The 72089-nt window shown below is 37.2% G+C and overlaps 1 protein-coding gene across 1 annotated transcript; it reads right to left on the bottom strand.

Moving 5' to 3' along the window:
- Nucleotides 1-20648: 20648 nt before the first annotated feature.
- Nucleotides 20649-51722, bottom strand: ZNF365 (zinc finger protein 365). Its single transcript, XM_049790628.1, is given in 7 exon segments — nucleotides 20649-21295; nucleotides 21297-21431; nucleotides 21433-21454; nucleotides 22167-22204; nucleotides 33794-33974; nucleotides 48701-49456; nucleotides 51590-51722. Coding segments are annotated over 6 exon segments (1503 nt in total). The 5' UTR covers nucleotides 49444-49456; nucleotides 51590-51722; the 3' UTR covers nucleotides 20649-20911.
- Nucleotides 51723-72089: the final 20367 nt, after the last annotated feature.

The following is a 72089-nucleotide window of genomic DNA, read 5'->3' on the forward strand; positions in this document are numbered from 1 at the left end:
ATTTCTGTGTGTCCTCTCTTATTTCTTGGAGCAGAGTTTTATAGTTTTCTTTGTATAGGTCCTTCACATTTTTAGTCAAGTTGATTCCAAGATATTTGAGTTTGTGTGGCACTATTGTGAATGGGGTTGTTTTCTTAATGTCCATTTCATCCTTATTACTATTGGTGTATAGAAAGGCCATTGATTTTTGTGTGTTAATTTTGTAGCCTGTTACCTTGCTATATGAGTCTATTGTTTCTAGAAGCTTTTTGGTAGAGTCTTTAGGGTTTTCTAAGTAGAGTATCATGTCATCTGCAAACAGTGAGAGCTTGACTTCTTCCTTTCTTATCTGGATTCCCTTGATATCTTTTTCTTGCCTAATTGCTATAGCAAGTACTTCCAGTGCTATGTTAAATAGGAGTGGTGAGAGATGGCAGCCTTGTCTTGTGCCAGAATTTAGAGGGAAGGCTTTCATTTTTTCTCCACTGAGGACAATATTTGCCTCTGGCTTGTGGTAGATGGCCTTTAACTATATTGAGAAAGGTTCCTTCCATTCCCACCTTGCTGAGAGTTTTGATCAAGAATGGGTGTTGGACCTTATCAAATGCTTTCTCTGTGTCTATTGATATGATCATGTGATTTCTATTTTTCTTGTTGTTGATGTTGTGTATTATGTTCATAGATTTATGGATGTTAAACCATCCTTGCATTCCTGGAATGAAACCTACTTGGTCATAGTGGATGATCTTCTTAATGAGGCATTGGATCCTATTTGCCAGGATTTTGTTGAGGATCTTTGCATCTGTATTCATCAGCGATATTGGTCTATAATTTTCTTTTTTGGTAGCATCTCTGTCTGGTTTAGGTATCAAGGTGATGTTGGCGTCATAAAAGCTATTTGGAAATGTTCCTGTTTTTTGGATTCCATGAAAGAGTCTTGCCATGATTGGTAGAAATTCCTCTTGAAAGGTTTGAAAGAATTCATTAGTAAATCCATCTGGGCCTGGACTTTTGTATTTGGGCAGACATTTGATTACTGTCTTAATTTCCTCAATAATGATGGGTGTGTTTATGTATGCTACATCCTCTTCATTCAACCATGGAAGATTATAAGAGTCCAAAAATTTATCCATTTCTTCCAGGTTTTCATTTTTAGTGGCATAGAGTTTCTCAAAGTAGTTTCTGATTATTCTTTGGATCTCTACCATATCAGTAGTGATCTCTCCTTTTTCATTCCTGATACGAGTTATCAAGTTTCTCTCTCTTTTTTTGTTAGTTTTGCCAGTGGTTTATCACTCTTGTTTATTTTTTCAAAGAACCAACTTCTGCTTTTGTTGATCTTTTGGATTGTTTTTCGGGTTTCCACTTCATTGATTTCTGCTCTCAGCTTTGTTACTTCCTTCTGTCTCCCTATTTTTGTGTCCCTTTGTTGAGTACTTTCTAATTCTATGAGCTGCGTCATTAAGCTATTTAGGTATGCCCCTTCTTTCCTGATGTGTGCTTGCAAAGCTTTAAATTTTTCTCTCAGTACCACTATTGCTGTGTCCTATAGGTTTGATTGTTTGTGTCTCCATTGTCTTTTGTTTCTAGAGAGGTTTTTATTTCCTCTTTGATTTCATCTCGGACTCACTGGTTATTCAGTATTAGGCTGTTTAACTTCCAGTTATTAAAGTTTATCTTCAGTGTCCCTTCCTAGTTCACATATAATTTCAGAGCCTTGTGGTCAGCGAAGGTAGCCTGCAAAATTTCTATCCTCTTGATATTATGGAGGTATGTTTTATGTGCTAGCATGTAGTCTATCCTGGAGAATGTCCCACGTACATTAGAGAAGAATGTGTATCCAGGCTTCTGTGGGTGGAGTGTCATGTATATATCTACTAGGACTCTTTCTTCCATTTCTCTTTTCAGGTCTAGTATATTCTTGTTAGGTTTCAGTCTGGTAAATCTGTCAAGTGTTGACAATGCCATGTTGAGGTCTCCCACAATTATTGTGTTGTTATTGATATTATTTTTCAGATTTGTCAATAATTTTATTAAATATCTTGCTGGCCCCTCATTCGGTGCATATATGTTTCAGAGAGTGTTTTCTCCTGCTCTACATACCCCTTGATTAATATAAAATGTCCATCTTTGTCCCTTACAACTTTCCTAAGTATAAAGTTTGCATCATCTGATACTAGTATGGCCACTCCAGATTTTTTATGGGTGTTGTTTGCTTGAATGATTTTCCTCCAGCCTTTTATTTTGTGTCTATGTTTGTTCTGACTATTCAGGTGCGTTTCTTGTAGGTAGCAGAAGGTTGGATTGAGTTTTTTGATCCATTTAGCCACTCTGTGTCTCTCTCTCTTTTTTTTTTTTCACTCTGTGTCTCTTAACTGTTGCATTTAGTCCATTGACTTTGAGAGAAAGAATTGTTCTGGGAGTTAATGCCATCTTTATATCGAAGTTTGGTGTGTCTGTTGGTCAGTCTTGTCTTAAAGTAGGCTGTTCAGTTTTTCTTTTAAGAATGGTTTTGAGTCTGTCAAGTTTCTGAGCTGTTGTTTGTCTGTGAAACCATGTATTGTTCCTTCAAACCTAAAAGTGAGTTTTACTGGTTGCAGTATTCTAGGCGAAGCATTTTTTAAAATAAATTATCTTTATTTAAACACCGTGATTACAAATATAATTGTAGTTCTATGATTACAGTCATGTAAAGAACACCCCCCTTCACCAGTGCAGGATTCCCACCACCAATTTCCCAAATCTAATCCCCACTCCACTCACCCCTGTACTCCAGACAGGCTTTCTTTTTCTCTCATTCATTCACATTGTTATGATAGTTTTCAGTGTAGTTATTTCTCTAACTGCACTTATCACTCTACATGGTGAGCTTCATGTCATGAGCTGCACCTACTGAGAAGATGGGGGAAATAAGGGTTGGGACTGAGGCAGTAAAATATTAGAAATGAGATTTGTAGGGCAGTATCAAGATCACAATACAAAATGGATGTTACGGATATATAAAATATATGCATACAATACTATCAATAGGAAAACAAGGAGAAAAAAATTCCAGTGACTGTCCCAACATAAACCAGTACTAAAACGGCCCACCCTCCTTACAAAATGCATTTCCATTAGTGTAGGGAGAGGTAGGGGGGAAGCCTGAGACCAGTAAGAGTCCACCTGAACCCACTTCTGGCCATCTGAGCTGGCACCCAGGGAAGGCCTGGAGTCAGGGGAAAAAGACAAGGACGGCTGGGACCTGCCAAGCCTCCCAGCACTCCCCAGGCCAGGGAGAAGGGCTCCAGTATGGGGCCTCCCCAAACCCCATACCTGGCAAGAGCTGGTCTCCAGAATCAAACAGGAAACCAGAGGCCAGATGTCTGCCCGCCCTCCTCCCCATGCACCTCCCCCCTGGAATACGGAGGGAGGGGGAAAGCCTGAGGACCACTAAGAGTCCACCTGAACCCACTTCTGGCCATCTGAGCTGGCACCCAGGGAAGGCCTGGAGTCAGGGGAAAAAGACAAGGATGGCTGGGGGCCTGCCAAGCCTCCCAGCATTCCCCAGGCCAGGGAGAAGGTCTAAGGTATGGGGCCTCCCCAAACCCCATACCTGGCAAGAGCTGGTCTCTTGAATCAAAGAGTAAACCAGAGGCCAGATGTCTGCCCGCCCTCCTCCCCATGCACCTCCCCCCTGGAATACGGAGGGAGGGGGGAACCTGAAGACCACTAAGAGTCCACCTGAACCCACTTCTGGCCATCTGAGCTGGCACCCAGGGAAGGCCTGGAGTCCAGGGGGAAAATAGGGGTTAGGCTATGGGGCCTGCCAAACCTCCCAGCACTCCCCAGGCTAGGGAGAAAGACTCCAGCATGGGGTCTCCTCAAACCCCATGCCCGGCAACACTTGCATAAGCTCAGTTTTTCTGATCTGTTAGTTCAGTGTGAAAATTTCTAATTTCAGTTGACAACTCTTGATGCTTAATTTTGCTGCAGTCAAGTGTATTGATGCTTTTTTTGAGCTCCCTGAACATTTTCCATAATTCTACTCTAAACTTCTTATTTGAGAGGATATTTATTTGTTTCCTACTTTTTAGATTATTAGAGGAGCCATCTTGACTTCTGTAAATATGAGGGTGTACTGCAAAATTACTCCATTGGCAAGGCTGTAGATTGCTTCTTAAAATGTGCAGAAATGGAATTCAGGGGTTACAAGATAAGCGTGGCCGCGAAGCAGAGTGGCCGCATTTCGGGTGTGGGTCCTGGAGAGGTTATAGTCCTTGGAGTCTCTAGGCAGGCTCAGCAGAAAAGAGGCAGAGAGCATGGCCGCCGTGCTTTATAATTCTCTGGGTACCAATCACACGGCAGAAATTGGCCCCATGTGTGCTGGGTGGGGACATCTAACTGGGTGTGGGTCTTGGAGAGGTTATAGTCCTTGGAGTCTCTAGCAGGCTCAGCAGAAAAGAGGCAGAGAGCATGACCGCCATGCTTTATAAGTCTCTGGGTACACAATCACATGGCAGGAATTGGCCCCACATGCACTAGGTGGGGACATCTTACCGGGTGTGGATCCAGGTGAGGTTATAGTCCTTGGAGTCTCTAGGCAGGCTCAACAGAAAAGAACCTAGGCGAAGCATTTATTTCATTGAGTTTTCTCACTATGTCCTACCACTGCCTTCTGGCCTTGAGTGTTTCCGGTGACAGGTCTGCAGTAAAGATCAAGGATGTTCCCTTGAATGTAATTTCTCTTTTCGATCTTGCTGCTTTCAGAATTCTCTCTCTATCTGTGGGATTCATCTTTGTGACTAGGATGTGTCTTGGGTTGTTTTTTCTGGGGTCTCTTTTAGTTGGTACTCTTCGAGCATGCAGGATTTGATCACGTGTATTCATTAGCTCTGGTAGTTTCTCTTTAATGATGTTCTTGACCGTTGATTCTTCCTGGAGATTTTCTTCCTGGGTCTCTGGGATTCCAATGATTCTTAAGTTGTTTCTGTTGAGCTTATCATAGACTTCTATTTTCATCTGTTCCCATTCTTGAGTAATTTTTCCATTGTTTGATCATTTGCTTTAAAGCTTTTTTCCAATTTCTTTTGCTGTATGGAATTGTTATTCATCTCATCTTCCAGTGTACTAATTCTATCATCAGTTGCTGTTAACCCATGGGAAAGCTCAACCATGTTTTTCTTCAATTCATCTACTGAGTTTTTCAGACCTGTTATTTGACCTGAAATTTCAGTTTGGAGTTTTCTTATTTCTATCTCCATATTCTCTTGATTCTTATTACTGTTCTCTTCTATAGTTTCTTTGAGTTCTTTGAACATCTTCCATATTGCAACTCTAAACTCCTTATCTGAGAGACTGACTAGTTGGTTGGTCATGTTCAGTCATCAGAGTTGCCATCGTCATTCTCTATGTCTGGCGCTGGCCTGCGTTGTTTCCCCATTGTCACACTTGTATTGTGGGTTTTTCTACGTGTTGTGGTTGTATTCATTGGCTAAGTGATGTGCCTGGCTGGGAAGCTAAGTGGAGCGGCCATGCTCCTCTGGCTCCACCCTTTCTGGGCTTGTAAACTCACCTCCAGGGAAGTCTCCAGGGAAGGCGAGCCATCCACAGATGAGCCACACACAGGATGAAATCAGGCCTAAAATGGAGCACAGCACAGAAGACAGGCAGATAGGGGTGCTGGCATCTGAGTTCCACCAGAGTTCAGCGGCTTCTCCTTTCTGAGCTTGTAAAGTCACCTCCAGGGAAGGCTCCAGGGAAGGCGAGCCATCCACAGATGAGCCACACACAGGATGAAATAAGGCCGAAAATGGTGCACAGCACAGAAGACAGGCAGATAGGTGTGCTGGCATCTGAGTTCCAGCAGAGTTCAGCGGCTTCCCCTTTCTGGGCTTGTAAAGTCAGCCATTTCTTACTAACTCACTCACTCGCTGGGTAGCTTCAGAATGCAGTTTTTTGGGGGTTCACTTCCCAGGGCTCTGAGGAGAGCTTCAAGAATTCAGAAAAGACAGAGAAGTACAGGATAGAGCTCCCTTCAGGTCCTCAATTTCCTCAGAAGAAGTACAGCAGGGCGAAGACTCTGCAGGTGGAGCAATCAGCACTCCACCTGGCAGTCCCCATAGTCAGCCATTTCTTACTCACTCCTGGTCCCATGCTTTCATATTTGTGTTTCACCTTCTCCACTCAAATTTTTTTCATTTTCATTTCTATACTTACTTCTAATGAGACAATAATTTGAAAAAAATTCTTTGTTTAATTTGTGATCTTTTGGCTATAGAGAGCATGACTAGGCAAACCAAGACAAGATTTTTTTTATCAATCATGCAGCAAACAGCAATAAACCACACGTAAAAATTAAATTACTTTATCAAATAGACAATGTTTTAGAACATTTATACTGTCACCAAAAAGTATTTACTTCCTTTCTTTTTTTGTTTTGTTTTGTTTTGTTTTGTCCACACCCAGCGATGCTCAGGGTTATTCCTGGTTCTGGGCTTAGAAATCGCTCCTGGCTTGGGGGAACATATGGAGTGCCCTCCATATGGGATTGAACCATGGTCTGTCCTAGGCTAGCCCATGCAAGGCCTTATACCTGTGCCACAACTCCAGCCCTGACGATCTAAGTCTTAAAATCAATAAATTTTTTACAATGAAGATTTACAGTAGAAAAATTGCATTGGTGGTGCATAAAGTGGTGGCAATGAATATATAGCTTTTTTTTTACACTTCAGGGCCTATAAGGAATCACTCACAGGCAAAGACTTATTACCATAAATATTATACTTTATGAAACCATAAAAATTGTAAATTTCACTAAGAGACATGCCCTTAAAAATTGCTTGTTTTCAAGAGCTGACAATGTCATGACTCTAATTTTAATAAGCTCATTACTACACACAGAAGGATAACCTTCAAGAAAGCCAACGTTGAATAGATTATTAAAATTGAAAGCTGAAATTGTTATATTTTAAATTAATAAAAATCCAATTCTATTGATTATTTTAAGCTGTGGCTTTAAACTTACGTTATCCAAATTGTATTATTATTATTATTATTATTTTGGTTTTTGGGCCACACCTGGCGGTGCTCAGGGGTTACTCCTGGCTGTCTGCTCAGAAATAGCTCCTGGCAGGCACGGGGGACCATCTGGGACACTGGGATTCTAACCATCCACCTTTGGTCCTGGATCGGCTGCTTGCAAGGCAAATGCCGCTGTGCTATCTCTCCGGGCCCATTGTATTATTTTTTAAAAATCTCTGGTTTAAGTATGTCATTTTGAGAGAACAATTGTAACATATTTTTTAATTGTAACATATTTATGTTAAAAGATAAAATTGAAAACTCTACTGAAAAAGTTAACATGGAAGAATAAGATAGAAAATTATTCTGTACAGGTATTTACAGCTTTATATATTTTATAATAGAAATTAATCTCCCTAAAGACTAAAGAATTATAATTGATTATCTAATGTGAATGTATACATAGTGTCAGATAAACTTTTCTTTAAATTTTTTTGAGGGGGCCACACCCGATGATGCTCAGGGGTTACTCCTGGCTATGTGCTCAGAAATTGCTCTTGGCCTGGGGGACCATATAAGAGTCTGGGGATCAAATCGAGTCTGGTCCTAGGCAAATGCCCTACGACTTGTACCACCTCTCTGGCCCCTTCCTTTAAATTTTTGATTCTAAAAATTAGTTGAATTCATACAACATTATCAATTGTAATTTTAAAAAGGCCAGTCATCTGTCATTAAAGATTCCAAAAATTATTAGAAGACACAAATTTCAACTAGGTTAAAATTATTACAGGAATCTTGTTTTTGTTTGCGGAGCAGCACCTGGTAGAACCCAAAGATATTTCTAGGTTTGTGCTCAGAGATCACTCATAGAATGTTCTCCCAGACCTGCCAGAATCAAACCAGCAAGGCAAGTGCTATTTGTGCTGTATTAAGCTTCTAGCCCTAATTTGTTTTGTTATAATATAAATGTATAATTTATTATGAGTAAATTGTTCATTTGTACACCTATCTTGCATATTCAGGATATGTAAGTCATTTTTAATAAAATGAATTACAAGTGGAAAATTTTTAAGAAGTCTTGATTAGATAAAGCAATCCTAAAATATTACCAGGATATCATGTCTTGAATTCTCATTGTTTATCTCTCCCTGCTTTGGCATTTATGAATTTTATCAAGATACTTCTTCCTACTTGCTTGGTCCAATAAGACTGGGTCATCCTTATAATAGACTGACACAAAATAGTTAAACTATTTTAGACTCTATGAAACAAATTTTCAAAAATTAAAAGTTTGACATCTTTTAACAGTAGTAGTAAAGATACACGGCTGTCTCTTACAGATAAAAGCAAACTATCTTTTAAGTTTTGTACTATCCAAATTAAAGGGGTTATCTATATGGTATTATCCATTCTCTAGAACCATAATGGCTAATATAAGCTATTTTCCAGACAAGAAAGCAACCTTTATAACATCTTCAATCATAATTAAAAATATTCTAGCATCATTATTCCAGACTCATTTGTATTCTACAAAATAAGTAAGTTCATATTGATGTGAAAGGGATCAATAGTCTTGGAGTTCTCAATATTGTATTGGTGCTGCAAATCTTTGCTAATTTCCTCCTGGCATAGTAATAATTGTTGTTTGCTATGGGGGAAGAAGTTTCTAGAGGTTTCCACTTAACTTTCCTTATCATAAAAGTGCTAGTAATATAGCTCAATAACAGAATGTATGCCTGCCTTATGAGGCTTTGGGATTGATATCTAGAACCCAGTTTTCTCCCTAAAAAACTAAGAGCTTTTTTCTGGGTTTCTTTTTTGAGGGGGGGGGAGGTAACACGGGCAGCGCTCAGGGGTTACTCCTGGCTCTATGCTCAGAAATCACTCCTGGCAGGTTCAGGGGACCATATGGGATGCTGGGATTCGAAAAACCACCGTCCTTCTGCATCTAAGGCAAACGCCTTACCGCTGTGCTATCTCTCTGGCCCCATTTTTTTTTACTTTGGGGCTTTTTTCCGAATTATGAGGATAACAATATGGTGATGTCCCCTGAGCGAAAAATCTCTGACAGACAACCTTGCCTGAGATTTAGCAAAGAGGAATTTTTAGACCACAGTAAACTTGTTATAAATTTAGGTTAACTCTCTATTTTGTACCTATCCCCCCCAAACTTGATGAATCTCAGAGTCATTTTTCTATCCTCATGGAGTAGTTGTGGAACAGTGAGAGTTAAGTTCTGAAAATTTGGGGAATTTTACTTTCTATATTATAGTTACCCTTGTAAATGGCTAGAGGATCCTTTCTTCAAAGGCTAAGAAACCATTTTACAAATCAATTTGTGCCAGTGTTTATAGTATTCTTCATGAAATTGATAGTATTTCTTATTTACAAAACTCAGTGAACCGGTTCAGGTTAAAAATTTGGGTATAACAACGTAATTGCTGATAACTTATGTCTCTGTTATCAAGCCAAATGACTATCCATTGCAGTCTAACTGACCTCATAATCAATTAGGTGCTTCACTAGATGAATGGAGCTAAAATTGTTTAGCATACTCTTCTAATTCTACCATGCATTAGGTAACCATATCTGCTTGGTGCATGAAGATTAAATTTGCTGCCATTTAATTACTACCACTTTATGGTAACATCATCATTACTACAGTTGGAGTAATTTTCTAACTTTCAAATACAATTAGAATTTTTATAGTATTTTTTGATTATTATTTTTTTCACACAGTTTTTTTGTTTTGTTTTGTTTTGTTTTTAGCTTTTGAGCCACATTGATCTATGCCTATGATTTACTCTTGGCTTTATGTTTAGGGACCATTATTGGTGTGACTCATATGGGATTATAGGACTCTAACTTGGGTCAGTCAACTGTATTCGAGGTAACACCTTACCCATTGTGTAAGGTGTTCTCTTTAACCAGTAATCAATTTTGAAGTCTTTTTCTTTCTTTTTTGTTCGTTTTTTGTTTTTGGGCCACACCAGTGACTCTCAGGGCTTACTCCTGGCTATGTGCTCAAAAATCGCTCCTGGCTTGGGGAGCCATATGAGAGTTCGGGGTATCCAATTGTGGTCCATCCTAGGTTAGTGCGTGCAAGGCAGAGCTCACCACAGCTTGGTCCACTGCACTGCCCCTGAAGTCAGTTTCTTAAAATAAATATTTTATTTCAAGCAAAAGATACTTTTTTCAAATTTTCATCTCAAAATAACAAGCAACATATTTTGCTATTCTATATAATGAACTATAATCAATGACATTAATCTTAAATAGTTCAAATTTCCATCGTTGAGAGTTTGTTTCCTGGAAGTGTTTCTGATTATAAAATGTATTATCAGTTAGTGCTCAGCACACACACACACACACACTACTACACACACACAAGAGAGAGAGAGAGAGAGAAGAGAGAGAGAGAGAACAGGTTGGAAGAAATGAAAATAACCTAATTAAGAAACTGGGTTTATATAAAACCACTGGAAGGGGGGGAGAAGTATCAGAAGAGCCTGTCCTTTTTCTCTCAAAGTTTAGTCAATTTGTCATAATCACATTATTATTTCTGTTTGTCCTTACCAAGAACTTTAAAACAATCTTCCAGAGACAGAAAAACTTCGTTAACTATTTTTATTTTCTTTCCTTTATTTTTCAATTTCTTACAGTTACAAAATGCTATTGAAATGGAGAAGTCATTGTGCATTATTACTAGGGTTAAAAAAAAGAGAACATTTATATGCAATCTTTTGGTCTATTTCTGTGACTTGGTTTATTTGGAAAAATATGTACCAATTTCTGCACTTACAAAGTTGATGGATGTCCCCTAAATAACTATGTGGAGCAAGATAGTCTATAAACATTTGGTGCAGTCAAGAAGCCAAAAGAAGATATACTTAATGTGTTTAGCTACTCAGATTTCAGGGATAAATTTCTTTCTGAAAAGAACCTAGACACGAGACCAGCATTGGTGTCAGCTGTCACTACTGCCGAAAGCCCTGAAGTGACAGATTGAAGGTAACTGAAGGTTACAGAAATATTTTTACTGCCAAAACTAATGCATCTGCCTGTTATTACAAAGAGTAGCAATCTGCTTCCTTCTGCCTTCCAAATTGTATATAAGTGCCTCTCATTGGCAGATCTAAATGAGACTCTATTGGCAAGGAATTCTGAGGACCATACTTTTTAATTCCTACTCTCTGAAGGAAACATGAAGAGGTTGGTGTCGTAGTGAAAATCTGAAAGAAGAGGAAAAAATGAAAACCAAACACTCAGTGATACAACTGTGAAACAAGTTTTAAATATATTTTGAAAGGAAGGAGGAATGAAGAAAGAGGAAATTGAAAATGTTTAAAATTAATAACTGAATGTAAATCTCATAGATTACATAATGTATTAGATACAGTTAAATAAATGATTATTGAATGAGAAGATAGTGCTACAAATAAAATGCTGTTCATGCACTCAGCTAACTTAGGACAGACCGTGGTTCCATTCCCCTAGCCAGGAGCAATTTCTGAATGCATAGCCAGAAGTAAACCCTGAGCGTCACCAAGTGTGGCCCAAAAACAAAAAATAAATAAATAAAATGGAATTCAGAGAGAAAAAGAGAATGTCTATTGGAGCTAAGTTATGAATAGAATGAGAATTTGTTTACTGAGTTCCAAAAAGTAGATTATTCAAAGGAAATAAACACTAAAAATAATGCTGATAGTCATTTTCAAAATTGTTTTTAAAAAATCCAATAAATTTTGTCAAGCCTATAAAGTAAGCCATAACTAGACATTGGGTGAAATTTCCAAACAATTTTTAAATTTCAGTTGTGTGTGTGTGTGTGTGTCCAGGTCCCACCTAAATATACTTTGCCAACCAAGTCTGACGGTCTTATACTGGAACTCAGCAATGATATACTGTTCAACTCCAACACTGTTGGAGGACACCAGAGACACAGTTATTTGCTTTGTGACCAGTTGGGCCACATCCAATTAGGCTCAGGAAGACCTTGCAGTGGCAAGAATTAACTCAAGATTTTGTACAAGTATCTCAGAAGCCCCTATCCCTTGAGCTATTTCCTCAACATCAATTGATAAATAATAAAAGCTGAAAGAAAAAGAGTGATTACCTAAAGAAGAGGAAAAATTAAATTAACTGATTCTTCTTTAAAGGAACAATATAAAACAAAAACATGAAATAGGATACTTAATGTTCAGAGAGAAATAGCTGTAAATTTAGTGTTTATATGCAATGAAGCCTTCAACGCTTTCAAAGGCTTTATTGCATATAAACCCTAAACCTTTGAGAAATAAAAAAGGTAGTTTTAAAGAAAGAAAAACTGACTTTACTACAAAATGAGAATAAAATGCATAAATCCTAAACAAATAAGAGAACTTAACCACTTCAAACTAAAAGGGAAAGGAGGGAGGTAATGTCAAAGTTCTATATGTATGCAAGATGCTAGTACTCAACCCATATTTATTAATCACTACAATTATTTCAGAAAACTTTTATTAGACCAGAAAGTGTTCAGTTCCAGGCTATTTACCAAAATGTATTAAAAACAGGAGAAAAGTGGAGTTATAGGACAAAAAGAATCAAGCAAAAATCAATAAAAACAAAGTTTTATTAACTGTAAGAAACATGAAAGTTGATTTTTAATGTGCAGAGGGAGATAGTAGAGCAGGCAGGATGCTTGTCTTAAACGATTAGCTGACCTGGATTCCTTCCTAGCCCCTCCATATGATCCCTGAGGCAGGCGCAGGAGTGATTCAATCCCTACTGGCCAGGAGAATGTCCAGAGCACTCCCAGGTGTTGCCCCCCCCAAAAAAAAAAAACAACAACTTGGCTTTAAGGCAAGAGAAAGCCGTTGAAAAAGAATTAATAGTGTAACATTAAAGATGGATTAAATTAAATTAAATAAATTAATAATTATTTAAGTTAAAATAAAGACTAACTTCCTTGGTGAAGCATAAAAATGATGAGGATTGTGTACCTAATTAATATATGTACATTACAGTCTATATTTACATCTGTACATTTTATATATCATAGTATGTACAGTGTATATTGAGAAGCTATAGTGAATAAAATTATGTCAGCTTTGTAAAGACTGCAGAAACAAATTTTAATTGACTAAAGCATGACATCGAGCAAAGAAAAGAGAAGTGAACGAATTTGTCATTGCTTAGAGAAGTGTTCCATTTACAAAATACTAATATTTTATATGCTAGGCTCATATTTGATGTTTTGTAAATGTCTATTGTGGCTCCAAAAATACTAAATAGTCTAGTCCAAGCTTTTCAGACAGGATGTACAGATAATAAGCAGCATTATGATGAAGCATGAATAAACATTGCTATGTCTCAACATAAGAAGAAAGAAAGACGTTTAGTTTAAGTAGATTCAAGGAGTTTGATGAGTATTGTTGAATTTTTAGAAATGACAAAGGTGATTATTTGGTAAATAAAGCTTATTGAGGTTTGAGGCGCTCTTGAGAATAAATACATATTTTAAAGTATTTTCCGAATCATTCTTATGCTAACAAAGTAGTTCCATTAGATCTCAACCTGAAATTCTCTTAGTTTCTGTGCTATAGAGGAACTTTGCCTTTAAGTATTCCTGTATGAAAAATCATTTCAAATTACCATAATAGCTTCATGTCTGCTCAACTTCCTTTCTTCTTTCTCCCTTTATCATAAGATTTCAATGCAAATGTAAAAGGTTTATTTTGAGCAGTCAATTGCCACTGAATATTTCAGAATCTAGTACTTCTCAAAAAAATCTCAATTCATTATTTTTCCTGTTTTGTTTGTCTTCAAACAAATAGAGAAATGAAGTAGGAAAAAAATGGTATAGAAAACCACTATAAAACACAAAATGTTGCATCATTGAGACTTTGATCCAGACAGGGACTGGAATATAAATAATAAAGGATGTTGGAAAACCAGCTCCAGCCAGTTACTAGAATCGTTTAAGTACAGACTCCAGACCATATTGTTTTTATTTACTTTTTGTGGGGAGATTCTCCAAAGCAATTTCTGAGGGAGCCCTTGGAACGGAACCCTCTTCTGAGCAATTAATAACCAACGAAACAGAGACTTCAATCTGAGGTTCAAGGATGCTGAGCTAGTCAGGCTCAATGGGATCAGAATTCCCAGAGAATCAGAGAATCAGGGCACTGAGAGAATTCCCTATCCAAGCATTATCAGGTGATGCTTGAGAATCAAACTAGGGCTAGTGATTTGCACCATAAATCCTGTGTTTTCTTCTAACTCTGTGGCACTATTTTTCCTTATATAAAATGCATTAATTCATAGACCTACTATCTGCATACTGAGATATAAATGAGACAAGTAGGTCCTTATGTGACTGCACAATTTTAACACTGTATATATCTTGTCATTAATAGTCCAATCTCTTATGTGTCCTTTCTCCCCCTTCAGTTAGGCTTACTATTTAGAAGACTTTGCCCCCAAATCCTGATGGAATAACTCTCCTTTGAGACATCCTATGCCCATCTCAGGTGCATCCTATGACTAATAAATTGCTCTGGTCTGACTGTACTTTTTTTTCTGACTGTACTCTTGATTCCTTAAATTTATTCCTATGACAGATAAGAAACTGACACTTAGATGGCAGACATTCATCATTCTTTGGACCTGAAGATTCAAAATTAAAGCGACTCCCAACTTGAATAGTTATTCTTTTGGCTCTTCTGAGACTCAGAGGATGCAAAGGTTTGTTCTAAAGGCTAAAAACAATCAAGAGGATGTGAATATGGCCCTCATTTATGCTACAATAGAAACTGCCACTTTATACCAGTCTACTGAAATTCACCCCTAACCTACTTCCAGTGAAGTGGAACCTCACCTCCCAAGCTACTTAAAACAAGTGGTCTATACACATTGGAATTCTTAAAGGCAAGATAAAGAAATTGAGGCTATATAATTTATCAGAAAGGAATTTATAAAATTGTATTGTTGGTTCCATTATCTTTGATAAGAATAGAAAATTAAGTTTGGAGGTTTCCTCAACCTGGAGCAATACCAAAGTTATAGTACTGAACTAGTCCATTAAAAATCAGTAGCAATGGGCATAACTTTGTTTAACCAAACTAAATGCTATAAGATGTGTAAAGACTGTCATGGTATAAAATCAATAGAACTAAAAAAAGCTACAAATTCCAATATATGCAGTCAGTAGATGGGATTTTGAACTCTTCATTGATCTAGTTCTTCCTAACCAAAAAATGGCATAAGCAATGCTTGATAGAGTCTAATAAGACTTTGAAAGTAGAGAGAGTATACTGTGACTTCTATGATTCATTAGAGGGGATTCAGAAAAGATTCATAAAGGAGAAAATAATTGGTTGCTAGTCCATTTGTTTTGTTTCTTTGATAGTCTGGTTTCAAGTGATATATTACTTTCAATCATTTTGTAGAAAAATTTAACTGTCGCAGTGATGCATAGACATGGTGCTTGATAACACGCCACCATCTTGACTTGACTTAAAATATGGTGATAAAATTTACTGAAATTTAAAGTAAGAGTTAAAACTAGATTGTATTATATTATAGAAATGACAACACATCAGTCTGTGAATCTTCAGTGAACACAGTTAACCTTTTCTACTATAGAAAAATATCCACCAAAAAGCTATGGAAAATATAAAAAAGTCAGGTGAGAGATGTTGCATAGAATAGATAATTTTCTTATATGTGTGAATTCCTAGTTTTGATTCCTACCACCACCAAATCACACACACACACACACACACACACACACACTCACACACACACACACGGGAAGAGCAAAACATAAATAAAAGTAAGGACCAGAGTGGAACGCACAAATCTCATAGTGCAGATGGGGCCTTACACCTGAACATTGATTAATGGCCTGGCACAGCCTCAGAAGAATGGGCATCCTCCATTCACCCCTGAACCAGGGAAGCTATCTACGAAACTTCCAAGGGATATTTATAATAACACCTGAAGCAATCCTCTACCAGGGAAGACCCTACCATGGTTCTGACATCGACCTGCTCAAAGAGAGACTTCCCTTAGCACTAAGAAGACTTGACAACAACAACGAAGCTGCTTACAGGGACAGGATTCTCTGCATTGCCCTTTAATTGTGAGGTGAAACGAGAGGATACTCCTGGCACCATCCTGATGCAATATAGGATATGCAGATTCCAGAATCTTTAATACAGAAATGTTATACCAACAACAGAGACTGTGGAAAAATAAAAGTGTATTGGCACTACAGACAATGACCTGATTGGACAAACTAATTTGCCTGGAGCCTAGAGTTGGTTTTACACCAGAAAAGTCAGTGGGTAGGGTCTCCCTTGTATTTAGCCAAGCTTTCCTTTCCAATGTCCCTTCATATTTTGGTGGGCCTCTGCAAACAATAATTGCTACTCTAACACTGTTTTTACTGTCTCCTTTGACTCATAATCCCTTAAGAAAAACAACCCACTTAAACTTTTGAGGTTAACTTAAACTAATATGCATGTGCATGGAATGTAAAAAAGTACTTTGCCTTCAATGTTTAAGGAGTTACATAAGTTTTATGCCTTTAGATTGCTTTGTGTGCTGCTAAGAAATATTATGTGCTATAATCTGGGGACTTGAGGGACAAAGTAATTGTACATGGGTTCTGTTTTTATTTTCTAATTTCTTTGGCTGAAAGTTCAAAGTTAAGATATCAGCAATGGGACTATCTGAGAATTCTGTTTATGGGTGATTGTCCTTCCACTGTAACTTTACCTTGTCCTCTTTCTTTGCATCTTTTGTTCTCAATAATAAAAAAAAAAAATTAATAAAAAATAAATAAAGGAGAAAAAAAGTAAGGACCAGATTGATAGTTACACCAGGTAAGGCTCTGGTTTTGCATGTAATCTTTCTGGGTTTAAGTCCCTGGCAACTAAATTATTCTCTAAATGGTTTCTGCTCCTCCTATGAGTTCTCCTCACCCATATCTACCTCAAAAGCATTCCATAAGAAAACTACAGAGTATATGTTATAATCAACTTTGAGAAGTCCAATGTTCAGTGGGAATAAAAAATACAAAGTAAATCCATCAGGTCAATATTTAATAATAATTTTGTACATGAATAGAATTGCAAGATTACAGTATTCAAAAGTGCTATTTCCTTATCATGGAGAGTTCCATCTGTCACAAAGGAAGATCATAATACACATATGTGCAGGTGCTGACATTATATGGAGGTGAGTATTCCAAGTTTCAATTGGACATTTTTGGCTCTGTGCCTTGGTATCTGAGTTATTAGTGACAGCCAAACAAATAAGTATGGTAGCCACTAAATAAATGTTCTTTCATGTGACACACTTCAGTATGTGAATCTGTGAAAACAGTAAACATACCTCCTCTTCTCACAGGACATGTGTATCAGTCCTCAAACCACTATCCCCAGAGATAAAGATTTACCAGTGTTCCAATTAGTGTTGGCAGAGAGTTGTGTCTGCATGAGGTTTTACTAATGGAAAAACTCATTTTCATCCCGGGATAATGGCTGGTAAATGCAGAGTAAACACAACGCAGATTGCAAGGTTAATGATCCTTTTCTTAAATAAAATTTTCAGTTACATACATTTTTACTGAAAAAGGACTAAAAGAAGAAAAAATACGCCATCATTTTAACAACCGCAGAAAAATAACCAAATCTAAAAATTACCCTGATTAATTTTATTTAATATGTACATTCTATATATAGTATCAAATATGCATGAATATTTGGAATTGCTTTAGGTTTTATGCTTGGGGATTTCACATGCATTCCATCTCTGGCATTCTAATTTTCAAGGATTCCAGAATTACAGAATTGAGCTCTTAGACTTATTATGTTTTCTAAATTCCCCGTATAGATTGAGAATATCAGTTATTTCTTCAAGACCATTATGACCTGGTGAAGCCATTAGCATTAACACGTGTAAGCATAAGAACAGACTGAGGTCATCTCTCTAAAAGTTCTAATAACTCTTGAGCAAATAATGGCTTCTAAATGTTTCTACATCCCATGGTTCTTAAAAGAGAATGACTAAGCAGTTCCATTATAGTATACTTCTGTGATTTGTTAATTGTTATCTATCCTGGTAAATATTTAGGTCTTGCAATTATTTGACTAGATTATATATACACTGTGAACTTTGCTCATTAAGTTGGCCTCAGAATTGATCATTTTAACAGTACAGATGTCAGAAAAATTACTCAGAGTTGTGGAGGAAGATGGGAGGACAAGTGCCAAATGGACTTTTAATGAAGATGTTTCAGTGTGAAAATATATAAAAGGAAATGTCAGATACAGGCATTATGATAAACAAAAATAAAGTTCTCAGAAAGCTTACAAGTATGAGATCATTGTGATTATATGTGAGTGTTTAATAGTTATTTCTGGAGGAGACTTGTTCCACTCACTATTAATAGACCAGCCTACTTCGATCCTAGTACCATTTAAATAAGACAAACATTCCAGGAGATAGTGAGAAATATAGTTTTATTGTTATAAACAATTCATTATCTAAAAACCTTTTAAAATTCTGGGAACAATATTCCAACTTCTATACAATTGACTGACCCTGCAGAATACTGGAAGCCAGTGTCTAAGCAATCTGAACTCACAGTTAAGAATCTGTAACCTATTTGGGGAAAATAAAACAGTTTAAAATAAAAATGTCTTCCTTACAAAACCAAAAATAAAATTAGAACCATTCTGCAGTTTAAACCTTGAACATGTTTTTTTTTTTTTCTGAGAAACTTGAGCGATTCTTGAAAACCAAAATAAAAAATTACTAAAGGTTGACTGTCCACATGGACAAAGAAAATGTTTAGAAATAAGACCCAGCTAGGTTATGGCACACAACTGATGGCCACGGCATGAATAAATGGAAGATTCCATGGAGTAAATCAGACCCCATATCCCAACAGCAAATTTGTATCTCTAAGGGAGAATAACACATATAATACACTTCCTGTGTGAGGTTTAGAGTTGAGTAGAACTTAAAGCATTGTTTTCAATCTAATAAATCTTAAAATAATTTGTCTTGTGTAAGACAGAGAGTCAATACTATGACGTTATGGCCACTTTCCAAAGAGTCACTGGGTATCACTGTCAGAGAGTGCATTTATGTTCTCTAGCATATTAAATAAGAAATAGAAAATGTAGGTTACATTGCATATAATGAAAATTAACCCTGGCTGCACCAGATTTCAAAGCAAGTTTCATATTTTCTGCACACACACACAACACACACACACACACATTACAAGACAAAAGCATGCATTACAAGTCCATTGTTTTAGTATGTAAAAAGCTAAAGTACAATCATGGTTTAAATATTAATAAATAAATAACTTGGAGGAGGTTAATTCTCCAAATAATAATCACAGCTTTACAATGTTAGCCTAAACAGTGGATATTCATATGCAATGTGCTTACCACTTGAGAATTACTTAACACCACATGTATGACCCACCCAATGGAGCCAAAAGTCATAATGAAGATTCAAAGAATCATATGTCTACTATAATTGGTTCGAAATGTTGGTATAAGTTAACTTTTAAGTGTACTGGCATTTTAAATAATTACTTTATTGCCTATTTTTTAATGCTCTAGTAAGCTGATACTTATTGCAATAACAATTATAGTTTCTACTAATTTTAATTAGGTTACATTTTAATTCAGAAAACAGGAGAATTCAATTACATGAACTAACACATATAATTGAAAACCCACCCACCACAAACATACAAATTTCAGAGTATTTAAAAATAAATTATTAATATACTCGACATATATTTTATGAGTTATATATATGTATATTTATATATATATAATTATATTTGTGAACTTCATTAATCTTGCTTCCAGAAGCATGTCAGCGCTTGAGAACTCTACAGATCTGTTAAAACTGCGAAATTAGAAAAAATACACACACAAAGAGTTGCACAGAAATTCATTCATGAGAAAACATAGCATATTGTTTGTGTGTGTGTGTGTGTGTGTGTGTGTGTGTGTGTGTATGTAGAAACAAAGGTCATTTTAGGGAGGGAAGCAAAGCATAGGCACAGATCTTGGGTCCCACATGTGCTGTTTATTTCAGAAAATTACTTTAGAAAGCTGTGCACAGTGAGCTTCTCAGCCACTTAGTTGAAAAGGTAAGAAAGCATATTGTAGTCATTAAAGGGGGACAGAAAGTGCAATGAGTGGAAAAGTTAGGTCAGGGAGGAGAAAGTCAGGCCGCCAGGGAACAAAGGACTGCAGATGGACACCACCGGGGAAGCAGTCTTGGGAAAGAACAAGTAGGAACAGTTCTGTGTCCTCAAGATGGCTCCGATGTGCTCCACTGCCTTCAGCCATTCTCCCCTGAGCTAACACCAGTGCTGAGCATGAGAGGTTAGTGTGCTTCTCATCACACTAATGGGGCAGCTATTAAAATAGAGCATGGCCTTAGGAGGCAAGAAAACTCATTCTAGGAACGATAACTTGGTGTGCACCGAAATCAGAATAAATAGGCATTCAGGAAAACAAAACGCTTAAATCAAAGTTGAATCGGAAACCTCTGTCTGGCTGGACAAGTCCCTGAAGCCGCAGAAACACTGAGATTTTGGTTAGCCAGAATACCCGACACAGAAGGAATCTTTATTTGAGGGCATTAAAATGAACTGGGAGATTGGTTAAAAGCAAATAAAATTATCATTATTTTGCTGCTATCACAGGAGTTTACATTCCCCACTAAAGAGAGCATCAGGCACAGATGAATTTCTTCCCAGTATCTGAAATCTTGGGTAGTCTTGGGTCTGATATTTATTGTTTACTGTATATATATTCTCACATGTGGCAATAATGCAATACAGAGCTAATTATTTCAGGAGCAGGGACTTAATTTTATGAACAATTTCGGATGGCTGCTTTCATTTTCTTTCTTTTTTTTTTTTAAAAAACTTTATTCTGTCATTTGCCTCTTGATTCAAATTGTGCCTGAATTGAAATTCTGCCTCACCAACACTGACGTCTGTTATAGTCTGGTTAATCCAGGTGCTTGTATGAATGCAAATTAAATATGCCATTCCCTTTGCTTTCTCCATGTGTCTTATAATGTGTCTTATAATGTCCGAAAGGACATTATTGTCAGACCCTAAAACATTTCCCAAAGCCCTGTAGAGTGGTTCACACAACAACCCATCCTTCAAATAATGTGCACAATTGCCTGCTGGCTTCTTTTTGGCCATTTTGGGTCTGATATTGCCTTTTCGGCTAAACCCCAAGAACTCCCCTTTCTTTGGCGGTCTGCAGAGTTTCTCTTGGAGACTCGGGTTGCTCATGAATAGATTTAGCCGGCTGCATGCTGGCCTCTGTCATCCTTGGGCTTTTTTTCAGGTAGCTCCTTCCCTTTGGATGGAAATGGGACTTTAGATCCAGGTGACCGCCAGCCAGAGTGTGGGTGTCCTCGGCTTCTGTGACGGGTCAAATGGAAGAAGGAATCAAACAGGAAAAAAGATTTATTTAAAAAACCTTAAAAGACGAATAACTCTCCGTGGTCAAAACGGAAAGAGTACTGAGAATGTTGTTGATAAAAACAATCTGCATACATATGGATCTGCATTTTACATATGTAAATTTTACATATGTAATTACTCTGACCTTCATGCAATGAGTTCATGCTGTGACATTTTCCAGGAAATCGTACTAATTCTAGTGAGGTGTAGAAAATTGAAGTGACTACTCATTATATTACATTTGATTTACAGAGAAGAGTGGATTTGACTCTTTCAATGAACACTATATAATATTCAGATAAAAATATACTATAGATATTATGAAATTTAAGATTACTAATATGCATTAATGTTATATATGAGAGTATACAAGTAAATGCACATATTAATTATATCACATATATATTAATATACTATATTGTGTGCTATACTTCAATGAAGCTATTTAGTACTATACATTTAAAACTATTATACTATCATATGACTGCATACTAATAGGCTATAAGTATGACTGAAAGTCACACACATTCACAATTTATAAAGTAAGATATACAAGTAAATCCATTTTCACTGGAGACATTCAAATCCACCCATATTATGGCTTTTATACAAGCTGTAACAAGGCAACATGCAAATTACAAATTACATGATTATAAAGAAAAATACATACAGGCATTTGGGTTTCCTATTTGAAGAGATATCTGTAAGCTGAAGGAAAGCAGATAAGAAAAATTACATCAATAAAATTTAGATTTGAATTTTTAAAAATCTTTCTTGTTCCTTTGGTTAAGATATGGCATTCACGCTAAGGAGTCAGTGACCCAGCATAAGTCCATCCCTACATCATAGCAATGAACAAGAACTTCTGCTTATTAGGGGAGCTTCTGTGCTTCCTTTTCTGTGGTTTACAAGAAACATATCGATCTTAACAATACAAAATTACAGCATTCCACCCCCCCCAGAAGTAACAACTGAAGAAATATGTCTTTAAAAACCAGAATGATGGGGCCAGAGTGCTAGCACAGCAGTAGGGTGTTTGCTTTGCACATGGCCGACCCAGGATAGATCTGGGTTCAATCCCTGGCATCCCATAGAGTCCCTTGTGGCCTGCCAGGAGCAATTTCTGAGAGTAGAGGCAGGAGTAACCAGGAGTGCCCTAGGGTGTATTCCCAAACCTCCCCCAAATAAATAAAATACAAAATAAAAACCAGAATGATGCACCATTAATTCTTTTGTTTTGTTTTGTTTTGTTTTGTTTGGGGGGGCACACCTGGCAGTACTCAGGAATTACTCCTGGCTATGCACTCAGGAATAACTTCTGACAGGCTCAGGGGGACCATATGGAATGCAAAAGGATCCAACATGGGTCGGCCATGAGCAAGGCAAATGCCCTATGCACTGACTATCTATTGCTCTGGGCCCTGTACCATTAATTCTTAACTGATTCAGACTACACTATACTGTTCTACTACAGTTGTGGCTGCTTACAATGTCTCAACAGAAAATTAGCATCAGTATTTCCTAAAAGACATAATTTCTAAAATAAGCTCATATGAAGAACAAATCTATTACTAGCCTTAGGGCCTTCTATCATTAACATTATTTACCACTCCTAATAAAATGCCTGCATGCATATTTGTGACTCAGAATACCATTTACAGAATGTATTTTAATTGATTATTTTGATTCACATGTTACCATCTATTCTAGGGGAAAATCTATATATTCTTTACTTTCAGTCACTGCACTCCCTTATGTGGGATTCACTCAAAAAAAAAGTGCTGTCACATAAGCGAGACACTGGCTTAAGAAAACTAGGACAACAAGATCATGGGGTAAGATCCATTTTGGCATGGGGCCATGCCATGTGCCCTAGTTAGTAGTAATTCAAAAGGATAAACAGCAACACAGGCTCAGTTTCCTGATTCTTCTGCCTGTAGCTGAAGGTTTAATCAGGAGCAAACAGAAAAAAAAGTCTCTATGACTGAAACCCAACTACAATTATGTTCGTAAACATGGTGTTGAAATAAAGATATTAAAAAAAAATAAAAATAAAGATTTCTTGGGGGCAGGAGTGATAGCGCAGTGGTAGGGCATTTGCCTTGCACACGTTTGACCCAGGATGAACCAAGGTTCCATCCCCGGCGTCCCATATAATTCCCCATGCCAGGAACAATTTCTAAGTAAATAGCCAGTAGTAACCCCTGAGCATCACTGAGTGTGGTCCCCCAAAAACAAAGGTAAGTAAATAAATAAACAAACAAATAAATAAAATAAGATAAAATAAAGATTTCTTAAACAGACTTTTCAGGATCATGTCTCTCAAGAAGGTGAGATTCAATATAGTAAAGAAACAATGAGTGCTGGCTAGTTGTTCTAGATCCTAAGAGCACACAAAACTGAGTTTGCCAAGGGGGTGAGGTACGGGTGGGAGAAGACCCCAACATCATGGAGTGACACTGATGTTTGGGTGGCGTTGGAATATTGGAATCCTAAACCTTGATTGGTCAAAGTATTGCAAATCATGTTGCCTAAGGACAAAAAATGTAAAGGCAAGATGAAATTCTTGCTTCTGCTGTTAGAAAATCAAGTCATAAATGGCCCTATTCTTCCTGGCTAGATTTGGTATAAGATTATGCCTGAAGAGATTATGCCTGAAATGTGAACAGAAAAAGACACTTTTCTTAAATGGAAGTTGTAAATTGTTCAATACAGGAAAACAGTTGGGATTAAGTTCTAGAGCAAACCAGGCTGGTTGTTACTGGAAGCCCAAATCAACAGCATTTCTCCTTTTTGTTGGAATCAACACCACCAACAAAAATTTCCCAGTTGGCCTTCTTGAACAAATTTCAGGTTATATGTTCACCGTGCAAATATACAGGAATTTTATTTCTCTAGACCTACTACCTCCTCTTTTTTCTAAGCTTTATCAGATGTATAGATATAAACATATAGTTGTATAACTTAATCATTAGTTGCATACACATATAATATCCTTTGAAATTTTATGAAATTGTTTGCATATAGATTTGTACATGTATTTACTTATGTTTTACATATGTATATAATAAAGGTTTTTACATATAATATATATGTATAAGATCTTTTTCTGAAGACATAAAGGCTAGCAATATTCAAAGAGGTTACTACCCAAATTCTTTAAGAAATACAATTTTAGTGGCCTAGAGGAGAGGGCAAAGGGATACAATATATGTTGTAAGTGAGACCATGAGTTCTATATCTGGCATTGTGTCCCCTCTCCCCTCCCAGCACTTCTAGGTATGCTGTTGGTGGCTCTCAGCACTTGGTGGCACCCAGGACATGGCTGAGAACTGGCATTGAACCATGAGGTTGGGCTGAGATCTCTGCACATCCAACACCGCTGGAGAAGTTCTCCAAAAAGAAAATATAACTTAAGCACCTGAAAGTATCTCTGATGTATGGATCTTCCTGGGACCACCAAAATACAAATCTATTATGTCTACATAGAGGGACGTACATGGAGGTAGGTTATGATGTGCTGACACCTCACATACATGTCATCCCATAGATACCCCAACAACTGCGCATAGCTGTAGATCTATACATATGAGATAAAATACTGGGCACAAAACTGCCTCAACTAACTCTCGAAACATTTAGTTTGAGCTACTCCTCTTAGTGTTTGGGGGGCGGGGAACATGAGGTGCCAAAGAAATAATACAGGACTCCCACGGTCAAGTGAGAACTCATCTTTTGTGTCATATATTAGACATGAAAAGCAAATATATTCATATGAGTTTATATAAGAACAAGACGAATCCTTAGGTCAGGTGTCGGCAACCTGCGGCTCCGGAGCCGCATGCGGCTCTTTTGAAGGCTTGCCGCGGCTCCGGAGCCGATGTCAGAAAAAAAAAATACTGCTTTAATCTCAGCTCCGCTTCTCTCCGCTATATCTATAGCAGTGAGGCGGAGCTGAGGAGCGGAGCCAATGGAGGCAGCCGTACCTGGTGACGTATATAGCATTAAGGTAAGAAACAATATATGCAGTGTTATATTTGTTTTAAATGTTGCAATGGTTTTGCGGCTCCCAGTTTCCTTCGGAAACGGGTCCAAGTGGCTCTTTATGTCTGAAAGGTTGCAGACCCCTGCTTAGGTGGATTCCACTAATCACAAGGCTTCAAGAGATAGAGGACAGCAGTAACAATCTCATGTGCTCTCCCACCTGTGAACACAAGAGGTCACTATTCCTGCTGGCCCCAACATTGGACAGATGGAAAGTCTTACTAGCCATCAATCCGTGGCTCTGTTTCCTCGGATAACAACTACTTTGTCTTGTTTTTATTTACAAAGAGGTGGATATTAATATAAGATCCAAGCAAGCCTTTGATAAAAGGTTCAGGCTGCAAATAGAAATAACTTTGTACTGAGATTCTAACACACAGTGTCTCAGGCTATTAAAAGCTTGGATAAATTGGACACTCAATCCTCTTCCATTGTGTCTTCTATGTAAATAATAGTAATACAAATTCAAATTTTTACGTCCAATCTTTACATTTGTTCTCAATTATTTTCCCTCTGGCTAATTCTTCATCACAGATAATTAGTTTTGTCAATTCTATGCCTAGAACAATATCCTCTACCCATCTATCTCTCAATCCATGCTGCCACTTCATACCCTCTTAACTACCTCAGTAGAGCAGTCTTTTATCCCAACTCTCATACTTGTTTCTAGTCAATTCTCCACAGAGCAGTCCAGAATTATTTGCTAAAACACAGACTACTTCTCAATACAAACTTCCAATAGATTCCAACAGATTTCCTTGGACAGACCCATGCACCTTATGTGATTGAGAAAATGCAGAATGATCTGAATCCTTTTCATCTTTCTGACCTCATTAGTTTTTAACCATTCAACTGAAAACGTATTTCCTTACGGCACTTGATCTTTTCTCTCTTTATGCCTTGAAGTTTCCATTTCTGAATTTTCAGAGATGCCTGTTTTGTTATTTAGATCAAAATGAGGAGGTTACTTTTTTAAGTAAGTAAAGGCTCTTTTCTAACTCAGGCTAACATGAATATTTGATTTAATTTTTTTTTGGGGGGGCCACACCCGGCAGTGCTCAGGGGTTACTCCTGGCTGTCTGCTCAGAAATAGCACCTGGCAGGAGTGAGGGACCATATGGGACACCGGGATTCGAACCAACCACCTTTGGTCCTGGATCGGCTGCTTGCAAGGCAAAAGCTGCTGTGCTATCTCTCCAGGCCCTTGATTTCATTTTGAAGTTCTGTTTGGGGGTCACACTCAACAGTGCTCAGGGTTTAATCTGGTTTTGCATTCAGGGGTCACTCATAGGGAAATTTGTACAAAGATTGGATCCAAGTCAGTTGCATGCAAAGCAAGCATTCTACCTAATGTTATCCTTCCTTTCCCTTCACATGGATATTTGAATATCTTATTCTTTACCGTAGTTATTGCTACATGAAGCTACCTTTATCATTTATCATGCTCACCCTTCACTGAGAGCCGAGACCTCGTCTATCTAATTCACAGCAGTGTCTTTGACACTCAGTAGGTGTTGTGCCCTGCAACAAAGATGTGCTCAATAAATTACTCTTAGTCTCCATTTAGGAACCTGCAGGAAATAATAAATGCAATTCTTAAAATAATATTATCCAAGCTGTTTTGTGGCTTTCCATTTGAGCAGTTCTGTGAGTGATTCTGGCAGATGGGATATTAGGTCACTTGGTATCTAATTCAACAGCATTTTTCAGAGCAGAAAGACAAAATATCTGAGTAAGCATGTTACATTTTTAGAAATCAGCCAGGTGGGGAAAATGAATGGCCCAACGGGATTAATGAAGACACACAGATGTTGAGGCCTTATTTCAGAAAAGGCACTAATTGAGAAGACGTTTTTTTTTTCCTAGAGCTTAAAAGAATGCTAAAGCAAAAAAAAAAAATACCTCTTAAAAAGTGATTAATCTTTTCCGAAATTGCATCCACCTAAAATTTGCATTGCTGTCTGGAGGGAGTACTAAGGAAATAAGTAGAGAGAAAGGGTGAGAACTAGGAATAAGTGAAAGAAGGGGAATGAAGAGGATTTTTTGTAGTGGAGTCCAGAGTGAAGTGTTATTCCAGATTGTTCGGGAAGAAGACAATAAGGGCTGGGTAGAGATGTTTGGTTCCATCCATGGTATAATGGAGCAGGATGCTCTTCTAGATAAGGATGAGCACTGAGAATCCAGACATGTGGATTGCCTCAGTCTCCCTACATTCACTAAATTAGGCCAGCAGATCTGTAAAAATGACTCAAAGTCTCTCTTCCTAAAAACATCCAAGTTTGGGCCAGAGTGACAGCACAGTGGTAAGGCATTTTCCTGGTACGGGGCTGATCCAGGACTGAAGGTGGGTGGTTTGAATCTCAGCATTCCATATGGTCCCTTGAGCCTGCCAAGAGTAATTTCTGAGTGCAGAGCCAGAAGTAACCCCTGAGCACCACCGGGTGTGACCCAAAACAAGAAAAAAAAAAATTCCAAGTTTTCCTATATCCCCAGAATCACCAAGAACTTTTAGGAAGTCAGGACAAATATTTTCATTACTTTACTAAATGAATCCTGGTTTCTTAAATAAATATAATGTATATATAAATAAATATATATAAATATAATATAAATATATATAAATATATACTTACGAGCCAAAGCAGTGTGGAAGTGTGGACACTACACATGAAAACAGGAGGAACTTTATCTGCTTGACCCTTTCAGAAAACAATCATGCCACTTCAGTTGGCAGACATATAGGTGAAACTCCCTGGCAATAAGTTCTTGGGGTGTAATAAAACCAAGATGGGATTTGAAAAAGTTACTCAGTCACTGACCTTAAGCAGCTCGAAGCACTTTTAGCTAAAAACTAAAAGCTAAAAGCATTATTGCTGGATGCACTTTGTCAGCATAAGAACTGAGATCTGATAAGACTAACTGGCATTAGCCCAGGCCCAGAAAAGATTGTAACCTGCCTACAGAGGAAAGCTCCAGCAGGGACAAATAAGAGTGCTAAGGACAGAGAAATCCACCACCAAAAGTGTCAATATCTTCTCCTTGATAATGCTAGCCTATAAAGCCAACTCTGCAAAGATCAGCAGCACATGTCCCCATTCTCATCCTTCATGTGGGATGTTGACTCTCAGCTCACTCGCTCTCTTAATCTCTTTACTCAGAACCTTTAACTAATTCTTTCCCATCACTTTATGTCTCCTCCTGAAATTCTTTTCTTTTTTTTTGAATTTCCCTAAGAAATCAGGTGACAGGGATCATTTACCAATCTGTGTACATCAGATATTGACTTGTGGGTCTGAGTATATGTGAAGTCTATAACACGTAGGGTAGATAGCTGAATTCTGTCAGTCCTAGATTTTCCCCCCAAATAATTTCCATATGTGACATATGTGAGTAAAGACAGAAGTGATAGATTCCTTTTTCCCTTCTCCCAATTCCACATAAGTCACTTATGTTACTGGCAACACCACTCTTAGCCTTTTTAAGACAATCAATGGTTCCTCCTTTAGTCAACTCACTTCAGTCTGATTGTTTCTAATTATTTTTTGCTTTTGTTTTGGGGCATATCCAGTGGTTCTAAAGGCAAACCCCAGACTGTTCAGGGATCACTTCTGGTGAGGCATAGGTGATAGGTTCAAACCCAGGTGGACCTTGTGCAAGGTAAGAACCCTACCTGCTATACTACTACTACTACTACTCCTCTGGCCCCAGCCTGATCAATTATAAATTCTTTTTTTTGGCTGTACTTTATTTTACATGAATTTGTCAGCTCTTCCCTACGTATATGGAAGGTATATCATGCCATATTTGGAATATTCTATTTACAAGCATATACAATGTATAGATGCATACATACAATTTTTACATTCACACCTAGCTAGAAGAGACAAAATGCCATCCAACTTTAATCCCATCAGAGCAGAAATGATGACTGGCCAAGCCTCCAAAACAAACTGAGCAGAGAGAACAGGCATCAAAATATCAATATAAGGAAAATAAGTTGGCACCATTTCTCCTCCCCTCTTCCTCTTTAATATTCCCAATCTCAATAAAACTATTTTACACATTACTTTAAACCTAAATACTTTATAATCATAGATGCTACTTTTTAATTTTAGAGGATCTTTCTTTTTTACTTTGTTTTTGTTTTGGGGCCATACCCAGTAGCACTCAGGGATTACTTTTGGCTCTATGCTCAGAAATCGCTCCTGGAAGGTTCGGGGGGGACCATATGTGATGCCAAGAATTGAACCTGGGTCAGCCACGTGCAAAGCAAACACCCTTGCTGGCTGTGCTATCACTTCAGTTCCTAATTTTAGAGTTTCTAACCACCTCAGTCAAGAGACTGGCAAAGAATTTAAAAAGCAAAATACTTCATCTTAAGGAAGAATTAATTATAAGCCCATGAAAATAAATTTTCATAGTCCAGTCAGAAGTAGAGAGACTAACAGTTTGAAAATCAGGCATATACCTTATATCTGGGCATTGTGACCATGTGAAACAGGCCTTTCCTGAAAGAGGATAAGATGGAAGAAGAGGACAAAAAGGGCATCTTTGCAAGGCACAGCTAAGCTAGATTCAACTCTTTCCTTACAAATGAAGAGAGCATCTGGAGAGATATCACAGCAGTAGGGTGTTTGCCTTGTATGTGGCCAACACAGGATGGAACCCAGTTAGATTCACAGCATTATATATGGTTCCCCAAAGCCTGCCAGGGCAACTACTGAGAGCAGAGCCAGGAGTAACTCCTGAATGCTGCTGGGTATGACCCCACAACAACAACAAAAAATAGATAAAAAAAAATTAAAGAAAGCATCCAGAAGGGGAATAAAAGTTCCCTTTCAAGAGAATTGCTGGTATAAACTCACAGACATTAAGAAAATTTAAAAACTATATAACATGGGTTTTTTTTTTTTTCATTTTTCTGGGTGGGGAGAGGATTTTAAGCAAAATTTTATTGTACTTTTCCTTTGGGATCTATTTTTTTAACATAAATTTATTTAAAGACAATGCATTACATAACTGATCATAATACATTTGTTTGTAGGTAACTGGGAATGCAATTATTTTAAAAAAAGGAAGAAATAAAATAAAGAATACAGCAACAAGAAAATTTGTGAAAACTACTGCATCTCGCAGTGAAGTCATGAAATCATTGTCAGAGGTTTATTGAACTCATGTCTCTAATTGATCTTTCTATTAGTTCTTTTGTTTCTGACCATTAGGTGGCTTCAAATACACAATGGCATCTAAATTGGTGCATTCCTAGTGGGATGACAGAATCAAAACATATGGAATTGGGCTGGAGTGATGGCGCAGCAGTAGGGCTTTTGCCTTGCAAGTGACTGATCTAGGACAGACCACAATTTGATGCCAAGGCATCCCATGTGGTCCCCCAAGCCAGGAGCAATTTCTGAGCACAGAGCCAGGAGTAACCCCTGAGTGTCACAGGGTGTGACCTTAAAATTTAAAAATAATATATGGAATTGCAACATGGCCACATACATATACAACCTCAGAGTCCAGGAATTTCAAGCATTGTGGCTGATAATGTGGCTTCTGTGGGACCAGTGGTCTGCTACCAGATCTTTCAGAAGTACAAGAAGACAAGGGAAGGTCAACCAAATAAATACACACTTCAAAAAAGGCCTGATGATGTCAGCCCAAACACTGGTGTAACTGGAGTTTGGGTCAGATTGGTGTCTCTGCAGAGAGGTGTAGAGGAATAGTGAAGCTGGGCCATAGGAGATAGGGCTTTTTTGGGTGGTGGGTGCAGCTGGCATGGTATCGGGCAGAGTGGTAACTTTGCCCACTTTCTCCTCCCAAAACTGCCAGCTTTCAGCAGCATGGCTTGAGTACCCAACTTTTTCATAGCTTGGGTTATGTCCCTTTTGAGAATAGATGTAGTCTACAGAGTTGGCAGGATGCAGACATGGCAACTGCATCCATGCAACATGGTTTCAGCACCAGGCCTTCCAGAAATACCTCAAATCTTTTTGATTCAAGTAGCAGCTTGAAGCTGTTTTGATTCCAGTTACCATGATTTCACAGATGTAGCAAAATTTCTTTTTACTGTCTTCTTTTATGCCTGTTCCATAGCATCACGGCACTTCTCTAAGGCTGAGCACTTACTATAAGCATGACATAGGATTTCTTTATTTCATACCTTCTGATTTCTTTCTTTTCTGCTCTCTCTCCCCCCTCCAATTTTACTTCCCTTGTCTTCCATCTGCTTTTCATTTCATTCTGTCTTGTATTATTTAACCGCCCCTTTTAATATTTAGATGAAATGTTGAGTTTATGCTCTGGAAAACGCAAACTAAACTTTTTAAAATAAATCAATAGGAACCCTCCTGATTTTCTTGGTAACATGCTTTCTATATTTTTCTTTTATATAAATAGAGATAAAAAGGGGGAAGAAGAATCATGATCTAAGAATCATTTCATCCTTTTGAAAAATTTTTATTTAATGCGTTAATATTTAAAAAGTGATTTATAGTTAAGTTTTAGACATGCAAGTTTTCTGCACCAATCCCAGCACCATTGTTAATCTCCCTCCATCAATGTTCTCAAATGTTCTCAATTTGGATTTGGTGAGTGGGTACTCATTCTTCAAATCATTTTCATATTTTGAGAAGAAATAAAGTATAAAGTTCAATAAATAATTGTAATAAATATCTTGGGGTATCAAAACTCCTTTGTCTCTTATTCCACCAATGAAATGATATACAGGTCCAATATTTTATTAGTGACCTTCAACAGAAATTGGGAATTCTTGATCTAATCAAATATTGGAGTCTGCATCTTCATTCAGATCTGATTCTGCTCTGGACTGTGAGGATTTCTTTAGTCCCTGAAACTACGTGTAAATTTGTACACAAAAATATACTCTAAAAATAAATACCACACATCAAATTTTCTGATTATTTTTTCATTGTCAGGGATCAAATATCAGGGATTTGCATATTCAAGGGAGGTGAGCTAACCCTGAACCAGATCCCAAACCCTTTTTCAAAGTCTTGTTGAAAATCTGCTTAAAGAATGATTAAGTTATCTCTCACACACATTGTCTTACTATAAAGAGGTGCAAAAGTAAATGGTTAGGGGCCAGAGTGATAGCACAATGGTAGGGCATTTGATCCCCAGCTTCCCATATGGTCCCCCAAGCCAGGAGCAATTTCTAAGTGCAGAGCCAGGAGTAACTCCTGAGGGTCACCGGGTGTGGCCCAAAAACAAACCAACAGACCTCCTTTCAGCTCCTCAGTGACACCCTCTGGATCCCTGTTCTCATGCATCAGCAAAGAACTACAACCAGCATGCCTACTGACTCATGCTTGATGGCCCCTCTCACCCCACCAAATTGTGGACTGTTGCACGATACAGGAATCGGCCTCAGCAAAACTCCCAGCTCAAAGAATCAATATGGTCTTGTAATGCATCAAAGCATCTCTCAAATTCAATTCCAAGGCCTGTGAATCGAAAAGTACCTTGGCTTTTACTCCCCACAAGAATATATCAAAAGACTTAATTGGGAGTCTTATATTGCCTATGGAAGCTCAATATCTGTATAACAATGCATCTTAAGATGTGTATTCCTAAATATACAAGTAAATAAATAAATAAGTAAAATATAATAAATAATTAATAATAAAAAGTAAGTAAATAAACAAAAAACAAACAAAAAAAAGTAAATAGTTAAATATTTTTGTACTGAGAAGTATTTCAGAACATTTTCTTGAGAAGCTCCAAATCAGGATAGAAGATTCTTTTTTTTAGGGGGTAGACATGGGATCAAAGCCAAATCCCACAGTGTTAAGGGGCTACCCCAATTCTGTTTCAAGGAGTGACCCCTGGCAATGCTCATGGGGCCTTATATGGTTTCAGGCTTTCAAATTAGGTTTCAAATTTCAAGGTAATGCAAGGCAAGTTCTTTAATTACTGTACTATCTCTTTAGCTTGCACACGAACCTAATATTTACACAAAAATTATTTATTTGGAGACTTCAGATGGTTATTTTTCAGAATATAAAACTATTTCAGCTTGATTGAAATGGAAAGGGGAGGCATAAGTGATTGTGAGGGCAGGAATCTGTTTACTTCATGGATCCCTTTTTGTAATATGGTCATGACCTGTGCAATGATTAAAATTCTATCTACAGAGTCCCCCAAAATCACTTCCTACCTCTTTTTCTATGTCCTAGATCCAAAAAACCCCACCCAAAACCTCACACATAGCAGCAGATCTGCATGTCTTACCGCATGCTCACTGATGTCATGGCTGAGGCCCGAGGCTTGCTGGCTCTGGTAAAACTCTAACTGTTTTTCTGCCAGCTCTACCCGTTGCAACAGATTCTCAATGAAATCCTGTAGTCGAGCTTTCCCTTGAACTTCCTTCTCAGCAGCTGCTTCCAGAAAATGGTTGAAAGTCACCACCTCTCTGCAAGGCAAAGGGTCACAAAGTAGAGAAATAAGATAGGCATCCATTCATTAAATACTTATTATTGGTGCTTATAGTATGTTTGGATTTTGCCTTAGACAGCTCTACCACAACAGGGACAAGAAAGAAGATTACATCTTAGTGATAGCATTAAGAGATTAGGTTCTAAAGAAACTGTGGTACATATACACAATGGAATATTATGCAGCCATCAGGAAAGATGAAGTCATGAAATTTTCCTATACATGAATGGACATAGAAACTATTATGCTGGGCCCGAAGTGATAGCACAGCTTTGCAAGGCAAACGCCGATCCAGGACCAAAGGTGGTTGGTTCGAATCCCGGTGTCCCATATGGTCCCCCGTGCCGGCCAGGAGCTATTTCTGAGCCAGGAGTAACCCCTGAGCATCGCCGGGTGTGGCCCAAAAACCAAAAAAAAAAAAAAAAAAAAAAAAAAAAGAAACTATTATGCTAAGTAAAGTAAGAAGGAGATACATAGACACAGAAATGTCTCACTCATCTTTGGGTTCTAAGAAAAGTAAAGTATATTATTGTAATAATACCCAGAGATGATAGAGATGAGGGTTGGAAGGACCAGGTCATGATATGAAGCTTACTACAAAGAGTGATAAGTGCAGTTAGAGAAATAACTACACTGATGACTATTGTGACAATAATAATGAGTGTGAGAAGTAGAATGCCTGTCTCAAATACAGGAACAGTGTGGGGGAGGTGGGAGAGGTGTCATTGGTGATAGGAAGATTGCACTGGTGAAGGGGGGGTGTTCCTTTTATGACTGAAAGCCAACTACAATTATGTTTGGAATCAGGTGATTAAATAAAGATATTATTTAAAAATAAAAGAGATTAGGTTCTAGTAGAAAGAGATCTCACCACAAAATACACAGCTAAATGTATTGTGTGATATGTGCAAAGAAGAAAACAAACTCCCAGGATACAAAGAGAATGGATGTGGACAAGAAATGATCTTAGAAAGCAAAATTAGCTATGTTGACTAACTCCTTCAAGGAGAGGATTGAATTTGGAGATCGTTAGGAAGAGCCAATGAAGTCTTTGGTGGGAACGAGGCTGTGAGGCGCCGAGAAAGTCTTGCATGGCCAGCATAGGATTTGAAAAGAGGAAGCAAGAGTGGGGCTCTGAATAAACCTACACAGCTCACTAAGTAGAGTCTCAGATCCCACTGAGTCAATGTGAGGTTGTATGACAAATGGAATGGGAGAATAGTAGACACTTTCCATGCAAGTTCTCACTTCATTGTGTAAGTCTAGTTAGCATACAGAAAATGGCTCCTGGGAAGGAAGCAAAAAGCCATGTTGAACACCCAACAGTGCAATGAGTTATCCTCTCCTATACACACACACACACACACACACACACACACACACACAAGACTTTTATCAAACCAAGAATCAGGTAATCAACACCACCAATATTGAACACTATCACAATTTTCTTCATTCAATATATCTCACTTAAAAAAATCATGAATAATTCATCATTCAGCCATCTCCTGTGTATTTTCTGCTATCTACATTGGGGCCAATAAATTTCTAATTTTATTATCTGCTAAATGCAGTAGTTCTTTTGCCTATCTTCAAAATATCTTTCAAATACCAAAGAGTACTGTCTCATCTTTCCTTCCATACTAAACTTAGGAAGATAGACAATGGACCTGGAGCAATAGCACAGCAAGTAGGACATTTGACTTGTTTGCAGCTGACACAGGTTCAATCCTGGGCAGTCTTTATGCCCCCTGAGCCTGCGAAGAGCAATTTCTGAGTGCAGAACCAGGAGTACCAGGAGTAACTAACCCCGTATTGCCATCTGCTGTGTCCCAAAATCCAAAAAAGAGAACACATTTTCTAAGTGCAGAAAGATAGACAATTATAAAAATAAATAACAATCATGTTCACCCCCAAAAAATCCTTTTATTTTATTAGTTCAATCTTCTTTACAGGTTTCCCAGCTAGCAATACTCAGAGGACATTCAATGCTGAGGACTGGATCAGAGCCCTGCATATTTTAGGTATGTGTTCTGCCTCTTATACAATCTCTGAAACTGCCTGACTCGTTGAAGTTTGGAGAGACGAGGACACCCCAGTGATGGTCAGATTTTGAGGGGTCACTCTTGGAGATACTGAACCTGTGGGAAGGCCTGATAGTTTAGTAGTAGGGCTCCACAACATAGTGCTTTTAACACCCAGAGGTCATCAAACAACTAGGGCCACACAATCAATTCTGGAGCATAGAATTGGGAGGTATCTTGTATGGCCAGAACTTCACTCAGGGCTTCAAACATGCAAGACATGTACTCCTCCCTTTGAGATTTCTGTCCTCCTGACTCCCTCTCTTATTTTAGAATTATTAATATACCCATTTTTTAAAAAAGTCTAATCTTAGATAATTAGATAATCTAGATAATCAAAACCACTGCTTTCTCTGCACTTTCTCAACCTCTACTTGATTTTTATTGGCCCATGATTTCTTGAAAGTAGAAACTCAGGGAAGTTTGACTGAGGTCAGTCATGGGCTCTTCTTATGACAAGTCACTGAGAAAGCTTTATAATCAATCATGATTTTTTTCTCATAGATATATCATGTGATATTTGGCTAACCTTTGCTGATGCTTCCCAGGGTCAAATGTCTCTACAAAACCTAGGGAAAGATATACTTATTTAAAAAAAAGATAGAAAAAGTTAGTTCTATAGTGATTCATTCAGAGAATTATTCATTAGACCAGCCTTTTAATTCCATTATCTTTTAGTGACTAAGAAATAGTCACAGAAAAGGAAAAAGTTCTCTGGTAAAGAGATTTTTTTCATTCTCCAATTCAAGTTCATTTCCAGATGCTTCTGTCTGAACAGAAGATATGTACTTTTCAAACTGTTCAGGCCATGGACAAAAGCCAGTTTTCAAGCTCCGCCATTTTGGGTTTTGATCACCCTTGTTAGGTGAGTCACCAAATTTAACACGCAGCAAGAGAGTGGCAAGTTGGTTCAGTCCATAAACCAAACCACTCCAACTTCCTACTCCTAGCTAGGATTCTTTGGATGGAGTATTTTCACACTCAAATAGCATAGATGCAAACAGAACTCAGGAAAATGGCTATTCCTTCCTGTTTTCAACATTAAGGCTTCAACTCATTTGGAGGCAAGCCCATTGTCAAGATTTCCTGGGTGATATTTAATGGTGCAAAACTGAATCATACAACAGTCTCCAAACTATACTTAGAGGGAAAACAACCCAGAGGCCATAACTTCTCTCTCACAAACACAAAAACAATGAGAAGAGCCAGAGGTTTGTGGGGTTTTTCTTTCCCTTCCCAATTTGTTTTGGTTCATAATATTTACTATGTTTTTCTCATTAAAAAATATTTCACATTTTCTATGTGAAAACCAAATTGAACTGGGGATGGGCTGACTCAGCTTTCTGTTTAAAGCAGTTGTGCACTTTAAACCCATCATTAAATACAATCCAAATATGACATATATAATAATTAATATTTGAAAAGGACAAGGAAGAAGGCTGGAAAGATAGCTCCTGTGGTAGAGCGATTGCCTACCTCCAATGTTCAGTCTCCCACTCAGCTGCCTGGGTCCCCTCCTTCTCTCCACCCCAGCACTGATAACCCCCCAAAGACCACCAGCTAAACTCCACCAACCATTAGAGCTGAGCTCCCCTGAATTGCCCTCAAGCAGTGTGTAGTGTGGTCCCTATAATAAAATGTTTAAAGGACAGGGAGAAACAAACAAACAAAAATGATCCATAATCCCACCAACCAGATATTATAATGTCAACGTGCTAGTGTAATTTTTCCATCCTTCTTGGTACATATTTACTATTCTTAGTTCTCAGGGTGCATGATTTAAAAATATAAAACAACAGTATTTGACAGCTTAATCCCATAGAATTAACATCACAAAAGCAGGAAAACATCTGACTGCAACCGTTTATGACTGCGACTATATTTTTAAATCATGTAACGCTCTGCTACTGGTTCCAAATAAAACTTTTAAAACTTAATGGGCATGCTTCTAGCTGATCTTAGAATGTTGTGTCATGTGATAGAGTTGCATCTTTTTTTTTCTAGACCTTCTTCATGCAATTATCTTGTGCCCTGAAGCTGAGAAGTGAAAACCCTTTGTTATTTCCAACTTGGCAACCTGGCACCAGTGTTAACCTGATTTGAGTTCACGAATGTTTCATATCAACTTTTCCAAAAAAGCAGTTAAAACAAGCTCGATGATTTCATTTTAAAAAGATAAATGAGATAAGACACTGTAGAAGTTTCTCATACTGAGATTGTGTTTCTGTGTCTACCATAGATAAAAAAAAATATTCAAAAGTCCTAGATTAATTTGGACTAGCCGTGTGCACATCCTCTGCTCCTCCTTTCACATCCTGTTCAGTCAGGAATAACAATATCCAGAAACATTAATTTTCCCTTAGGAAAATTGGTGATAGATTGAATGGAAAAGAAAAAAGTTTAACTGCTTTGTTATTAGAAACTCTTTAATTATCATATTTCAATCAGTAAAATATCCAAAGTACAAGACAAACCAATGGATTCCAGTGTAAGAAAAATGAGAAAATATGCATTGATGTGGTTTAATATTTAGACAGCAATTAACCTTTAAGAAATGCAACTGTCCAGTTTTGGCAAAACATCAAAAGCAGAATATTAACTACTCTCTGAAAAGCTATTCAGATCTTTCCCTGTTTTCCTACTGCATATCTTTACAAGGGTGGATTTCCCTCATGCTACTTCACCTAAAACAACAAACTTGCATGAGATTTAAGTCAGAAGAAATAATAACATTCAGCTGCTTTGAATTAAGCCTAAGATTAAAATTATTTGCAAAACTTATATAATAAATAATTCCAGTTTTCATTATATTATTTTTGGTAAATTGGGATTTTTTCCCTTACAGAAATATTTCCTTTGAAGAAGCAATGCATTATGACTGTTTTAAAATAATTATGTGTTTTTCCTTTCATTTCTAATATAGTAAATATCTATAAATATAATTCACCCAAAATACCTTTTTGGGTTTTTTAAAGCAAAGTCAAAAGTAAAAAAAAGAAAAGAAAAAGGAGATAATGGGGATGGGTTACACCTGTGGGTTGTTCAGGGGTTATTCCTACTAAAGTAGGAACCAATGTAGCTTTCAGTACTGGAGATTGAATTCAGGCCTCCAACATGAAAAACATGAGCTACAGCCCATTAACCATGTCCCTAATCCAAGACCAAAACATTTGAGAATTTCTGTCCTACTGTGCACATGAGTAGTAAGAGGTCTTAGGACTCTAGGGAGGGTGGACAGTGCATTCATAAGACACTGCACACACAAGCAAGATGCAGCCAGAATCCAGACATTTGTTCCATTCTTCACACAAATAAACTTCACACAAACATTTGTTCAATGATGTAGTGATCCCTTGGTAGTGGGAGAAGCTGATATTAAAAACAAGCAAAATCTTAAATACATATGTAATTACAAAGTTGGCTGACTGTGACTAAAAAAATAATATTAATATGATACTATCAAAGGAAAAGGATACATACACAACTTGTGTGGTTAGTGTTTAGGTTCTTGAACCCATGACTCAGAATCTAGTGTGAGGGCTGGGAAGGCAGATGAGAAGATAAGGAGACAAAAAGGAAATACAGTCTAGGCCTGGAGATACACCAGTTTAGGGAACTCAACTGATTGCAGCTCCTCTCATAGTATTTTTTACTTTGAAGTCAAGGTTTTGAGTTTCAGTAATACAAAAATGTTTAAGACACTATTTGATATTAAAGGGGGGAAATGCCAGTATAAAAAACAACTTAACGCTCATGATTGTGTTGAATAATTTGCAAGCCTACATATTTATTAGTATCCTATAACACAGAAGCATTCAGAGCATCTACCACCCTGTCACTATCCCATAATATCACCATCCCATTATCATACCACCCTCAATCTTATCTGGCAGAAAGAGGTGCTAAGGGAAAAGGCCTTTTAATGACTTGGGGGACTCTATGTGGTGCCAGGGATGAACTCAGGTGGTCTGTGTAGGCAAGTGCTCTGTCTACTTCTTGCACTATAACTTCAGTCCCCTTTTGGTTTGTTTTTAGTCCACAGTCTTTTAAAAATAACTTTCAGGAGGGGCACAGCCAGCAATGCTCAGGAGTAATCCTTGGATATGGTGGTGCCAGGGACAGAAGTAGGACCTAAGCACCTAAACCCCTAAAGTATCTCTCCTGCCCTGAAGTATCTATCCTGTAGTCTTCATGAACACGCATCACCCCCTGACCCCCTATCTGCTCTTGTGTGGTTTCACTCCCTTGATTCATTGAATACAGAGCCTCTTCCTCAAATCTCCCCCACACACCCTTTCCAACTCTCCACTCAATTTTATTTTATTTCTTTGTTTTGAGGGCCTAATCCAGTAATGCCCAGAGGTCTCTACTTTCCACTCAGAATCTGGAGGGGGTTCGGTTGGTAGTGTGAGGGACCATGAGGTGCTAGAGACTGAGCCAGTGCTTCCAGAATGCAAAGGTAGAGCTACTTATAATAGCCAAAATTTGGAAACAATCCAGACGCCTGACAGCAGATGAGTGGCTAAAGAAACTGTGGTACATCTACACAATGGAATACTATGCAGCTGTTAGGAAAAAAGAAAATTACCAAATTTGTTTATTCATGGATGGACATGGAAACTATTATGTTGAGTGAAATAAGTCAGAGGGAGAGAGATAAACACAGAATAGTTTCATGCATCTGTGGGATTTACAAAATAATAAAAAGCAGTATAATATTAATACCCAAAGACAATAGAGATAAGGGCCGGAAACCCATGATATGAAGATGACCACAAAGAGTGGTAAGTGCAGTTAGAGAAATAACTACACTAACAACTACCATGATGATGATAGAGAGAGAAATACATTGCCAGTTTTGGAGAAAGGGAGTGATGGGAGAAGAGGAAAATGGAGGACATTGGTGGTAGGAAAGTTGCACTGGTGAAGATGGTGGGCATTTTAATGTCTGAATCCCAATTGCAAACAAATTTATAGCCATGGTGCTTAAAAATTCATTGGAAATTTAAATGAATACAAATTAAAAAGAATGCAAAAGCCAAGTTCAGCCTAATTTCTCCTAATTTCAATAAATTGAAAACCTCACTTTTAATGATTCCTGTAACCTCAGGGGTCTCTTGCTAGAAAGTTTTCTGCCCTAAAATTCCCCAAACCCTCTCCAGGCACTCTCTCTCTCTCTCTCTCTCTCTCTCTCTCTCTCTCTCACACACACACACACACACACACACCACACACACACACACACACACACACACACACACACACACACACACACTTTTATGTGGGGAAGATGACCTGCTGTGTTCTATGTAAGAGGTTAGGGTAGAACACCAGTCAACCCCTGAAATAGTCAGTGAATTCTTTTTCCATGACACCCTCAACTTTGAGCAGGGGACCAGCACAAAACAGAGACTAAATTTCTGCTGCATGCAGGTATGCAACAATATGTCTAAAAAAATCATTCACTGATAAAAAAAAAAAGGTCTAGGGTTTCTTTTCATCCTTTTGAAGACAAAAAGTAGTTCAATAACCTACAGAAAGAGCAGGTCCCTCCTCCAGGAGTGGGGGCTACCTCAAATTGATGTTTCTCCTCTATTCTTACAGAACACTTTAATCTCAGGTTCTCCTCCCAAAGACAAAGCTCTACCAAGTAATTTAATTTTCATTTTACATTACTGATTTATAAACCCCTTCAAAGGTGTGCGAAATGGTAAAAATAACTCTGGCTAAAAATAGCCTAGCTATTGATCACAGAACACTTCGAGAAAGCCAGTAGGCAAACCCTCAAGCTGAAATCTATGAGTTCCCAGTTCCCAAGCTGTGAGTGTGTGTATATGTGTGTGTGAGTATGTGTGTGTGTTTATGTGTGTATGTGGTGACAACGTCAAGTTTAGAAGTCAGGGTCAACTCCTATGTAATCCACAGTTTCCCACCGGGTAGAATTTTGCATCCTATCTGGAGTCATCTTCTATCTCTTTCTCATTAGTCCTTTGCCTTATCTTGCTATTCAGGAATAAATTCTTTGAATAAACTAAAAAGAGTATCATTTTTAATATAATTTTTATTTTGAACATAGTGGCTTACATATTGTTGACAATAATATTTTAGGTACATATGTACATAAAATCAGGGGGATTCCCATCATCGATTTGTCCTCCCTACACCTCCGTTTTCGTCCTACCTCCCAAATCCTCATCTCTCACTCCTGTGGCTGCTAGAAAATGTGGTCCCCTCTGTACCTAGTTTGCTACTTAATAGTCTTGCACCTGTTTGAAGAGCATCATTTTTATTAAGAATGCAACAACTTTACTGGGAAGGTCAAATTATTTCCAATGGTAAAGCATACCCGACCATAATCATAATTACAATTTAAGACCTGCAGTTTAGAGAGAATGCGGTAAAAGGAAAGAGTCACTAAGGCCAGAGCCAGGACACAAACAAGAAATATTCCAAGTGTATTCCAAAATTTTCCTGGGCCTCCACATTTTACTAGTTGTTATCTCTAAAAGGGCATATCTAAAATCTAGTTTTTCCTACTTTAGTTTTTCAAAACTGCATGGAGCACAGCCTAGAAAGATAAAACCTCACTTATATAAACACATTAAAATGCATGGAGCACAGCCTGGAAAAGAGAATATCCTATTTATATGATCATATTGAAATGTAGAACGAACCCCACAGAATCTATGCCTAGTATGGTTTTTTCCTGTCTTTCTTGCTAGCTATGGATATACTCTAGAGCCCAAGTGGTCTCTGGGGCTTTAAACACAAAACATGAGGAAGAGGTAATGAAATGACAAAAGGATTTGATTATGCAAAGCAAGCTATCAGGTTTGACTTGACTGGTTAAAGAGCAGAAGGCTACAATTAGAACCTAAATGGCTCTGATCGCACTTACCCATTTTTCTATCATGTATCTATTGATATGTTCAATGTTGATTTTACCCTCTGATCTATTCTTGTCATAAAAGCAAGCACTGAGTTCATTTGATTTTCTACCAGAACCTAGAATAGCATCTGGCAGCATTCAAGCAGGTACTGAATAAAGATTTTATCTTCTAGGTGACTGGATTAGATGCAGGGCAAAGGATGAAGGAAGAAGGGAAAGATTGCACCTATCATAGTTAGCAAAGAAGCAGGATGTAAATTATATGTGGAACTATAAAGAGGCCCTCACCACAGTCAGAGTTGGCAGCCTTATGCTCCACCCTGACTGGGCACGGAGAGTCAATTTAAAAGCCTTTGTGGGGAGTTAAAAGCTCTGGGCTAGTGTTCCAGAAAGCTTAAGATCATAACCATACTTATGACACTTCCATATCCCCAGATTCTAGCACCTTTAATGTCAGCTGACATTTTCTTTAATCTCATCAGAAATAAAAATGATGTCACCATGGAAGTCCTCTCAAAATAGCAAAGCAGCAGCACATTATAAAACGGGACAGATTTAGTGTTACATAAGTCTTAGACTTAGAGCTTTGGGAAAATATCTCATATTCAAAAGTCTGCCTAAGACACAATAAAGGAGTGGGAAAAAGATTCAGGAGAGTGGGTTCAGTTGCCAGGTTTTAACACAGGAAACAGGTTCTAGTTTCAGCAGTGTCCCTAAATTTTTGTACTTGGGCAAGTCATTCCACTGTTCTAGGCCTTACATTTTTTAATATTTGTAAGATGAAGGTGGTTTTTGTGAGTCTTTTGTTTGTTTGTTTGCTTATTTGTTTATGTTTTCTTTCATTCATAATTTTTTAGGCCATCCCAATGCTGTCTGGGATTGAACCCAAGCCTCTGGCATGCAAAGCACATATTTAGTGGATTGAATTATCCAGTCCAAGATGAGGGTATTATTCTGTTTGTTTGTTTGTTTGTTTTGTTTGGGACACACCCAGCAGCGCTCAGGGGTTACTTCTGGCTCTATGCTCAGAAATCGCTCATGGCAGGCTCAGGGAACCATATGGGATGCCGGGATTCGAACCACCGTCCTTCTGCATGCAAGGCAAACGCCCTCCCTCCATGCTATCTCTCCGGCCCCGAAGGTGTTATTCTGAAGTAGAGGTATCTTCTTTACCTTTTTTAAAGGTTTAGAATACCAGCTCTAAAATTACATGATTCCTAGAGGGACCATCTGTCTGTCTTCTGCCTTTGCCTATTAAGACTACTTCAGGGGCCAAAGCAATAGTGCAGCGAAAGCGCGTTTGCCTTGTATGCAGCTGACTCAGGATGAACCTGGCTTCGATCCCCAGCTTCCCATATGATCCCCCTAGCCAGGATTGATTTCTGATGACATAGCCAGGAGTAACCCCTGATCATCACTGAGTGTGGCCCCAAAACCAAAAAGAAGAAGAAGAAGAAGAAGAAGAAGAAGAAGAAGAAGAAGAAGAAGAAGAAGAAGAAGAAGAAGAAGAAGAAGAAGAAGGAGGAGGAGGAGGAGGAGGAGGAGGAGGAGGAGGAGGAGGAGGAGGAGGAGGAGGAGGAGGAGGAAAAGGAGAAGAAGGAGGAGGAGGAAAAAGAAGAAGGAGAAGAAGAAGGAGAAGAAGAAGAAGAAGAAGAAGAAGAAGAAGAAGAAGAAGAAGAAGAAGAAGAAGAAGAAGAAGAAGAAGAAGAAGAAGAAGAAGAAGACTAATTTCTTCCAACCAGCAATGCAAAAGTTTGTTTGCTAACTTTTTTGGGGGGTTTTTTGGGCCACACCCATTTGATACTCAGGAGTTACTCCTGGCTAAGCGCTCAGAAATTGCCCCTGGCTTGGGAAGGACCATATGGGACGCCAGGGGATCGAAACGAGGTCGTGATCTTTCCTTGGCTAGCGCTTGCAAGGCAGATACTTTACCTCAAGTGCCACCTCGCCGGCCCCTGTTTGCTAACATTTTAAGCAACTTAAAATCATGGCTTATCCTTCAGTACTTATTCAAAGGACACTAGTTTCAAACATACTCATGTTCACAGACATGTTTATTCTTCCCACAGAGAGAAGTAGGGAGCTTATATGCTTCCCAGAGTCATATATATATATATATATATATATATATATATATATATATATATATATATATATATAACATTATTTGCAGTCTATACAATATAGGCAGACAGGCCAAAGGCAGCTGATGAAAAAGTGTCTGTGTTATCAAGTACCAGCCAGCATCAGACCACATGGAACTTTATATGTCCCATGGTCTGGTCTGCTATCAGGTATAAGAAACTTCATAAAATACTAAGTTCCTCAAACAAATATAGCATAAGTGCTCATTCATGACTTACAGCCTTACAAGCAATAAAATATACAAGCCAGTTCTGGATTACTGTTATTTGCATTGCTGTTCTCCAAAGTATAGGTGGCAAACTCATCCATGTTTCAGCTACCATCCCACATTCAGTCCCATCCCAAGGTTGCTAGTATTGATTTACGTGATTACTATGATTATGGGAGTTCTACCCTACAACTCTGAGTACTCTTGAATAAGTACATAACTTATTTCAATAGGACTTTCAGAGTTGCACAGACTTTAGGCAATTTGGGATTTTCATGCTAGAAACAGAAATATCTCACTACAGAGGTACAAAGAGGATCCCTATTTAAACTATTTATTCTGTAATACAGTTTAAATATAACGTCTACCATTCAAGCTGGTTCCATGTATAGATAGCCTCAGGGAAGAATTGATTCTGGAGTCTTTCCATTATAAGAAAGAATTTCAGACTTGACAGGAAAATCCATAAGCAAGAGAACCTTGTGTGAATGTTAAATACCAACTGTTTCATTTTTTAAAAAATTCCTTCTTACCATCTGTGTCCCAGAGTTTACGTCATCTGAAATGGAATTATAGCAACCTACTTACTTTCCCTTACCAATAGGACTTGAGGATTTGGCAGTTTCTGATGGGTTCCTGGGTCATATAGGGTCTTTCTCTAAGACACTATCAAAAGGCTGCCCCTTTCTTTGATGGCTCCTCTCTGTGAATGTGTGGAAGGAAGGGCTGGGCCCAGTCAGGCACGCTTAGGCACACCAGCTCCCAGTAGTCTGACATATGGGGTGCCTGCTCTTTTTTATAGCCATGGGGGAGGGAAAGTGGCCAGACAACACTACAGACACTGATATCTCTAAACACAACTGCCCTCTCATACCAAGAACTTCAGTGTCATTCATTGTAAATAAGGCTCTTTCAGTCCTATTTTTTTAGGTACAGAAAAAGTGATTATTTATCTTCAGCTCGAATATAGAAGCTAATGGAATGGACCAACAAAGAAAGCCAAAAGAAGAGAAAAAAAATGAATACTTTTGTTTCTTTTACATTAAAAAGTTTAAGTTTAAGGCTGTTATTATATTGTTTAAATTATTTTTTAAGTCACTCCTCTGTTTTTCTAGCACCAGAAAAATGCCATGCTGAAATTAAATTCAAATGACTTATTCTTAAGAAAATAATATTTAAGGATACTAACTGAGGCACTATTCTAAGACTAGGAAAATGAAATGAAGCGATGTATGCACAAATAACAGATTGATTAAAACCATTTAGGGTAGATCCACATCATAGAATACTATGCATGAATCAAAAGGAATAACACTTTTCTGCACTATATTATCAAAGAGGCCTATGATGTATGATATTAAGACATAAACAAATATCTCATAGTAATGGCAGACTATTATGCCATGATTCCATTTTGGAAAACAAGGCATCATTACATGTGCACAGAAAAAGATGTGTACTGTATGCATACAATAAAAGATCAGGAAGGATGTTCACTAAACTAAAACTGGTGTCTTTCTCCAGAGTTTGATGTAGGGTATGTCTGGTGAGAAGGGGGTAGGAGTTGTGTAGGGCTGTGAGTGCATGTGTGTTTGAGTATGTGATATGGAGTTTAGACCCAGGGCTTCATATGTGGGGAAAATGTGGACTTTACCATTGAGCCACATCCCCAAGGTGGAACTTTCTAACTTGTAACATGTCTTTGTGATTTTAGCACAAATGTATTTGCTTTTTAATTTTTCCTCAGGTAATAACTCTGGGTTAATTATATCTTATCATTATTGATCAATGCATTGCCTACTTTTACTTAAGCTAATCATCTATTTTATTAGTACCTGAATAACTGAAATAACCAGCACTGAATAACTAAAATCCTTGACAATAACCTAAATCTATGCATATTACTAGACCTAACTATATTATGCCATTATTATGATGCCCATACTAGATCTAGGCAATACCTACCTCAAACTCCACTTTATTATTATTAATATAAATGGCAGCTTACAAATAGAGAAAGCAATATAGTTACCTTTTTTAATTCACTACTTTTGAATCAAATATAAAATACCCCATATTTAATCATAGCTCTTTCTATGCAAACAGAGCAGTTCACCACTTCCACCATTGTCCCAATACTATACTGAAAGTCACTTAGGTGGCCCTGCAGTCCAGGCACTAACTTCCCAATTGGAGATGCCAAAATTTGGGGGAAACTAATTTCCATAAGAGCCAAGTAAATATGTGGCAGTCATATCCTTTATAACTACACAATTTAACAAAATGGCTAGTTGAGCATAGCAAATCTTCCCACAAGATAGAATATCAACATTGAACAATGGGTCAAGTGATGATCTTTCTAATATACCAGGTTTCTCAAGCACTTACGATGTAGGGGAAATGTTAATCTCTGTATGTTGTGTCACTACAAGAGTACCAGAGGGCAAAAAAAAATACAAAATTATGTCAATCTCATAATTAAACTCAAGTTATTTGGAAACTTTATGAAATTTTTTAGCATATCAACTTGGATGCCCTTTGATTTTGAGTTAAGTCTCTATTTAAAATTAAACCAATCCATTCATTCTGCATTAAGGAGATACTCTGCACATAAACTTCTAGTTTGTATTGAATCCATGCTTAGTGATAAGGAAATGCTTTATGATTCAAGTAGGATCATTTTTAACTTAATAGTTTCATTATCTTTAACTTGGAAAAAAATCAGTCTCTGCTCTTTGTGAGCAGACAAGATTTACTCTAGGACCACAAGGCTCTTTACAAGCAGAAGCTTCTCCAACTTAAATTACCGAAGTCTAGCAATATCAGAAAGCTCCCCTTGGGTTTCCTCAGCCTGCTTCCTTAGAATAAAAATTATAATTAAATAGATTCTCCATTATTGACATTTAATTAACGTGGATGGATGAAACTAAACGGCAAAGTAGCCATAATTATTGGCCAGAGCCTAATTTGGCACTTGAGTATAAAGCATTTTGTGTTCTTGTCCTCATGCTAAGCCTCACCCAAGCAGGCCTTCTGCATGGCCTTTCCAGTCAACTCAACCTTGGCTGCCATTGGCAATGGAGCCCTTCATTCACAGTGCCACCCCTGTCCCTCAAAGTATCATTTGTAGCTTCCAAAGCAATAAAAATCAGATTTTTTTTATTTTCACATTGATGGGTCGCAGACCATATACAAAGTAAGTTTGTTTTTCCCAAAAACATGCCTCCCGGTTTCAACTATACCAATCAGAAATAGAGTCAAGTCATCTACAAGTAGTACAAACTAAATCTTGCTTAACATTTTCTGGCAATTTGAGGGTAGTGGGTGGCTACGTAGGGCCATGGGGTAAGTTAGCATCCTGTTTGGGCACCACTTACTCTTCTTTCCTGAGAAGCTCCTCCTCGGACTCTGTCAGGCGTTGCCTCAGCACAGCAATCATCTCCACAGCCACATCCACTTGCCTGTTCAGGGCCCGTTCCCTTCTCTGAACCTCCTGCTTCTTCTGAGTCAACTGCACAAAAGCTGCCCTTACTTCCAAGAGTTCAGCAGTCTTCTGGGCTAACTCTTTGGTGAGTTTGTCGATTCTTTTCTCAATGGTCCTGTCTACAGCTTCCACCATTCGATTGAACTTTTCTCTCACGTGGGCCTCGAAAGAGGCTTTGGTGTCTGAGGTGGGAAGCCCAGGACTCGACCTCAAGCCTTCCAGGGCATCTGCATGCAGGTCAACTGCAGTATAGGTCTGCACATAGGACACAGGTCTCTCTGCCACCACCTCGAATGGCTTCCTGTCCTGGGAATGTTCGTGTGCAATACTATACAGGTTAACATAGCTGGGTTTCTGCTTCACCACGTTGCCACTGCATTGCAATTTTCCCTGTTTCAGGGGTTCTGAACAGCTGACGAGGTCTGTGTCTTTGAGGGATGGGAAGAGGCTGCATTTTGTCAAGAGGGTTCTTTCCTGGTAGCTGTGACTGAATTCGAGATGGGCCCTCAGCGATGACAGGCTTCGAAATCTGGTATGGTCTCCACAGCGTGGGCAGCGGAATGGCAGGCACACAGCAACATTCTCCAAAGATTCCTGCCAGGGGTATCTGCTTTCCTCAAAAGCCTTCTGTTGCATTACTCTGAAAGTCCTGTGAGGTGGAAATACAACAGGTGATTTGCATGTCTGCCGCTATCGCATGAACTGTTACCTCATCTCCATGAACTCAAAAGTCTTTCAAATGATTTTTCCAAGCTGACTAAAAATTCATACCTGAGACCCCTGGCAAAATCCAGGCACACCTACTCCCTTTGTCTACTTTTGCTTGTGCATCAAATCTGAGGTAAAGAGTTTAGAAAGAGACTGATACCCGCACAACCAAAACTACTTAACCTTTAGTCTTTACATACAAGTCTGTCAATACGGACCTAGGCTAAGGAAAAAGTGGGTGGAGGGAAGTATTACTCTTTTATTATTACAAATGAGGAAATTGGAGGAAGAAGGTAAAGTGATTAATCTGAGGCCAGATGGAAGGAGACAGATCCAGAAATGCAGTTCAAGTTCCCTACTGTCCTATATTTTGTACACTAAACTATACATGGTGCCTTATTTTATGGATACAGTCTTGATGATCATAAATACAAAAAAAAATGGTGACTTGCATGAACAGTCAAATTGGGTCCCAGAAGGACAGTTTCAGCCATTTTGCCAAATATATGTACACAGAGACTATATATATTATATGTTAGATTATATATATTATGATTATATATTATATACTGATATATATATATATATATATATATATATATATATATATATATATATATATATATTAGAACTCAAGTTAGGCACAACTATCATTACTTGATCAGCTGGACATTTTTCAACCTGAGATTTTACCTTTCATTTTGTTGACTTCTGCTATTAATTAAAACAGTGATCATAGCAATTACTCTCTCTCCTGCTTATTAAAAATCATTTCAAAATTACTAAAATTTGGAAACCTCATATAAATATACATATATATATATTTGTATATATGATAGTGAGGCCTTCTTTGTGGCCAAAAGTCACCAAAAATGGGAGTTCCATTTCTCTGATCCTGCTTTAATTAGATGGCAGTTAGAGATGGCCAAGATTTGACCCAGACAGGTAGTAGCCTAACTCTTTCTAACAGGAAGTTCTTGTTTCCTTGCAGGAACTGATCTGAGCTCTAGCAACAGATGACTTCTAACAACCCAATTCTGCAAGCAACGCATACCTCGTCCCTCCGGAAATGGTTTCTTATTAAATATAACAAACACTGCCCCCCCCCAAAGAGGAAGCTCATCTTGTCATACAGGTCCTAGATAGATTAGCTAGCTAGCTAGATTGATTGATAGGTGAATATATAGATTGGTTGATAGATGAATAGAAAGATTGGTAGATTGGTTGATAGATTAGTAGATTTATTGATAGATGAATAGATAGATTGGTTGATAGATCCGTTGATAGATGAATAGAAAAACAGGCAGATAGATATATGATAGATAGATAGATAGATAGATAGATAGATAGATAGATAGATAGATAGATAGATAGATGGATGGATGGATGGATGGATGGATGGATGGATGGATGGATGGAAGGATAGATGAATAGATGAACAGATAGACAGACAGAGACATTGAGTCCACCACTGTTTCCTCAACAACCAGAGATGCAAATAGTCTGCAGAGAACTGGGGAAAGCTTCCAGCTTAATCAACCTTGGCCCTTATTAGAGTCAGGAACCTCTTCCTGTGCTGCACAGACCTATGTAGCCACCGTTTCCTGGGATTGCAAACCCTGGCTGCCAAAGAGGGCAGGCTAAGTCACGGGGCTGTGGGAAAGGACTGGCATGCCTGGCTGGAGAAATAGAAATAGGGACCATGCACTCACCTGGTAGGCAGGCAGGCAGGCAGGCAGGCAGGCTGGAGGACAAGCTTTCCTTCCAGGGCCCAGTGAAACCCCAGTCTTTGGGTTAATCATCCAAAAAAAGACCCAGTACATTCAGCCAGAGTTGGTGGTGAAGAAACTGGTCTAACCCCTGGGGGTTTGTGGGTGGGGATAGGGGGATCCTCCCTCTTCCCAGCCCCCCACTCCACTGCAAGTAGCTCCAGGCCAGCGTGGGAAGGTGCGCATGAGTTCCTGCAGGTGGGGACTGAGAAATCCCCAACTCCTCTCCATGCAGCAGCAGGGGCAGGACCCCATGCCCCAACCCCAGAAGCTGCCACCAATGCTCAGAGGCAAGCAGCACTCACCCGACTTGTTGCTGCAGCCCTTGCTGCTTCTGCTTCTGCTGCTGCAGCTGCAGCCGATGCTGCTTCTCTTCTGCTTCTGCGGGAGCCAAGCAGTTTTCAGCAGAGCCGTAAGTCAGGCTGAACCGAACCCCCACTCCCGCCTCCCGCACACCCCCACGCCGGGACGACAGGAGAGGAGACGCGGCCAGGGCGGAGCGTGGCTGCAAGGGCCATGCAGGGCGGTACTCAGGGATGTTGGGGACCCCAGAGCTCGCTCCCAGAGCCAAGATTGATGCCCGGAGATGTCCTGGAGTGATGGCGGGACACCCTGACTCTTGCTCTGCTGTCCCTTTGCAAATTCTCCCAGGCTTGGAGCTGCTGGGGACCAGCTGGGAATTCCTGACATCACTGGGAAAGAGAGAGAGACAGAGAGAGAGGAGGGCTGGGTCTGTAGAAAGGAGGGGTGCATGCCCACCTTGGGGACCACATACCATCTTGCAGGCCCTGACAAGATTCCAATCCCATCCCTGGGCTTTCTTTAGCATCTGATGTTTATTGGGGGTGTGGGGGAGTGCTGAGCTGGATCTGAAGCATGACTGAGCATCTTTTTGAAATTCTTGCAAGTAGCTGCAGGTCATTCTCTTAGGATCGCTTTATCCTAAGCATGTCCTTCTCCATCCTCCTCCTCTTTCTCCTCCTCCTCCTTCAAAGTAACCTTAGAGGTGCTTCTTAGTTTGTGTGTCCTGGGGTTACATGACCTGGTCAGACTAAGTCTTGTCTGTGCATAGTCAAGGCAACCTCAGCTCTGTCCTTCCTCCAGGCACCTCTGTTCTCTGATGGATGGAACACACCCCCTTTCTCTTTGCACCCCAGTATTCCTCCATTCACCTATAAACCAAGGTTTGGTCCCCCTAAAGAGATTTTTTTTTGTTTATTTTCTTCCTAAGGACCTGGATGACTCATCTGCTTTTTATTTTTGGAAGACACGCTTGGGAATATTCCTCGTCTGGCTTGAAATAGCAAGTTGGGAGTTCTTGTCCAAGGAGAGAGAGATCTGTTCAGTTCATCTGCAGTCATTGAGTGCATCTCTGTTCTCAGAAATTGCAATGCCTCATTTCAATATTGATGTTTTTGGTGTACATATCTTACCAGTTACCTCATATTTAGTTTGGAGATTTTGTTTATTTTCATCATTAGTGACATTAAGAGCTCATAGTTTTGGGATTTTTCTTTATTTTTATCATTAATGTCCTTAGGAGTCAAATTTGCTTCAATTCCTTGTTGTAGGGCTCAAATCCTGGTGCTTTGATCTACATTAAGATACTGAAATTGTCTGTGCCTTAGATTTCTCATCTAAGAAATGAAACCAACTAGGACCTACCTTATGGAACCATCCTCATAGGCCATGAGGATTCATTGAGCAGATGGCTTTTTCTCTGACCCAAATATATACTAAAAAATCCAGTTATAACTCTTGTTGTTTTGATTGTATTTTTAATATTGTAACAAGAAAATGGTTGAGATAATAAAAGTTGTGTGGATATCTGTTTTTATTTTTTGACTTGGGGAGGCAACCTGGCGGTGTTCAGGGTTTACTCCTGACTCTGAGAACAGGAATCACTTTGATTGAGCTCAATGGACCATCTGAGGTGCCTAGGAATAGAACCCACTTCAGGCACCTGCAAGACCAGTCAGTGCTCAGCCCACTATATTATCTCTGTCCCCCTATTTTTTCTGAAAGAAAAAAAATCATTGATTTTTTTTAATTTTTTTATTTATTTATTTTTTTAGTTTTTGGGTCACACCCAGTGGTGCTCAGGGGTTACTCCTGGCTGTTTGCTCAGAAATAGCTCCTGGCAGGCACGGGGGACCATATGGGACACAGGGATTCGAACCAACTACCTTTGGTCCTGGATCGGCTGCTTTCAAGGCTAACGCCGCTGTGCTATCTCTCCGGGCCCTGAATTTTTCTTGACTCTTAAAAATGTATTAATTCCAACAATCTATTTAGATTTTATAAAATGTTTAATGCATTTAAAGTTTAAGTATTTAATCATATAATTGTTTAATGTTTAATTAATTTAATGTTTAATTCCTTTGGTCACTTGGCTTGATTAAAAAGGCATTCAAATAGTTTTCAACTGTGAACTTGTCTCTACACAGAAGACACCAAGACAGCCTTCTCCAAGGGCAAAAAATCTTAGTTTCCATGTCATTCATCTCATTTTTTTTTTGGGTGGGGGTCACACCCAGCGGTGCTCAGGGGTTACTCCTGGCTGTCTGCTCAGAAATAGCTCCTGGCAGGCTCGGGGGACCATATGGGACACCGGGATTTGAACCAACCACCTTTGGTCCTGGATCGGCTGCTTGCAAGGCAAACGCCACTGTGCTATCTCTCCGGGCCCCATTCATCTCATTTGTTCACCAAATTCTTTGCCTGTTCCAGTCTTTGTGCTCATCTCCTGTGAAATCAAAAGGTGGGTTTTTTTTTTTTTTATTGAAGGTCTTTTCTTGTTTTAAAAGTTACCACAAATAACCCAATTATGAACATTTTTGTAACCATGGTGCTTCAATAAAGAGATTATTAAAAACAAATATTATCAAATTATTAAAGAGTCTTTTCTCTGTTGAGTCTAGCTGAATATTGCGAGAGATTCATTTTTGATTGAGAGACTTTTAGGGAAGTTTACAATAAATGTTACCAAAGTGATCATTGATCCCACATCCCCTTACACCTTTATCCATACAGCATCAGATGCCCCTGTTGATTATTAGAAATTCAAATCATCTACTTCACTTTTACTTTCAAAATCAGAACTCTACCATCTGGGAGTTATATCTAACCCTTCAGCTAATCTGGAGTAAAGTTAGCTTGAGAACCCCTGCTTTACAGGTATTTCTGCTTGCATTGTCTACAACAACCAGAAAGTCTGGCACTAAATTAAATGCTTTAATATTTTATTTAATATTTTAACAACCATGAAATAAAACTCCATGTACACCCAGTTTCAGCCACATTGGCATCCCCTTTCTTCTTCAGAATAGTCCATAGTAGTTTCTCATCCTTTAGGCTCAGTCTAAGTATTGCCTCTCTCAGGAAGTCTTTCCCAATACTGTCAGTCTAAGTAGAACCATTACAATACAGCTTATCACAATGGAATTGGTCGTTTTTATAGTTATCTGTGTGATATTTCTGTCAACTGTTAAATTGATAAATCTTGATTAAATCATAAGAATCAAGGGTTCTATCTTTTTTTTTGGAATAACTAAAACTTTTATTACATAGGGTTTTTCAGTAACAAGGTGAGAACTGGAAATATCAAATCAAAGAGTAGTGAACCCTGAAATTTAAAAAAGACTAAGTATGAGGTGGAGGATAAAAGGTAAAGGAAGATGAAAATGGTTCATACTATTCATTATTTCCCCTCTGTACACAATGTTGTATAGATACAACTCAATTAAATTTTATTTTTATATAATAACAAAATCCTCTAATGCAACCTAAAGTATAAAGATGGTGTCCAACTTGGGGGGACGGGAGTAAAAGCACACTTGATTAACAGTTTCACCCACACATTTTATAGACAATATTTTTTGCCAAGATTTTCATAGGAAATTCATAAATATAGGAAATGCTTTCAGTCCTTCAGGGGTTCTATCTTATAGCTCAGTCTAGTCCCAATATCTAGCACAGTGTTGGGCACATAGAAATTGTTCAGTAAATATGTATTGAATGTTGAACAAATGAATCTTCTTTCTACATAGAAGAATTTGAGACTCAAAGACATTAACTTTCCTGAGGTCTCACACCTAGAAAGCATTAGAGTTCGATCTCACAGTGCATTTAGCCACTATACTCACTGACTTTGCAATGTTAAATGAAGAAAAATTTAAAAAGTAGAGAAAGAAAATGTGTCACTTATTTTCATGCAGCTAATCAGTAATAGTATAAATGTTGGGGTCTTCTAACATTTGTGTTCTTCTATACTATATTATGAGAAGTTGAACTTTATGACTAACAGAATGAAAGCAAGGAATTCATGTAGGATAAAATTAGCCTATAAAAAATCCAGTGGGACATATCTACAAAATTCAATATCACTAGTACTTGAAAACTTAGTAAATGAATAATGGTCATGAAACCAACTCAAAGAAATTAGTAAAAAAAAGTTCTTCCTTAACTTACTACTCTCCATACCTTACAGAGATAAAGATTGATTTCCTAATTTTGTTCTTTCCAACAAACCTAATTTATGCTTTGTTTTGTTTTGCAGATAAACTACAATATGCATCAGAGAATCAGCTCACTGGGAATTTTACTAGACAGGGCTTTGACCAGTTATACGCCTCACTAGGAAATTTTATTCTTCAGTATTACTCTCAGTTATTCCTCTTCCCTCTCTAATTATTTTAAAGTAATGTGATTTACAGCTATTCATCATTTAGTTTAGACATGTGATGTTTCAACGCCAATCCCACCACCAATGTCAACCTCCCTTCACCAATGTTCCGAGTTCATCCCATACCTAGCCTTACACTCCCCCCCAAACACACACAGCATGCCATTATAATAGGCACCTTTTTATGTTTGGTTGTCAAAGTTTGGGTCTTATAATTTCAGTGATTCTGTAATTTGGATATTTAGTTCTGTCTTTCCTTAACACCACCAATGTATCTGAGTCTCCTTGACTCCTAATCTCAGTTACTTTACATCTGTCTTTCTTCCCCTCCATTCTATTTCTAACTTTCCTTCTTACTATTCTCTGGGTCCAAGAGTATTCTAGACAATGCTCACTTAATCTATTCCATTCCCTCATGAAGTTATTTTTAAATACCATATATAAATGATATCAACCTATATTTATCCTTCTTCTGGCTTACTTCATTAGCATAATATCTTCCAGTTCCATCGGTGTTGAAGCTAACTACATGATCATATCATTTCTTACAGCTATGTAGATTTTCCATTGTATGTATTCACTACATCTTCAAGATCTACTCATCTGTCGTTGGATAGGGCAACTCTTCGCGATTGTACTAAGTGAAGCAATGAATAGTTGTGTGCATACATTCTTTTTTGATTGAATGTTTTCTGTCTTGGGGGTAGATACCCCAAAATAAAATTGCTGGATCATATGACAGCTCAATTCCAAGTTTACAAATAAACCTTCATATTGTTTTCCATAGGACTTTAGGGGCCAATATACCTACCAGCAGTGGTTAAGAATTTTTTTTTTCACTACACCAGTACTTTTGATATGTGACATTCTCACTGGTGTAAGATCTCAACACTGAATGCCCCAACTCATTATAAGTACATTTGTAAATCACGGTGTCTAAATAACCATGATTTAAATATTAAAACAAAACACTTCTTGGGACTATGCAGACAATATGGTCACTCTGAGGACATATGTCTGCCATTGTCCAACTTACTATCTTGTTTTTAATAAACACCTTTGTATGCCCTTTACCGTGGAGCCATGGAGCCATGGAACCAGACCTTTGTGATTGTAGAAAAGGCATTTTATACCTGTAGAATATTTATAAAGTGCTTTGTTCTATGAAACATTTATACACATAAAATACTGCCTTGGAAGTATTTTTCTGAAACCTAAGAAAATTGTTAAAATGCAGATGTCAGGATTTTGGCTTACTGGAATCCATTGTGATGGATTTTACCAATCTGCATTTTCACCAATCTTCCCTATAACTGTCATGATTACTAAAGCTTGAGAAACACTACACTACTGAAATTTTATGCAAGTAATGCTTTGAAATGCTTTTTTTTAATGTAATGCAAGATGCTATAAAACACATTACTAGGATAATATTCTATTTATGTGTAATATATAATTCATTTTATAATACATATTATATAATATTTTATGGCTAATAAAGAAGGAAAGGAGGGCAGGGTAAAGGAAATAGGGTAGACAGAATGACAAGGGCTAACGAATTCTTCAGGTAGGTTTGTCAAAGATCCTTGTTGAAAAATTTAAAAATAGGATTACAATTTGTGAGTTGCCTTATATTTCTGCTTTTCTCATCACATTTACTCTTTGTGTTCAAGACTATCTTTAGACATGTCTTTATTTTGTTTATTTTTTATTTGTTTTTAAGCCACACCTGGTGATGCTCAGTGCTTACTCAAGGGTATGTGCTCAGGGATCACACCTGATACACTTTAGGGAACATATAAGGTAATGCGAATTGAACCCAGGTTGGCCATATGCAAGGCATGTGTCCTATCCACTGTACTATCATGTTGGATCCCTTTTCAAACATGTTTCTTAAATCCAACACTTTAGATTAAAAGTATACTTGTGCTACAGTTTCCCAAAAAGTGATCTTATAAACTAAAGCATCTTACATGTAAATAAGCTCCCCAAATCAAAAAGTAATGCTAAAAGCCCACTCACATTCCTTTTCATGTTTGTATGAAGCATTTGTGTACAATATAGTACCCTTGTTTTCAAAACTAATAAATGGACTGATATCTGCTACAGCCCTTTGGAATGATATTATTTAGAGAACGTGAGATAATTATGAAAATCCAGGGAGATTATGAGTTAACTTCCTCTAGATTCACTTTATTAAGTTTAGATACAAGATCCTTTCTCTACTACTACATATTCTCTTGAACATGCAACTACTTGCATTCATGTATTCTCATTCTGCTTCTTCAACCAGCTTTATGTTGTGCCTTCAATATACCAATGAATCGTTTGCACCATTTTAAGTTTAAGAGTTGGAACTGTTATCTGACTTTCAAGTCTCCTCCTGTATAACCTCGTTGAAATCTCTATTTTTATTAAATTTTGTTGGCATGGCAACCATCAACCGTCTTCACCATAGAGAATTCCTTAAATCTCACAGCAGTCTGTTAACCAGAGTGGGTCTGCAAAGAGTAAGTCATTTATAGAGTCTAAAAATAGACAATTTACAAGAATTCACATACATACACATACCCTTTCACAACCTAAAATGTATGACCTAACCTGTTACCCTTAGTGGTACAAAACATGAGCTGGAAGAAACCATGAGCTTATTTTCCACCTTGGAGTCCTCTCCAACCCAGTGCCTGCAACCCAAGGATTGACACCATCTTCATCCCCACTTTTGCAGTGTAAGACAATTCAAGTTAAGCAACATTTCTGCAGTTCAGGATCTCTATAGTAAAAGGAGATAGCTAGAGTTGGAGTGAACTAAAGACTAAGGGCTTTTCAGTGACACAATCTCAGATACTTGTAAGCCATTATTTTGTCATTTTCCTTGCCAGCATGAATGAAATTGTTGAGAGAGATTATGGCAGATCATTGTGATAGTGATGAATTTGTCAGTACTTGGTTTGACAAAAGTCCTGAGGTATCATTTTCTATGATAATAAGAGCCAACTTATATTGAGTGGTTAACATATATGAAGAATGGTTTTAAATTATTATCATCTATTTAACATGCAAAATTCCTTCCAAGGTGAGAGAAAAGACACTACCGGCAATTTTTATGTAGGAATAATTAATTGAGTAAAATGAATCATGAATAATTAAGTAAATTTCTGGTTTGTTTACAGAGGTACTAATTTGTATATTTAAGCTTTGAATTTCTATCTAGATTCAGAACCTCCATGTTCGATCATTATCACACTGCATTTTGAGTGCCTTTATCATTTGTTGCCTGAAATCTTAAGGGCCCTCTGAAGCTATTGAATATGCAATGAATCACTGCTATGCTAGAAGATTCTCTCTGCTTTTTATTCAACAAAGCTTCAAGCCCTTTCCTTTCTTGGTAATAAATAATACGAAGAAAAACCTTTAAGACGTCTCTCCTAAATGAAAGGGCTGTGGGAAAATTAGAAAGCGTGTTGCTATGGAAGAAAAATACAGAAAAAGACACAGTTAAAATAGGGGGGTTGTTAGATAATGAGTTTGAATTATGTAATTATGTGAAAAAATGAATTATGGAAGTAATGTTCTGTTAAAATAGAGCCTATTTTCTAGAAGCTAAAGTACATGGCCAATTTTATTCTACTATTTTAGGTGAAAATTATATTTGTTTTTAGCAAAGAAAAAAAATACTTATAACCATTGGCAGGAAAGAACTGAACCTGAAGTAAAATAGAGTCTATGGAAATAATTCTGAAGGAGAAGAAAGGACAATCCATACCATTTTCTTAGGTGTTTCCACCAGCCAGATGAGTGATTTCTTAGGCTATGTTAAGAGAATGGATTTTTCTTATGTAGCATAAACTCATTTATCAAAAAGTGCTAACTTCTATTATTATGTTTACAGATTTTACTTTGGGCACAAATCAAGTGTATATATAGTCAAAATATGATTTTAATGAACCGCTATAAACATATAATTCAATTAGCAGCCATAGGGAAGGAAGAGACTCAAACCACCTAAGATGGAGACTCTGGACACTGGTTTATTAGAAGCTACTTTGTAGTCAAGAGAATCCCATCCTATTTCAGTTCATAGAGAAGGTACTATTTCTCCTGTATGGTAGAAAGACCCTGAGTGGCTCTCATAGAAGCAGGTTTTGAAGAAACGTGAATGTGGGACTTAGGAGCATCCCTAATGTGGCATGTCATCATGTATGTTATGGAAACAACCTATTCATAGAATTTGAGACATGCAACACCAGTTTTTATTTCCCTCCTTCCTTCCTTCCTTCCTTCCTTCCTTCCTTCCTTCCTTCCTTCCTTCCTTCCTTCCTCCCTCCCTCCCTCCATTCCTTCCTTCACTCCTTTCTTCATCCTTTCCTCTCTTCTCTTTCCTCCCTTCCTTTCTTCCTTCATCCCTCCATCTCTCCCTTCCTCCATTTCTTCCTTCCTTCCTCCCTCCCTCCTTCCTCCCTCCCTCCTTCCTTCCTTCCTTCCTTCCTTCCTTCCTTCCTTCCTTCCTTCCTTCCTTCCTTCCTTCCTTCCTTCCTTCCTTCCTTCCTTCCTTCCTTCCTTCCTTCCTTCCTTCCTCTCTTTTACTTTCTTTTATTATTTTCTTTCTTTCTTTATTTCATTTTTTTCTTCTATCATTTGTTTTTGTGGGGGGGGGCTACACCTGGCAGTGCTCAGATCTTACTCCTAGTTATGAGTTCAGGTATCACTCCTGTTGGGGTACAGGGGACCATACGGAATGGTGTTGACCAAACACAATTTAGAACCATACCCACTGTACTATCTCTCCAGTGACCTCTGTTGCTTGCTAAAATGATGATATATCTGTTTCACATAAAGTGGTTGCTTTGATAACTAGCTCTTTATCTCTGTGCCTCTCTCTAGTTTTCCCACAACTTTACACCAGTATGGTGCCATTCCATCACATTAACAGATTCTACTTCTTCCTTAGTGGGATCATTATGTTAATTTACATAGTATTTTCAGAACTAAGATCACAGAATTAATAAAAAAATAGAGCTAATCTGCAACTTAATTATTATAAAGCAAAAATAAGTTGTTTTCTTTTGGTCTATTCAACTTCATATAAAAATGAGTTGTTGGATTACTTTAAGCTTCCTATTGAAGATCAATATTAAAATTTATGTATTGTAAATTAAATTTTTCATCTTTGAGAATTTTTACAATGGGATAAGCCTATGTGATTTGCTAATCTATACCAAAAAAACAAATAGCAATTCCATGCTTCTAAAATACTATTTTGTATGCCCATGCATTACTTCCATCACCTCAACTTTTATAACATGGGTTATACTGACCTTTGCATGCTTCATATATGGAATTATATGTGTCCTTTTTTGTCTTTGGCACTGTCTAATTAGATTTTTAAATGTTACATCATTTAAAAATATTAGAATATTAAATATTTAATTAAAATATTAAAAAATGTTACATCATTTCACTAATCTACCTTCTTATTTAATGTGTAAGAATTTCATTCCACAAATTTATTCCAAACCTTATAATTTACTGAGTTTTATAAACTCTCACTGGTTTAATTTAAGAATTCTTGGTACCTAATGAAATTTAAACAACTTTTCACTATTTTTTAAACAATATATACTCTTTTGAGTTGCACAAGTCTTTTTGTTTGTTTGTTTTTGGGTCACACCCAATGGTGCCCAGAGGTTACTTCTGGCTCTGTGTTCAGAAGTCACTCCTGGCAGGCTTGGAAGACCATAGATGTTGGGATTTGAACCACCATCTGTCCTGGGTCAGCTGCATGCAAAGCAAATGCCCTACCTCTATGCTATCTCTCTTGCCCCAAGAGTTGCACAAATCTTTTGTTTATTTATTTCTTTTGACTTATCAGACTCATTCTAATGAATAGTAAGTTTGCGTTTTTATTCCTAGATATGAGTGCATTGTCAATGTTACTATAAAATTTTTATTTATAATTAATTTCCTTTGTATCTTGCTTAAAAATATTTGCCTCCAAGATTATGAATACGTTTTCTTGCTCTCATCTAAAAGCAATATTATTTTATGTCTACCTTTTGTTTTATAGCTACAGTACACCTGGATTTAATTTTTGAGAAATGTTCAAGTAAGGGCTTTAGATATTTTCTTTCATATAACCAATTAAAACAGTAGTATTTATTGAAAATGCATTGTTGTTTTCTTCTGCATTTTGTTTTGGTAATCTATAAAATGACAATTCATGTGTGTGTTCTCTCATTAAAATCAGTGATTGGTTTACATAACTTTTATTATATCTTTATTCCTTTAACCTTATGATGGCCTTTTTTTCATAATAATTCTTCCATTCTTTGCTCTTTCTTTTTACATGCCATGGGTAGTCTGAACATTTTGCACTGCCTCATAAACTTTAGAATCAACTTGTCAATGTCTATAGAAATAAAAAATTGAAGGCCAAATTTTGATTAGGACAGTGATGAATTTGTTGATAAGCCCAAAAAGATAGATGTATTTATAACACTGACCTTTCTAACTTTTAAAATATTATTTCTTGTTTATTTAGATATTTATCTTCTCTCAAGTATATTTACAGTTTTCAATATTGGGTATTACAATTCTTTTGTTAAAATGTTTCCTAATATTTTTAGATACCAAAATAGTATTTTATATACTAAACTAGTACTTTTACATACTATTGTTATTATATTACTTTATATATATTTAAATTTATTAATAGATGACATAGAAATACCAGTAATATTTTTAAGATCTTTTATCCAGCAATATTACAGATTCACTTATTAATTATTTCAGATTTGAACATATATACTCAATATGTCTACAAATAATAATTGTATATCTTTATTTCAAATTCTAATATGACATTTTAAAAATTATAAATCTAGTGCCTCCAGGATAATATTAATAAAGTGATGAGTGATTCCCAGGTTTTATTAATAGGAAAGTTTTTAGTATTTTGCTAGTAAGTTGTTTACTGTTGTTTTGGTAGTATTCTTATTTATATTAAATAAGAGATATATTTAGTCAAGTGTTTTTTTCTGCATGATAAAGAGGTTCATATAAACTTTCTCAAAGATTTATTCCAGAGGAAAACTCCAGGACTGCTTTTGGAGTTGCTCAGGGAACTATGCAGTGAGACTGATTGAATCTGGGTCTTTTCTCTTCTGGGTCTCATAATGCAAAGTATGCTTTTTGCCAGACACATATCCCTAGCTTTTTCATTGATTGTTACATATTGAGCTTGCATTTCTAGAATAGGTTCATTTCATATGTCACAAGAGTGAATTCTCTTAATTTTGTTGACTTTTTTGTATATATAACCATGAAAGATTATTGGATAATTCTATTTTTGGTACTGTCCTTCTCAGAGTTTAGAATTGTGATTATACAAAGTCTCAGAAGAGATGTAAGTGGGAAAGTCAGAGATCTCTTCTTTTTTTACTCTAAGAGTCTATGCAGGGTTCCTGTTTGAAAATTTTTTCAGTGATAGTATTTTATTTTTAATACATATTTTTATGTATTACAAGTTTATTTGTAGTTGGGTTTTAGTTATATAAAAAAAGAACACCCCCCCTTTATTAGTGCAACATCCCCACCACCAATAACCCCTAATTCCTTCCTCCTCCATCCCCTGCCTGTGCTCAAGACAGGCGTTCTACTTCTTTCACGAGTTAACATTGTCATGATAGTTGTCAGTGTAATTATTTCTCTAACTGAACTTTGTGGTAAGCTTCATACAGTGGGCCGGTCCTTCCAAGCCTCCTCTCTATTGCCTTTGAGCATTATTACAATAATGTCTTTTATTTTCTTAAATCCCAAAGACAATACGATTCTGTGTGTCTCTCTCTCTCCCTCTGACTTATTTTACTAAGCATCATAGTTTTCATATACATCCATGTATAGGAAAATTTCATGACTTCATCTCTATTGACAGTTGCATACTTTTCCATTGTGTACCACAGTTTCTTTAGCCATTCATCTGATAAAGGGCATCTTGGCTATTGTAGATTCTGGCTATTGTAAATAGTGCTGCAATTAATATGGGTGTGCAGAAGGCATTTTTGTTTTGCATTTTTGTGTTTCTAGGGTTATCCCTAGGAGTGGTATAGCTGGATCATATGGTAACTCAATTTTCATTTTTTGAGGAATTTCCATATTGTTTTCCATAAAGGCTGGACTATTTGGGTTTTTATTTTAGTTTGTTGTTTTGAAGCCACCGTGTTTATGATAAAGACTTAGTTCTAGCTTGCTCTGTGCTCAGTGATTACACTTGGTATTTGGGTGCCCACAAGATTGACCTATACAAGGAAGATGCATTACTATCAGAACTGCCTCTTTAGCAAATTCCTGTTGAATGTTCCTTAAATATGTGTCAATTTTTTTCAAGATTTTTTATTAATTATTTTACTTAAGCACCATGGATACAAAGGTTATTCAAAGTACTGTTGTTGTTGTTTTTTCCACTGAAACAATTATTTATGATTTTTATCATGCAATTCCCAACACCCTTCACCAGGGCACATTTCCTGCCACCAGAGACACCAGAATTTTAACAGGGAAGCCACCAGACCCTATACTTAAGCTTGGGGGAGATATTTATGCAAATGATTAAATATGTACATTGAATATGAAAGTTCAGATTTTCTACTTCTGATAATTTTGATAAATTTTCTTTTCCTTAAATGTGCAGAATTCACCCAATTGTCAGGCTAGTGGTTTGAGTTCTTAATTATAAAGCTGTTGATATTATTCTGGATATATTTTGTTTATGGTTTTTACATTAATTCCATTGTGGGAAAACAACTCACAGGAATAAGTTTATATTTTGTAATTTATTGAGGGTTTATCATTTTGGTAAAAGATTCACTTGCATTTTAAAAGAATATCAAAACTATGAGTATTTAGAACTATATTTTATATAAGCAAATTACATAAGACAGTAGTCGGTCAATTATGTGCTATGTTTTTACAGAATTTTTGCTAGGATATTTTATGAGTTATTAAGTGAACTATGTTCCAGTATTTTATTATGAGTATGAATTTATTTATTGCTTATAGACATTTTATTTCTTTTAGCCTTAGTATTGGAAGTTATGTCATAAAGTACATACAAACTGTTATGACGATAAAGTCCTTTTGGAATAAATAAATACCTTTCATAATTAAGAAATATCCAATTTGTCTCTTGGTTTTCTTTTTATATTGATGTAGTTTGACTGATTTTAGCATAATTATATTTTTGCTTTGGTTTGTTTTGTTTTGGGGCCATACCAGTGGTGCTCCGGGGTTACTCCTGGCTCTGCACTTAGAATCACTCCCAGGAGGCTCAAAGGACTGATTATATGGGATGCCAGGGATGAAACCTGGGGGTTGGCCACATACAAGGCAAGTGCCTTACCTGCTATGCTATCACTTTGGCCCCTGTAACAACTTTCTCTTGCTTAGTGTTTAGGTTACTTTCTGGGCTTTTTCTTTGCTTGTTTTTTTTTTTTATTTTTAGAAAACTTGGGGCTGCTCCTCAGGGACTTTCCTGGCTATGTGCTCAGGAATGAACCCTGGTGGTTCTCCAAGAAATTTGTGAAGGGATTCGAACTAGGATAATCAATATACTAGTCTAGCTCATGAAGCCCTGTATTATTTCTCCTGTCCTATATTTTTTACTGTAACTGTTGATGTTCCTTATTTGTGTATGTGTGTGTGTATATATAGTGAGTCAAACCTGAGATTTCAAATTTGTAAAGCATATTTTGTGGTTTTATAATTAAAATGTGACTGTTAAAGCAGAACATAACTCCTGATGTTATTGTTTAACCCTTAGCCCAATCTGACAACCATAAACCTTAACTTCCTGTAGTGATGTCATTGACAAGTTTATATAATTTCAGATTTGGATGTATACATACCAAGTTGTCATCATTTTTTTTTAAAAAAAAACTGTGAAGGGACCAAGCCCTCTGTGCTCAAGTCTCTGTGCTCTTGGCTCTATTCAGTGGTTACCCCTGTCAGTCCTTGGAGTGGTGGGAGGAATCATATAAGGTGCTGGGTGGGGTTTGTACGTTAGACTACTACATGCAAGGAAAGTACCTTACCTGCTGTCAGCATTTTATTATATTATTTATTCTTCTTTTTCCTTTTTTAGTAACATCAAAACTTTTATTATTCTCTTTTATTACTATCTAGTTCTATATCATTGTCATTCTTCTAGATAAAAATATATTCAATTTATACCACACTAATACAAAATATACCTATCACTATACCTACCTATAGTTTATGTTATTGTTCTACATTTATTTTAAAATAGATGTGACATAATTATTATTTTATACAAAAATAGTAATTTTCTTTAGCATTTTGTTTCTCTGTGCAATTTTTTATTCCTACCTGCATCAATATATTTTATTTAGATAATTTCCTCTCTTATTAAAGATATATATATTTCATTTCCTTTTGTAAAGACATTTTCCTAAATAATTTTTCTTAATCTTGTCAGATAGTATGCTGACTGCACCATTGTTACTAAAATCTTTTTCATAATAAACAATTATAGAGATAAAATTATTTAATTTAAATTTAAAATTATTTGGCTTGTTAAATATTTTATTGTCTTTCAACATTCTTGTGTAAGGATTACTTTGAGTTTGAGGTGCTTTCTCCTTTTGTTCAGGAATGCTGCATGTAATGGAACACAGCTTATTTCCTTCCCAAAAATATTCCTTGGCTGAACACAATGTCTTATACTCAGCTATTGTATTTCTCCAGGGAGATTCTACATCTGTTAAATGTTTATATGACTTTCTTTTAAATATTACTACAAAGATGTTTATTGTAAATCTAAACCAAATTTTGATTCCTGAAATAAGTATATATTGCAATATTTAATTGTCTATTGATTTATTTTCAATATTTACATTGAAAATTATTCCCATTTATTGATTTATTTGATGTTGATGTGGAATCTTTCTTTAATTCAAGACATATTTGAAATGCTTTTGCATATCCAACATTCTCTTGATTTCTGATCAGTCATCAAATCACATTTCAACTTATCCCTCCCTTCAAAGATGGTTTCTTTATTCTTTATTCTTTCCCAGGTATTGTCCTTGACAAAAATTTCAGATATACTCTCAAGAGAAATATCTCTTAATGTAGCCCCAAGACTGACCCTAGGGTTTCTCATTCCTTGATAGTCTTTTTAGCATCTCCCATTGAGTTGGGGTGGAATTTTATAAGCAATGAGAACTGTGGGTGAGATAATGTATGACTTGAGACCCTACATTGTGATAAAACTCCATCAGCTCCTTTTAGAAGTCACCACAGAGAACAAAAAATAGTCAAACCCTATCCTTGCAGGGGAGTTGTCTGAAAATGAATGCTCCAGTGCCTGACAAATCTTCAGCTAATTTCAATTTCAGCTAATACTGAGTTCTATCTCTTGTGATACCAACAAGCAAGACTTACCAAACAATCTGTAGGCTGAATTCTAACCTTATGGAAACCATTAGAAATAAATACCATTTGATGTTTTGACCCAGTGGAGCTTTGGGAATGGTTTTTAACACAGAAGTAGAAAATGATAAAAAAAAAAAAAAGTTTAGCAACTGAAAATGATATGCTACTTTAATAAAATAAGTATGACCATGTTTTAGGCATATTTGCAATAGAGGTTTGTTGTTTTTGTGGGGGAGGGTCACACCCAGCAGCGCTCAGGGGTTACTCCTGGCTCTAAGCTCAGAAATCGCTCCTGGCAGGCTCGGGGGACCATATGGGATGCCGGATTCTAACCACCGCCCTTCTGCATGCAAGGCAAATGCCTTACCTCCATGCTATCTCTTTGACCCCACAATAGAGGTTTTAAAATAAAATAAAATAAAGTAGTACTGTTTACAGAGTCATATCTGATTTAGGTCATGTAAAAGCAACTTCAGAAAATGGAATTTATTAGCTACCCACTATACAGGCCAAATGGTGAAAATTCTCTGAAAATGAAAATGTTCTGATGTCTCCCTATATTTAAAAATATAAATAATAAATCCATTGTTTTATGAAGTGCAAAATCTCACAATAAATTTTACATATAATAGTTAAAAGTACAAATTTTCTAGAATAAAACAGAATACAATATTAAGATAGACAAATATATCTTAGAAAATATAAAGCACTAAAAAAATAAAACTAAATAAAAAATAAATAAAGAAGGGGTGGGCAGAAAAAAAATAAAGAAAAAAAAGAAAATATGAAGCACTAACCTTGAAAATGAATTGTAAGCCTAAGAAAATGTAAAGGCAATTTATATGAGGAGAAAATATCAACACACATAACTCAATTTATTCCCAGAATGATCGTATAAATCACATTGGTATTTGTATTCATATATTTTATATGTTACATATAAAAGCTTGGAAGTAAGCAAAAAGTTGAAATAGATATAAAAGTATATATACATATTGATCAATGAGCACATGAAAAAATAATATATATAATATTATTTAATATTAATTATCAGGTTAATACAAATTATAACCTTAGGGAAACACAGACACGATAGTGGCTAAGATGAAAATAAAGACCTGGTGATTGAAGCTCTGTCTCTCTTCACTCTGAATACATATCACTCATATTTTCCTTATTATGGACTATCTGTATCTTTCCTTATTATTCACATTTTGAAACTATAGACCCCAATATGAAATATATGGATATAGGGCTATTAAAAGATAATTAAGATTAGAAGGTGTCATGAAATTGGGGGAAATATAACGAGGTAAGCACCCTAATTAAAGACACCTAATTAAAGACATCATCATCTTCTGTAGTAGTGAGAATGTTGGTCTTTGTGTATATTTTATTTTCTTCAACAAAGTATTGATTATGTGTGTTACCACTTATACAAAACCTATAAGACTTATTGCGAGGCTAAATTTAAACATTAGCTATATGTTGGCTTAATTTTTTGAGTAAGAATATAAATATATATGTGTAGAAGTATACCTAAGACATATTTCACACTTTAAATATTCTTATACTCTCAATGAGGGACTATCAGGTATATTAGTTTCTAAATTCAAACATGATTGACAAACTATGGTCAATGGGTAAAATGTGCCCCATAATCTAGTTTTGTAATACAAGTACTTTCTAGTACATAATCATACCTCTATATGTAGATATTGTTTCTGACTGCCATCACACCACTGTGGCAAGTTTCACTAGTTACAACTGAGACTATATGGTTCCCTGAAAAAAAAATGGCTCTCTGTAAAAAATAACGATCTAAATGTCTAAACTAACAGAAATTGATTCTCTCAGAATTGTAGAGATCAGTAGTATGAAATATCTATCTAGAAGGCTATACCTTCGTAGATTAGAAAAAAATCTCGCTAGCCTAGGACGGACCGTGGTTCGATCCCCCGGTGTCCCATATGGTCCCCCAAGCCAGGAGCGACTTCTGAGCGCATAGCCAGGAGTGACCCCTGAGTGTCACCGGGTGTGGCCCAAAAAAAACAAAAACAAAAACAAAAACAAACTATTATTTGCTTTATATGCTTCTGGTAACTTGAAAATTACTTGGTACTTGATTTAATAATTTGAAGTACTATATGGCAATTATATTGCCATAGAAGAACACATGTCATTGAAATTAGGCTCTGACTCCCTCATCTCATGATCCTGTGAGCAGTTATTATGCAGAAACCCTATTCAAATGAAGTTGTAACGATATTAATCAATAAATCAAAGGATCCAGAGTGCCTGCATCATCACAGAAAGTGATGCTGGGGCTCTCCAAAGGTTATCTAAAGGCCTCATTGGTCTTAGGGTTTGAGAACTATACAAAGATAAACATATCTTCTTTTCTATTGTTCTTTCTGAATAAGCTATTTTGGGTTTGAGAGGTAACTGATTGCTTTGCTTGAGATCAAAAATGCATAATTCCATCTTCAAGGATTCTTTTTAAAAATAGGCATAAAAGAGTAGATTCTGGAAATACAGCATTTGTCTTGCATGGGGATGAATCCCTGACACAGGTTGGTAGGCAGAGCACCATCAGGTGTGATACCTAAGCACAGAAATAGTAATCAGACCAAAGCACTACCAGAGCAGACTCAAAACAACATAAGCAAAACAAAAAGTAAAAATAAGGCATATGGGCCTGGGCGTTGTGGATATAGATGTTAGGAAGAATGGCTTGTATTCTGTTACTCAATATCACATATGGTTCCCTGAGCATTACCAGGATTCAATCACCTTGAACATAAATCAGAATTTAGTTCTGGTCACTGCTATTTATATACCCCAATCCAAAATGAATAAATAATAAACCAATAAATGCAAGGTAACATCCATTTGTTTCCAGATTCAATACAAGAACATAACATTTTTAGAGTCTACCATTGGCTCAATACGGTCTCAAAACTCAAATGCTCATTATTTGTTTTCCAATCGGCCTTGCAGTTTCAGGCAAAGAAGATCATTTTACTTAGACAGAGAACTGGAAGATAAAAAACACATTTTTGTAGAAGGCTACTTTTGTCCTAAACCCTAATGTTGAATACAGTTTAGCCCAATTGTGATTATGTTAGGGATCCCCCCCCCAAAAAAAAAGGAGTAGAAGAAAAAAAGGAGAGGGAATTAACCAGTTTAAATTAAAAAAGAAAATCAAAGCATATAAAGGTTTAGGCAGAGGCTCCCAAATTTTTTGGCCTATCCTCCCTGCTTCAGTAAAAATAAAGATTCAGATCTCTTCTGAAAATTTACCCTCTTTCATAGAACTAGCAGAAAATGCTACCTCCTTATTGTACATGAAACTACTTTAGCTCCCTGGATATTTCTTGTATCCCCCAGTGTGGAAGCTAATTCCCCGCTTTGGGAAACACTCGACTATAGGAATACAAATGTGGCATTTTGGGGTAAATACAAGCAGCTAAAAATAACTGTTTTCTCAAGTACATAAGAGAGAATGACAAAGGACAGAGGATGAAGAATTTTATAGACTCTACATTTTGTATTTAATCCAAATTAGTAAGAAAATTATAGATTTTAAATTGAGGAGAAAAGCCATGAGATTTACATTTTCTTTTTTTGCTTTGTTTAGTTTGGTTTGGTTTTTTTGGGCCACACCCATTTGATGCTCAGGGGTTATTCCTGGCTAAGCGCTTAGAAATTGCCCCCTGGCTTGGGGGGGGGAACCATATGGGACGCCGGGGGATCGAATCGCGGTCCTTCCTTGGCTAGCGCTTGCAAGGCAGACACCTTACCTCTAGCGCCACCTCGCCGGCCCGAGATTTACATTTTCTAAGAATCAATCAGGACTGAGCAACAGTTGAGTCTACAGACAATTAAGATATTATTACTGGGGTCTAAAAGATGTTTTGAATGAGCCAGGAGATGGCCCAGAAGCAAAAAGAGCCTGATTTTGCAGTGGTGAGGACACAAGTTTGGCTCCCAGAGCTACCACCCACACCAAATGCGATCCTGCAGCTCTGCTTTCTGAAATCCATAGCACTTCAACTAACTGTATAATCTGGTACGAGTCCCACAGCTTTAGGGTACAACCCTTGGGGAGCAATATAAATAAACAGATACACGAGTGCTGCACCCAGGATAATTATCTCTGGGAATCTTGTATGTGAATAATACAACCAGACTGTACATGACCACAACAATTAAGTAGTGAGACTCCTGGTGAGCATGGTGACCAAGCATAGAAGCTCTGTTTGTGATTCTAAGAGAACACCCCATCTAAGAGTTCATGACACTCCCATCACTGCAATAATAGAGTGAAGGAAAGGGGAAAATAATTTTTAAGTAGAAGATGTAAAGATAAGGTGGTGGTGGCAGTGGAGGTCATGATATGGGATAGAATAGGGCAACATACAGATGTGTTGAGAGTGTGACAATAATTGAATTAAAATAACTACTGGATTTTTGAATTGGGAGAATGGTATATATTTTCACTATAAAAAGAATGCAAAAAAAAAAGTACATTGTAAAGAAAAAATGGGGAATTCTAGCACATGTCTTTTGGGTGGAGGTAGATACCTAACATTTGAACATGTTTGAGTTGGAAATAGCTAAATAAATCTATTTGAATCAATTTATTAAGTAATCTACTTTATGTACAA

This window comes from Suncus etruscus, chromosome 17 (assembly GCF_024139225.1).
Source record: "Suncus etruscus isolate mSunEtr1 chromosome 17, mSunEtr1.pri.cur, whole genome shotgun sequence".
In the NCBI taxonomy this organism is placed as follows: Eukaryota; Metazoa; Chordata; class Mammalia; order Eulipotyphla; family Soricidae; genus Suncus; species Suncus etruscus.